The following is a 72,089-nucleotide window of genomic DNA, read 5'->3' as shown; positions in this document are numbered from 1 at the left end:
GGTTCAATCCACTGAAGCTAGTACTGTCCCCAATAAACAGATCTTGTCTATGGTACTTAGGTGAAGGTATATCCAAGTCTAATGGTCCCAGAGAGTCTGGCTGCAATGGGTGATAGTCACAGAAGACCATAAAATAAGATTCTCTCTTCAAATTCAACTGTAAAGAAAAAAGAAACGTTACAAGACTTTTGAGCATTAGTCCAGTACCCAGTATATATCTGTAAGCTCGTCGAGATCATCTGAAGAATTCTTTGGACTGAGGTCCTTTGCAGAATTCTCTGGAATGAGTTCCTTTGCATAGCTGTCTGGGCTGTCCACATCAGACTGGCAATTATCTAAAGGATCTCCTTCACAAGTAGAACTCTTGGGCCGTACTTCAGGCAACTCCTACAGAAACCATACAAGTTTCACTTTGTCAGCAGTTCTTGCTTCAATCAAGCAATAAGAGAAACTTGAAAGGGAATATGAAAGTAAAACCTCGGTCAAGCCCCTGAAACTCATAGAACTGGAGCTGGCAATCTGTCTGCAAGCCTCAAGTGAAGCAATTTTGGATGGGCTCTGAACCTCTTGATTGAAAGCACGAATCTTTTGAAATGCAAAGGCATCACATGTCTCTTCAGCATCCCAGAGAGATGTTGCATGGGAAACCTGAGTAGATTGAAAGCCCATTTTTTCTTTATGACCACCTATATGAGCAGCAATTGCTGCATCAAATGAATCACAGCTGAATGGGATCTGCTGAAGATACTGAAAACTTCCCAAAATAGGTTGGTCAGTGCAGTTGTTATCAGCAGCACGAGATGCTTCTGAGAGTAGATCTCCTATGCTTATGTTGGTTAGGCTATCAGCCCACTCTCCTGCTGACAATTGTGTACTGTTGCTCATCCGCAAATTGTCCTAGAGATGACGCAAATTAAAAGTGTAAAACCAATCCTAATGTATCAGATAAATATTCAATGAATAATATGTCATAACTTGTCATTCCATTTGTATTAAAAGTGTAAAAGCTTTTTTGGTTTTTCTGTATTTTTTCAACTAAACTTGACTAAATTGTCACATTTTCAACTAGACTAAATTATCAATGCTGACATACTCTGAAACAACATATGTTTATCATTAGATCACCAAATCTGTACGAATGGAAGAGAATTGGATCACCCAGTGATACCCAGCAGTATAATTGCCACCATTCTTCTGTTTGAATGACATAAATCATAGGCATGGAAGAAGGAATAACTTACCACCTCTTCCCATTGTCTCCTTGTACTTCCATCTCCAATTTCCTTTCTGAACCATGATGAATTGACTGAGGACACCAGGAGGTTGCCATCAGGATCTATTGCAGTATTTCCAGTCATGCCCTTGGAACAGTCAGTATATGAGGGTAGAATAGAGGTCTCTGCTGTCATCGAGTTTACCCGATCCTTAAAGCACTCTACGAGGTGACTGGTAGATAGTGCAGGTTCTTCCCTAACATGGTTAGATGTTGTTGATGCTTGAAAAGTTTGGTCAAGTTCTGTATCAGAGAACCAACCATATCTAGAAAAAAAAAATGTTAAAGTTAAGTTAGTAGCTGAGTTGTTAACTTATTGGCAGCTGCAGGTTATATATGCCTCATAATTTGAGAGTTAAGAAGAAACCTCAATCGAAAAATTGGAGGGTTGCCTATAATTGCATATACATCTGCTGCACTGGCAACAGTGTCCTGCTTCCATCTTGGATAACCAACTAGATTCTCCCTCTGTACACTGTATGGGAAAAGAATCAGATCCCCTGATGCTATACTTGAATTGCCCCACTTACGGTTGAGATGTTCCAGAACTGAAGATATCTTCTTCCGGCCACTTAGAGTGAGCTCCAAGTATGGATTATGTTCATCCTATAGTAGAGAGGAAGAGTTAGCCCATTATTGCAGTAGAAGTTCTTGCACATTGACAACTGTTATGGATTCTTTAGCAGATAAAATATGCTTATAGTTTTTCATGTTTGCATGTTCACCTTTTCCAAGGCCTTTCGAGTAACTTCATCAATTGGAAACAATTGGAGCTTTAGCTTCAGAGATTGTTGTGCATTGCCATCTATAACTTGAGGTGCTGAAGAAGTTAACACAGGCAATGTGGGGACAAGAGGAGCATCCGTTTGTGCTGAAAGACATGGAGGGAACTGAATCAGTTAGTGATAAATAGATTTTCCATTTTAGTATTTCCTTTCAAGAACTTACCATTGGAAAGAACCACTGGCCCAGAAAATGACTCGTTCAAAAATCCTTGTGCCTGAGAATCCTTTTGGTTGGCAGTTTCTCGCTCCAAATGCTCAGCAGCATCTGCAACCAAGGAAACCCCAGCCATAGCTGCTTTTTCCCATCTTTTGTATGCAGCTGGAGAGGCACCTGTAAATATCCAGCAACAACAAAGATATTAGGTCAAATTCAAAGTTGTAACTTCTTACACTTAGGGAACACAAAAATACAGGAGAGAGACATTAAGATATTATTAATAGTTTAAAACAGAAACATTTTCATTTGCAAACAGTAGTTTAAAATAGGGAAAATTCCTGATCAGTGCCCTGTACTTTGGCTAGAGTGACAATTTGGTCCCCGAACTTTAAAATGTGACAATTCAGTACCTAAACTTTCAAAATGTGACAACCCAGTACCCAAACTTTCAAAGTGTGACAACCCAGTACCTGTCGCTAACCAGTCCGTTAATCAGCCATTAAGTGACATTTGAAAAGTCAAAAATGCCCTAAGAATGCTATCTAATTCTCTTTATCAACCATCCAAACATTGACAATAAAATGAATAGACCCAAATTCTAGATTCTTTTAAATAGTCACCAACTTTTTTGAATAGAAGAGGCTAGGATTTGGGACTGTTCAGTTTCTTGTCAACATTTGGATGGTTGATAAAGATAATTAGATGGCATTTAAAGGGCATTTTTGACTTTTTAAATGTCACTTAACGGCTGATTAATGGACTGGTTAACGGCAAGTATTGGATTGTCATGTTTTGAAAGTTCAGGTATTGCATTGTCACATTTTAAAGTTTGGGGACCAAATTGTCACTCAAGCCAAAGTACAGGGTACTGATCGGGAATTTTCCCTTTAAAATAATGTATTTATTTCATAGAAGGTTGATAACCATGTGTCGAGTCCTTTTTCTTTAATTCATTCAGATGTTTGGGGTCCTTATAAGGTGATGTCACATCATGGATACAAATATTTTGTTGTTTTTGTTGATGACTTTTCAAGAATGACATGGCTCTATTTAATGAAAGAAAGAAGTAAATTATTTGCCATCTTCCAACAATTTTATGCAGAGATCCGCAATCAATTTGGTGTTCACATCAAAATTTTCCATTCTGATAATGGACGTGAATACTTGTCTTCATCTTTTCAAGAATACTTGGACCAACATGGCATTATACACCAAACTTCATGTACCTACACCCCACAACAAAATGGGGTTGCTGAGAGAAAGAACCGACATCTTGTAGAAACGACACGCTCATTCATGCACCACATGAATGTTCCGAAACCCTTTTGGAGTAATGCAATGCTCACCTCTTGTTTCTTAATTAATCGGATGCCCACGTCTATTCTTGATGGTCGTTCTCCTTTTAGTGTCTTGTTCCCCAACATGTCTCCGTTTCTGCTTCCTCCTTGGGTATTTGGGTGTGTCTGCTTCGTCCATAATCTAGGTCCTAGGACTGACAAGTTAGATGCACGATCCCTTAAGTGTATCTTCCTTGGCTATTCCCGGACTCTGAAAGGGTACAAGTGTTACCATCCCATTTCTCGTCGTTCCTTGGTATGTGTTGATGTTACTTTCTTCGAGTCTACTTAGTTCTTCGTCGGGTCCGGTGATGTTGCTTCCTCCACATCACCTCCTCCTCTTCCCCTTCCTGTGGCTGATCCTCCTCCTCTAGTTCTAGTCGTGCCTATGTCCTTGCCTCCGGTGCCACCGTCCGTTGACCAGCCACCTATCCGTCACGTGTATACACATCGCCCACGAGTACCGGTTGCAACTCCTCCGGCTTCATCACCGTCGACAGATCCAGCTCCAGATCCGACACCAACGTCTAACTTTGATCTTCCTATTGCCTTACGGAAAGGTAAACGCACCTGCACCCTTCACCCTATTTCCAATTTTGTTTCCCTTACTCACCTCTCCGCCTCCCATCGCCAGTTCATCTCTTTGTTATCCTCCGTGGTTGTTCATAAAGATGTCCAGGAAGCCCTTACCTCTCCAGCGTGGTGTCGTGCTATGGAAGAAGAGCTCTCTGCCCTCCATCATAATCACACTTTGGACCTCACCGCTCTTCCTCCTAGGAAGCAGGCTGTCGGTTGTAAGTGGGTGTATACCGTTAAGTACTTGCCAGATGGTCGTGTTGAGCGCCTGAAGCCGCGGCTGGTTGCAAAAGGGTACTCCCAAACCTATGGCATTGACTACACAGAGACATTCTCCCCAGTTGCTAAGATAGGGTCAGTTCGTGTTGTCATATCCCTTGCAGCTATGTATAATTGGCCTCTATATCAACTAGATATCAAAAATGCATTTTTGCATGGTGATTTGCTTGAGGAGGTCTACATGGAGCAACCACCAAGGTTTGTTACTCAGGGGGAGGATGGTAAGGTATGCAGACTTAAGAAGGCTATATATGGACTTAAACAGTCCCTTCGAGCATGGTTTGGTCAGTGAGGTGGTCAAGTTTGGTATGAAACAGTGCCAAGTTGATCACTTTGTCTTCAGTCATGACTCTCCGACAAGCAAAATACTACTGGTGGTGTATGTAGATGATATCGTTGTGACTGGGAATGATAAAATGGGCATTGACAGAATGAAGGCATTCCTACAGGAACACTTTCAGACAAAGGTGGTAAATTGAAATACTTTTTGGGCATAGAGGTAGCAAGATCTAAGCATGGCATTAATTTGTGTCAGAGGAAATATGTGCTTGATTTACTGGAAGAAACATGTTTGTTGGGTACTAAACCGACTGAGACACCTATGGAAACAAATATGAGACTGAGCAGTGATATAGGTGAAGTATTTGAAGACCCTGGCAGATACCGACTTATAGGCAAAGTAAACTACCTAACCATTACTCGGCCAGATATTTCATTTGCGGTTAGTGTGGTGAGTCAGTTCATGCAGAAACCTTTGGTCCCACATTGGAATGCAGTGCTAAGGATTGTGAGGTACTTGAAAGGAGCTCCTGGTCGTGGTTTGCTATACAAAAGTGGCGGAAAACTGGAAGTAGAAGGATACACCGATGCTGATTGGGCAAGTTCTATGTCTGATAAACGGTCTACCACAGGCTATTGCACTTTTCTGGGGGGGGTAACCTGGTAACGTGGAAAAGTAAGAAACAAACAGTTGTGGCAAGAAGCAGTGCAGAAGCAGAATATAGGGGCATGGCACATGCTACTTGTGAATTAGTGTGGCTAAGGAACCTTCTACGGGAGATAGGATATGACATCAATACTCCAATGAAGCTCTATTGTGACAATCAGGCAGCGGTTCATATCTCTTCTAATCCGGTGTTTCATGAAAGAACCAAGCACATCGAAGTTGACTGTCAGTTTGTGAGAGAGAAGGTGCTGAATGGAGTGATAGAGACTGCATATGTTGATACAGGAAACCAGCGGGCAAACTTGTTTACAAAAGGTTTGAGTCGGGGGAGAGTGGACTACATACTCACCAACTTGAGGAGGAGTGTTAGTGAAGGGGCATTTCGGTCTTTGTACCTATTGAGAATGCTGATGTGTACTATTATGTTAGTTCGAGTGCCTCTTACTTAAATAAGGGCACTTATGTCTTTTCCAATTATATTAATAATATAATAACAGGTCTGGCCGAAACTAGGGTTGACTTTTTCCTAATTCGAACCAAACCTTTTCTCTTCTTCTTCCTCTTTCTTCCTTCTTCTTTCCTCTCTTCCTTCTTGCTATTTACTTTACTTTTCAGCTAACAAACAAAACAGACTACTAGGGCAGGCCGAACGTCAACAATGCTAAGTCTAAACTAAAGAGAATAACTCTTTTGGTTAGTTTGCAATTGATTCTGTCAATTAATTACCAGTCATAAAATCAACATGTATTTGCTTATATACATATGTGTGTATCGGTCAATAAATAAGATTCATGATTTTCTCTGGTTTAACAATTTTGTTCCGTTGCTTATTACTTGATCCATTTTCTTCACAGAATTAAGATGTATTTGGCTCTGTTACATATGTAGCAGTTTTAAGTTCAATGTTAATTATCAAGACAAGAAATCCTTAAATAATTATCATTATTTTACTTAAAAGTGTAAAACATTATATAAAACCATAATGATTTTACATAAGGTACATGTAACATGAATATGATAATCACCTGTTCTCCTGCGTTGTCTTGTTTTAGAAGTTGATGAGTGACCTTTGTTGTTGCTACGGTTTATGCCTGTATTGACATTGCGCTTCAAGGAAGATCCTTTTCCAGATCCTACTTTTTGGATGCTTTGGTTATCAACAGTAACAAGCTTAACCAAGTTAGTATCATTTCCTGGTGTTTTACTGTGAAGCAAAACAGTGGTTGGAGATGTAGATAGACAATTGTCCCCTTGAGAAGGTTGCTTCCTGATATTTTTTTTGCGATCCTTCAATAGTTGGTGCTCCTTCACAGTAGGACGAAATTGAGATCCAGTAAATTCCAAATGTATGTAACTCCAAATAAAGAAATAAGCTAAGTAACAATGAGATTCAGAACTAACCAAAGCTTCTACAAATATCTTAAGCCTTCGAGGCTTCAAGTGGAGCTTAGAAGATTTGCAGCTATACTTTTCCAGCAATGACCACCTACAAGAAATACGGTTTTGAAAAATATGCATGCATGTCCATATCAGTTGAAATTACTCCAGAACTAAAAGAATTGTTTGAGGTACCAAAACATAGAATTAAGTAACATTTTTATTATTAAAGATAAAATATATAAAGAAAAGTTAGGAAAACAAAACACAAACATCAAGTTTTGTTGATTAAAGCAACAAGAAATTTGATGGTTATAGAGTACAATAGCCACCAATAAATAATACTAAAGCTAAAGGAGTTTTAACCTTAAATACAAAAATTTACACCTCAATAATTGATTGGCTAAATTATGCATCATACATTTTCCTTGCAAAGCAAACCAGAGATCCATACCATACTGATGCTTGGGACAAATCCTAGACCTTGTCTAATCAATCAATAAACAGACCAAGGTGGTTAATTCTAGGTTTCTTCCAATGGATGGCATTTGGGGAGACTTGTCAACTAGGTGGAATTATTGATGTACAAATTAAATATCTTTCAAAACATTTTGTTATTTGGCACCTTGTATATAAATTCCAATCACATAGTGTTGAAGGCATTTTTTTTAATCCAAATAATATTTAAATAAATTAGAAGGCTAGTCTGCTAGCCAAATCATTAAAACTATAAGAAAAGTATCCCGTACGGGAATTCCCTCTCTTTAAGTGGGAGGGACAGGTGTCCTTCACCTAGGAGGTAGTTACATAACTACCCCATTCGCTATTTAAGCTCCTTAAGGGGAATCTAGAAGAACAGAGAGACTCTTTGGAGAAATTTTTCACAAGAGATTCTTAAGAAAAGCAAAGATGATGAGAGAAGAAAAGAGAAGTGCTCAAGGGAAGGAAAAGTCTCACTAATACAGGTAGAAAAAAGAAAGCCCTCTTTGTGAATACTTCCTATATATATCTTCTGCTATGTATCCTTCTTCCTCTCTCTTTTATTTTCACTTTTGAGAAAGGAAATAGAGGGAAATAAACCATCTACAACCAGGTGCCTCTACTTGGTTGATTATGGTCCCTCTTTCAAGACAAAGTTAGGGATTAAACCATCTACAGTCTAATTCTCGAAGACTGATTATGGTTCCCTTCAAATGAAAATGAAGAGTAGAGGGGAATAAACCACCTACAACTAGGTGCCTCTACTTGGTTGATTATGGTCCCTCTTTCAATACAAAGTTAGGGATTAAACCATCTACAGTCTAATTCTCGAAGGCTGATTATAGTTCCCTTCAAATGAAAATGAAGAACAAAGGGACGAATATCGTCTACAATCAAATATTCAGTTTGATTGACTATGGTTCCCTTTTTGTATGCAAAATTCCAAGGATTAAGGTTGTCTACAATTAGAATTTAATCTGACTGACTACAGCTTATTGTGAAGAAAGGAGTGAGAAGTAAATTTTCTTTGTATTAAAAAGAAAAGAGAAATGTATTGCTGATTGTATTTTCTTTTTCTTTCTTCACATTCTTGTACATTTGATGTAAAAGAAAAGCAAATGAAAAGTTCTTTTTAAGTACCCTATTGTTCTTTTCTTTTGTTTTATGCGTTCATTTCTCCAAGTCAGAATCAAAAGGTGTTCTCTACTTTCTTGTGGAGATGAAATTAAGGGGAACAATCCGTATGATTCCCTGAATGGGCCTTACCCAAAATAATAAAAACTCAATCACTTGATTGAATGAATTATGTTGCATGAGAATTTATTAAAATTTTCACACCAACATGCCATCATTCCCAGTTTAAACTGATTAAATATTGTGTAGTTATTCAATGTTGACAGTTGACAGTTGACACTAAGTTCTCAATCTCCAAAAGGAACCAAATGCATACATGTGTTGTGTCATTGTGTGGCACTTCAAATTGCAAAATGTTTATTCAATCTCCAAAAGGAACCAAATGCATACATCCATTAAATTACATTTGATGGATTTTCCTTGAGCAACTGTCTAATCAGAGGTGGTCTTGAAATGATTATTCAAGCACATTGCGAAAATGCTGATTTAAGTGATTCAGCAAAAGCATGATCTGAGCCATTGTCCTTTATACAGGGTCTCAGATTATCAGTATCCATGGGCTATAAGAGGATGTTGGGAGATCCCCGGTTGGTGATGTGGATGAGGGGCCAAAACCACATCAATGGTCCATGGAATTTTTTTATACCAGCATAAGAGAGGCTAGGTATTTAAAATTCAAGGTGCACCCCTTGTTCTCTTGCTTTATTAGATCAACAAATTCTATAGCAGATGATCTATCAAGAAAAAAGATTATCAAGAAGCTATTATGGTATGCATAATTATCATCTCAACGGTACCCTTGTGTAGGGAATTAAACCAAAACCAGTGGAGTCCATTCCCTTGGTAACATTATTTTGCCTACTTAACCAATTAAAACAATACCTTCACTGTGTTACCAATAAAAAATAAAAATCTGGAAAGTGGTCAATGATCTGCTTAGGGAGTGGCAGGTGGTGACAGAGTTGCAGCATACTCAGCAACAAAGGAATGTTGTTTGGTCCCCTCCTAATTGCAGCCTTGGAAACCCAGGGCCCTCGGGGGTGGGAGGAGTTATTAGAGATCATGAGAGCAGTACCATTCTAAGTTTCTCAAGCCCGGTGGGACAGGGAAATTCCTCTAGAGCTGAACTTTTGGCTTTGGTTCAGGGCTTGAAGTTGTTGGCTAGGCAGGAACTAAGGAATGTGGAAGTTGAAGGTGACTGGCAAATGGTTATAGGTTGGATGACAAAGCAAGACCAAACTCCTTGGAAGTTCAGACCTTTAGTCAGAATGGTTCAAGCTCTAGGTGCTGACTTGAATGCCTCATTCAAGTTGGTGCCTAGGAATGCCAATATATTGGCCGATTCTCTAGCTAAGGCTGGGGTTGGGAAATCTTGTTTAGACTGGGGATGCCTAGGACCGGATACTAATGTGTAATTTGTAATCAGTGCTGTTTCTGCTTTGTTGTATTTTTTTTCTGTTGTCAGATGTGGATGGCCTCTTGGGAGGCCCAGCTTTGTACGCTTCTTTGGTTGTACCTTTTATGTGCAGCTTGATTTTAATGAATATTCTCCGTGTTGCTTATCAAAAAAAAAACACAATTCATCACAAACTTGAGGTGGTAGCAGTTAAGCTCCACTTTGAGATTTGTGGTATCAACTCTCCAAGCACAGGTATGGGCTCCACTAACTTAAACCAACAGTATGAAAGAAGGGGAACCACAACTAACATATTTCAAGAACATGATGCGCAACTCAAATTTTATGAGTTACACATTGAAATAATAAACTACGCAGACAATAATGCCATGAAAATGAAATATTTAGAGATGGAAAGAGAAGGCAAAGAAATCACTGGTTTTAGGCATATTCTCAACAAGCTAAAAGAAATAGGAAGAAATTAATTAGTCATTTTGAATACCATCGAAGCATGGCAGCGTTAGTATCTTTGGAGTTCTTTGCATCTAGACTAATTCCTGGACCCAGCAGCTTGTTCATTCGTCTTACAAGACGATAATAATAATGTCTGACCTGCATAACAAAAGAACAAGAAAGAGACATCAATACTTGAACAAGGGGTTAGAAGAATCAAAACAATCATTTGCTGGATTTTTATCAAATAGATGCATATAATTCCCAGCGTTCTAGCTTTGTCTTTTTCCCCCTTTCTTTCTGGGTAAATAACAACAAATTAGTTATTTGAGTAGATGAATAAAGGTCAATGAAACATCATACGTTGTCATTGTCCGGATGTCATGTAAAACACCGTTTATTTTTACTTGCAACTCATTTACTTTTGACTTACAAAAATAGAAAAATTAAAAAGAGCTTTTGTTTCCCAAATTAGGATGGATGGTTTTCTGTAGTCAAGATCATCTGGAAGGACCCTGGAGTGGGGGCTAGCACCTCTCCTATATTAAACAAGAAAATGAATGCAAAAAAGTTGGACTCCAAGGGAATAGAACTCAATGGCAGATGGTTCAGCCAAGCTTGTGGAGATGATTTTTTTGTACGGTGGCAACTCCATTCCTGCTTAATAAGGGATTGGCTACTTGTTCATATTTTTTGCATCTTTATACAATTATTCTTCCCTCTGTTTTGCAAATTGCTATAATAATCATATATACCATTTCAAGAAAAGAAAAAATATCCGGACAGAAACAACCTCACATATATATGATATCACTGTTTAGAAAACCGGATCAGATCGGCCAGTCAGACCTACTGAACCTTGACCCGTCTGGTTCAGCCATACCCCAAAAACAGAATGTGTTAAAAACCGGCCAAAACCATTGACCCGGTTTCAAAAAATGGCCAGTTTTGTGATTTTTTAAAAGCAAATGCAAACTTCCAGAGGCCATAACTTTTTTTTTTTCTCTTTGAGGAGAAGTACGAATTTCATTAAAAAAAACCCTGTGCAACTAGAGGCTGTAACAAGGAGAGCCATAGAAAAACTAAGCCGCTATCCCATCAGCATTTACAAAAAGATTTACAAAATCAAAAAAGGAACTAAACTCTGAACTGTGTAAGTTGAACTGAGCTAACAACCAAGAAAGCAAATTGCCCACAATTTTTTGCCATACATTCTCCTCTTGACTGCTTTTGTTCTGAAAAATTCTAGAGTTTGTGTCCTGCCATAAAAACCACCACACGACTCCAGGGATCATTTTGCCAAATAGCCTTTTCTCTTCTGCACTTTGCACTCGGTTGTCTGATTAGGGTGATCTTTTTTTATTTTGAATATATTATATAATTAATATTGTCATGTATATGTATATATATAATTAATATTTTGTGTCTCTAGTGTTCAGGATTTGTCTAGGTTTCTAGAAATTCTCTTTTCCTAAGACCTATCACACAATTCATTGTGCATTTTGCTGGTAGAACAATTCACATAGTGATGTTGGGACTAGAAACAAATCTAAGAAAAATGGGAATTAAATGAGAAATAAAAAAAACTTTTCATCACCCTAACAGGTGGGTGTATTCTTGTACATTTCTCGTGTAATTAATAAAATGGTTTGGTGTTTTTTTTTTTGATAAGTGAATAAAATGGTTTAGTTACTGATAAAAAACAAATCTAAGAAAAATGAATCCCCAAACCCCCTAACTAATGGGAAGTTTCTTTTTCTTTTGTTGTAGACAGTGTTTTAAAAGCGCAAGGGGAAATTTGCACCCGAGGCACAAGGCGCAAGGCAAGGTGCGCACCTTTTTGAAGCAAGGCACAAAAATACAAAAAAAAATCAAAACAAAAATATTAAACACAATATTAATAAAAAATATAAACTTAAATTTTAAAATAAATGTTTTAAAAAACCTATTATCTAAAATTAAAATACATAAACATAACATGTAAAGCGTATTTAAATGAAAATTTTAAAAATAAAATTAAACATATAAAACACTTTCAAGCATGTAAAACCCACAATCTCTTTTTTTCCTCAATTGCATTACTTCAAGTAGCTAACGTGATATAAAACATATTGTCTTCCTGATTCTACGAGCCGCCTTTGTACCACGCCCCTCGAGGCAAGCCCAAACAAGTCTATGTTAGGGTCTTAAATTCTTAATTCTCACACAAAAAAATAACGATTTTATAATTTTAAGTGCCTTTTATGAAGATATTTTATTAGAATGAAAAAGAAAACAAAAAAGTGTAACAATTTAAAAAGGCACATGCGCATACCTTAAAATGCACATCGCCTATGCGCCTAGGTGTGCCTTTTAAATCACTGGTTGTAAATGGGAGGTTCTAAGTTTTGTTGTTCCAACAATATAAAGTATCAAAAGTTAAAGCAACAAATACTACAAGACCATGAGCAATAGCATGGCTGTCCCCCCCCCCAAAAAAAAAATAATAATAAACAAATAAATAGATAAATGGATAAATAAAACCACACTTTCAGTAACTACTAGAAACATTTTTTGCTCTGACAACTTTCAAGTAGGCATCCATAAACTACCAAAAGTAAAAAGTAGTTCCCTCTTTAGGCTTTCAACTTCCTTATGTTAAGTATATTTCAATAAAAATATATTAAGAGATGAATCATAGAAAATATAAATAAACACAAAAATAAGCGCACTTGCAATGGAGGATAAACTAAAGAATCATAGATCTAATCTTTCCACATTTCTCCATTATACTACAATCTAATGAAGGAACATGTTGGAAGAAATTGGTCACCTGATCCTTGTTTTTGCTTTGGACACGACAAGTAATCTTCTCAAAATTCTGTTATCAAAATATGACATGTCCATAGTTAGGAAACTTCAAACTAAAGAATCTAATGACTAAAATCCATGTTGACAGACATGCCTTGCCAACTTGCCGTAAGGCATTGAAGAAGCTTTCCTCTTCCTGCCGTGTCCAGGCAGCCCATTGTCGTGTTTGTTTTTTCACTGCATCAGAAAATTAGCTTATTAATGAAGTACACAATATGCTTCTTCCAAGGAAAGGATGTTTCAACCTCTGTAATAGTGTCTCAGGTCAAAAATATAATTTGGAAGAAGAAGCATCATACCAGGCTGCTGAGGAACAACAACACTCTGTGAGATCAAAGCAACGCCAGAATCTCCATCCTTAATTAACAGGTTCTCAGATGAAAGTGGAGCTACGCATTCCAAAGGCACCTCTGACTTGGTATGCATATTGAATGCAAACATTAGATTACCACTTGATTTTCATAATTTTCAGATTGCAGGTCTTCAAACAATGCTTCTCTGCCGGTGTCAATTCTGCATATAAATCCAAAGTAACCAAGCCTAATTAATACAAAAGGAGAAACTGGAAATTTAGAATCCAAAACAAATAAAGAAAAGAATCCACTCAAATTAATATAAAAACTTTGAATGTGCTAGCCTATCACATGCCCTTACATGAGTTTATGGAATATCTAACAAATACAAATGTAATACACACTTTTACATCTTAATTATGATCATCTCAGCCACTAAGATAGATTCACTTAGAACAAAGAACAAAAACATAGAAAAACCCAGTTCTTGACCAACCACATGCATATGCCCCTAGTCAATCAAGGTTTCACCATAACCCCTTCTAAGAGGTTTCATGCTTCTCTAGGAAAACCCTCAGCTCCTTTTTCTTCCATCTCAGCATTTTCAAATATTAACTACATTATTGAGTTTTCCCATACTTGATGCAATTCATGAACCACAAGGACAGCATTAAGAGTCCGTATGCTGATACAAAAATGCATTCAGATGGTGATATTACCGACGACCCACAAATTTATATGTTCATATAATCTAATAGTCTATGGACTATGCTTCCAATTATGGAGTTTGTCTTTAATCTCATAAAAACCTTCTTCACAAGGCACCAAGGTCACACAAGCATCATTTAAAGTTTTAAACCCATCAGTAGCATGTTGTCCTTGTTCCCATAGAACAAGCCAAGCAAAACATGAATTCAATCAACAATACATCACGAAACCATTAATTCAAGTATACCAATTTTTTACTCCTCTTACCATAACCAAAGCACCAGACGTCCTGTAAAGAGCAATGCACAATATGTTGTTAGGCATTAAAAAAGCACAATATTTCAGGAAAAGAATAAATGCAAGGGTTATATGAAGCATCAAGACAATAATGACATATAAGGCATGAAGATATACGAAACTCACATCAACTACCTAATAACGAAGGAAATCCAGAATTGAAGTCATTCGATATTCCTAATCTCCTTGAATTCTGCAGAAACTGAAGACTAGTTCGACCAAATTAACACTCCACCAGACTATTGAACAGATATCCCCCAATTCAATTACTGAAATAAACTAAAAGCACAGAATTCCGCTAAAAAAACCCTAAATTTACGAGAAAATAAAATCAACTGAGAAGACTAAAGCAATAAATGTCATCTTATTACGGATCATTACATAAATGTGATTACAAGTGCATAATAACTGAAAGATATTAGGGTTTCCGACTGTTATCATTCGATATGAGGTCTCAACCACATCAAACTGGAGAAATAGAAACGCAGAGAAAAGCTAATTTTTGAAACTTTCAATACCTGCATGCGTTTCAAAGGATCATACGAACCCTAAGACGTCTGGCCTGAGCTTCAGGTGAACGTGCGGTGGCGACGAACAAATAAAGTATCGGCGACAATTACCGGACAGATGTCTGCAGAGACACGGAAAGCAGCTACAGAAATTTTTACTTTTTTCTTTTTTTTTCTTTTTTTTTTTGATACGTACACAGATTTTTACTTGGGAAGGGAGTAGAGGGAAGGGCGTTTTCAGTCAATTAATTTTGATACGTACACAGATTAGAGGACAGCAAAATTATTCTTCATCTCCACCACAGGAAGCCCCCCACTAGTCCATGTTTGGGTGTGTTTATTGAATTATTGTTAAAATAAGTGATTAATAGCACTTGTCAATGTTTTGTTAAAAAACGCTTTTTTTTTTCAAACAGATAGTTATGTATTTTATAATACGTGCTTAAAAATAAGCACCCTCTTATTCAAATTTGGCTTATTTCCATGAATAAGCACTTATTAGGGCTTTTTTACCAAATGTCAATAAGTGTTTTTAGGTGTGGACGTGATCTCAAATAAATTTTTATTCCAATCAAGGTTCAAAACTTCCACATAATACACCTTATATTAGGTGTATTTTATCATAAACCCAAGTGGTTGATATGCCTTTTAAAGGCTTTTCCCATAACTTAATGGTTTAAAACATTAAAACCGACAGCCTTAATATATTTTTTTGAAAACAAAAACTATAAAAAAGATATTTGCATTAGGTTTAAAGAATCAAAGTGTCATATACCCCTTTCACTTCACTTATTAGGATGTTTAATACTTTGAACCTTGATTCCAATAATAAATGCTTAGTATTCCCAAACAAGGGTTTAATGCATCATTGTTCATCAATGATTGTCCTAGGGACCCTTGTGGATGATAATTGATAAGGGTTTTAACACATTTAGATGCCTCGTTTTTATTTAAAAAAAATGTTTTATGTTTTATTTCACCTTATATTTTTTACCTATCTTTTAATAAAATGTAAAGTTTATTTTGATCTATATCTACATCATTAAATTGTGATCTCAATTATGGCAGTTGGAGGATAAATGAGAGCTATTTTGCCTTTGTCAAGAGTGCAAAAAGCATATGTACCAATGTAAATGCAAATTTGATCAAAACGTATGAATGCAAACTTTGTTTCAATTTCACATTGATAAATTTTGTATTGTGTTTGGTTGTAATGGGTATAAACACAAATTTCAAGACTACTACTTATTTTACATTGACCAATTGTGGGTACATATGCAAAGTATGTGTGTGTATAATATTTGTTACCATTTTTTTGATACAAACTTTGCTCCCATTTTAACTGCAAAGATTTCAAAAATAAATAAATTTACTTTCATTCACCACAAAATGTATCTTTACCAAAGAAGTGCAAAACCAAAATAAAGTCAGCTCCGTCCTTAAAATATCAAGGCACATATAATTATTTAATTGGTCCTACCTTTTGTATAAAGGTGATCATATCAAATAAATCAAATTTATCAAAAGAAAAAGATAAAAAAGGTAAATCAAACTTCCTCGCTTTTTCAGTCATATTTGCCAACTTTACAAAGGAATCAAAAATAGAAAAGGACAATTTTGTCAAATTAAAAGTTAATTAAAACTCAATATAAAGAACAATCAAAGATGCCATATACCAATCTATATTTCTCTTTTAGTGAGGTTATGTAGGATGCAAATGGGGCTCATTGATTCTTGATTTATCTTGAAAATCGAGAAAAATACTTAATAAACCATTTATTGACAAATAGGCGTCATTAGGTGCCACATCGGTGAAATAATGAATAAACACTCAACCGTTGGGGGAAGCATTAAAATGAAGCTTCCTCTAACGGTCATGCACATAAATGTTCAAAAATATGGCGGCATTTTGATAAACGTCTATCATGAAATGTCTACAAAACAAAACACATGCATAATCAATGTTCAAAAATATCACAAAAAATCGATGTGTATTGTTGCATGATATCACAAAAAATCGATGTGTATTGTTGCATGATATCTATTTCCTTTGAATCTACTTAGGGAAGTTAATGGGTGAGTTTGGTGCAGCCGTGCAAGTTTGCGTCAACCCTAACCTAAAGACTCAAATGTCCCTACCTAACCCCATAAGATTCAGCCTGATATCGGCCCGACTCGATTGACAACCCTTTAGTCATATTTTTAAGTTGGAATTTGTTTTATAGGTTTTAATGCACCACTATTTTCCATTAGAAAGGGAAGAAAAACAAAAATTAACAAAAAGAAATCAGCTTTAAGCTGACATGGATCAAAGAATCAAAACCTTAACCCAGCCCTAAGTTGGACTTACCATTTAATCCAACCCATTGGCATCCCTAAACCTATTGAGACGTGAGATACAAGGAATTAGGGGATTCTTTACATTTAAACATAAGAACCCCTTCTAAGTGAAATGCTCGAGCTAAAAAAATAAAAAATAAAAAAACTCTGGCCCTTTGAATTGCACATAAGCAAAAGAAAAAACATATATACATGTCAAATTCCAACAATCTAATATTTTTTATTCATAATGTAGCTTTGGGCCCATAGGGGCCAGGTGCTATACACTATACCCATTCAATGGGCCCCATTAGCACATAAGATGGGGATCTTTCCATTCCGAACCCATGCCTCCTTGATATGAGGGATGCCTTACAACCAATCCGACACCAAGTGGATTGGTTAGGGTTGCAAGTCAAGCTGGTCAGGCTAGGTTGAGGCCAACCCTAGCCTAACCCTAAGTTCAAAACCCCCAACCTGACCTTCAACCCAACCTACCCAACCCTAACCCTAATCCTAACTTAATTCCTTCAACCCTAACCCAACCCAAAGTCAACTTCAAGTTGGATCCAACCCAACCTTCTTCCCATCCCTTCAAATCTCATAGAACTTCTTAATCTTAGATCTTAACTTAACCTTCATTACATATAGTAATCCTTTGTTTTATTAGTATTTGTTTGTTGATGTTTTTATTGGTTCTTTAAGTACAAAGTTCAGAAAAAAAAAATGTTTGAAATGACTATAATTTATTATGATGTCTTATAATAGATCTTTTATGGATAGCTATGGGTGGCAAACAACAGATAGGAGATAAAGAATAAAATATTCAAAAAACATAAAAATGTTATCAAAGTTTTAGAATTTCCAATTAGGATTACATGAAGTGATTATCTTAAATGAAACAAATGATAGTATGTGGTGATGTCCATACAACTATCATGCATCTAAACAAATCAATGTATGGTATAATATAACATATATTTATATATGACATGTATTATAGTGTTGGATTCATTTGGGTCGGGTTGCTAGGGGGGTCAACCCTAACCCAATCCGAAGTAAAGTCGGATTCATAAATTTAAACTTTAACCCTAACCCGAGCATCAACCCGACTTTTTAGGGTCAAGTTCGGGCTAACCCGACCCAGGTTGCAGCCTTAGAATTGGTGCTCTTTAGTAGGTTTGAATCAATCCATCCTCTTCATGGGGATGCCTTGCAACCAACTCAACTATAAGGATTGGCAATGTAATGTCGTAGACAAGTTTCAAGGTTATATTTATGTTCAAATTGCTCTCAATCTAAACATTAGGGTGGATCCTTTGTTATAACATAGTTCTGATTTTGAAGCTTGGCCAAAAAAGATTATATTTATGTTGAGATTATCCTCATTACCAAATGGATTTATTCCTCGCATTTCTCCTTAAAAAGCAATTTGATGTTCAATTCTTTTCTTTTAATCCATGCCTTCACAATTACACCTGTTCACGGGTCAAGCTTTAGGCCTAGCTTTATATTGTGTTAGGCTTGAGCTTGGGCTTTGGGCTGGACCCATTGAAATTTTGGCAAAAGCCAAGCCCAAGCAAGGCCCATGAACAGGTCTATTCACAATCTAAAGCAATGCATTGCTTGAAATAATTATGCAATGCCATTTGATTTTTTAACCCTATAGCTAACAAGGCTCTATATTCCTCTCTTTATGGTAACAATGGTCATTAATCCTTCATTTGCTCCATCGATGACCTAATAGCTTAGATGGTTAGTTGGTGTCTCTCCATAAATGTAGATCGGGCATAGATGCTAAACTTGGCCAAAACTTGGAATATGTGAAACGATATAAATGATTTATGAAGCATGATGGAGAATAGTAGGGTTGAGATCAAGATTAAAGACGTGTTCAGAGAGGCAAACAAATTTTCTGATTTCCTAGCCAACATGGGGCACACAGATCATATATCACATTGCCTGTAGGTGTAACTTGAGTTGGCCGAGTTGGCATTTTACATTGCTTTAGCCCCATTCAAATTTTGACAAAATCCCAAATTGAGTCTGCCCAAATTGCACCCATAGTTGTCTAACTTGAAGATTTGTAGGGCAAAACAAAGCTTTCATTGTAAAAGAGGCAAAAATATAGGTAAGTTTTTTGGGTAATGGACTATCGACAAGGGTAGCCCTCCCCAAAACCCCTAGATACCCCCAACCTGGGTGAAGGCAGGATTCGATCCCACCTATTAGAGACTTTACTAGCAGGTATTGGTGCAACTTTTAGGCATAAGAGATTTTCATTTTGGTAAATATGTAAGGTTGTTGAGAATTATGGAATCTGCTCATCAAAGAGCGCTTCTCACACCAACCTCACAGCCACATCCCACCATGTATTAGGAACATCTCCTATGAATAATAATATTACAAGTATGGGAGATGTTCCTTATGTGTCGCTGGAGCATGTTGTAAGGTCGATGTGAAGAGCAGATCTAGACCTAGTTGTTGAGGGACATACTTGGTTCAAAATGACTCCATGGATGGTGGAAACAAGAGCGCAAGAGGTTCTATTTGCCACACAAGAATAGAGGTCTAGTTTGGGGAGAGGGCGATACTTTTGCTCTTTACGACTGTTTTCAGCTATATGCATATATGCCAAGAAGAAGCAAGATTCCAACTAAACTATTACGCAACAAAATGAGTTCAGAACAGTGTTTGAAGGATTGCCTTCTGAATTCAAATATTGCTAATGGGTACATTGAGATAGACTTAACTGAATGCTTTAACTATTTGGTGGAACCAATAATAACACTCCACACCAGTCATAAAATACATGGGCCCATAATCATTCAACCTCCGCTGTGGGCTCCGTGTATTTAATCACTAGTGTGGAGCACTAGCATTGGTTCCACAACCTATTACATAGCTAAAGTGTTCAACTAATCCCAATTTCTAAATTATATTGTCAAAAGATAAATGACATTTAGGTTATGTTTGGTTTGAAGGAAAAGGTAAGGAAAATAAGGGAAAGGTATAAGGAAACCTATACAAGATTTGTAAAGGTTTCCTTACCTTTTCTTACTTTTTCCTTCAAACCAAACATAGCCTTAGTGTATTTTCCCTCTCTTTTTTGGGTTCTGAATTGTTGCTTCTGTAGCTGTTTTATATTGCAATTCCTTCCTTATTGTATAGAAAATTTACTACTACTAATCCAAAGGTCCTTCACCAGTTGATAAGCTGTCTTACTCTAGTGTCCATTAAACAAAATAATCTTGAATTCTTGGCCTTAATACCACAATATTTTATTTTGAAAAAAAATTATGATGCCGGAAAGATATGATATTAGAAAAGCTTTGACCAATTAACCCCTCCCCCTGAATTTTGGGCCCTGTTTTCTTTTTGGTAAGTTATTTACCCGGGTAAATGCAGTTACCTAGGTAAGTTTTTTTGGGAAACACTTACCCAGGTAAGTGTATTTACCCATTTTCTTTTATTTCCCAAGTAAAAAATAAAATGACCATTTTAGCCATAAAAATCCATTACTAAATGGGGCATTTTTGTCGCATTTAAGTGTTGGAATCTTTCCCCTAGGTGGGAAAGTTATTTACCCACCTAGGAGATGGGTATCACTTACACGGATGAGTAATAGCCAAGAAAATAAACTTTTCCTAATCCCCACATTAATCTAAAAAAAGAACAGGGTATTCTTGGTCAATGGGAACCAAAATCCCATTGACTAACTTCCCCCCCTCTAAAATCTGAAAAAAGAACACCCCCTTGATGAAAACCCACTATCACTTTTATGATGCCAAGACGATTGATTGGTTATAAGTTTTTGTGGTATCATATCTTTCCCATCATAATTGAACCCTTCTATTTTACTTTCATTTGTTGGAAAACCAACTTGATAGTAATTTTGTTGACAACAAAGGGAGTTCTTCTTTAGGTTGTATTTGGTTTGATATAAAATAAGATGGAAACAGGAAGTTGATAAACCTAGGTTTATTATTATACTCTTTCAAAGATAAAAAATGATAAGTGACCATTTGGATCTGCCAAATTCTCCAGTATTGGAGAACAACTACTTCAAAAACAATTTCAAACCTCTCACATGTCTAAATTAGGAATTCACATGCTCCAACTATAAACTAATAATCTTGACCTTCGTGTTTCCATGTGCAATGCTTTTGTGTTTGCTTATGGTTTCCACTCATATTTGGATCAAGTGGGTATAAATAGAAAAGGAATACCCCTCCATGGCTCCATTTCCTCAAGTTGATTGGATTTTAAATAATTAAATTAACCCTCATCCATCTAACGATTTTCTACTCCCAAAATAAAGAAAAAATATCATTTATTTAATGATTTCAACTTTTTTCTTTTCTATTAAAAAACTGATTATGTAATAAACAATAGGGTCATTTACATAGTCACCTATTAGAGTTTTATGCATTTACTAAAACCTACCCTCTAGTTTGTGTATTGCTAAGATACCCTCCATATAGTTTGTGATGAGGGCGGATTTGGCCCTCCAATGATATTGTGACACATGACACCTCGAAACAACTGGGTGACACCTGGAATCACTTAGGCAACAATTTAGCCAAGATGATGGTGTCCCGACCTGGCGACCTGGCACTGACGCCGACTTGGCGACCAACCTTTATGTCGAACTAGCGACCTGACTAGTAGGACAACAACTCACTCTGACATGCCAAGTCCGCAACGGATAGAGCTCGGATAACTAGACCACCTTGGGACAAGTCTACCTTGGGATGAGTATACCTCGACACAAGGTCACATTCAGGACCACCTCGGTCCCAAGGCACTTCGGCATTCATATCAGGTTAGATCTAAAGAGCACGAGCTCAGGCAATGCTAACTGACCACCACATGGCAACCCTGGAGATCTCATCACCGTACTTCGCGTCTTATGGGATCGTACCTTGTAACAGCTAAATATCATCTTCCCACTCCCCGATTCAGGTGGAAATGGTCAGCCTTACCGGTTGGTAGCGTTATCCAACTAACACGGAAATTGATCCTGTTGCAGCGAGAATTCCAGAACTACTCCACCGAACCCGCAAGGACTCCAGTATATAAAGGCTTCACCCCCCAGGGGTGAAAAAGACACATAATCTCTGCTCTCTAGCTCTCTCACAATCTAATATCATTTTCAGTTCGCAACCAAGTGCTAATTTAAGCATCAGAGCAACCCCGTCAGGTAAACAACCCCGGGTTCTCTGGTTCATCGAGCCCGTCATTGCTGGTAGCCAGATCATCTCCTATAGAGAGCAGCCAAATTGCGCTACATCAGTTTGCAATCACTCTACTTTGAATTGATGTTTAAGACTTGTTTGTATTTCCATGTCATGGTGACACGACATCTTGAAAGTTAAAACTAATAGAAAATGTGAAAGGGTAGGGACCTAGGTTTTTTTATTCCAAAATACCCCTAGCAACTCTTATATCAATCCTTTAGAAACACAAACCATAGGGCAAATTTGATGTTTTATTTTCTTTTGATTAATTTGTTTGGACAGACATCTAGGTCAAAAAGCGTCATTTCCCACTCTTGTCTAAGAAAAATAATGACAAATAAAGTGGGTACAAATTATAAGTAAATGATCCGACTATGTTTGGAAATGATGCAAATATGTAGAGTGTAAAACGGTTCATATAAATTGCAAAGTTGGGTTAGTTTTGAACTAACAAATTTACCTTCTTACCAAACAGACTTTTAACCGTAATGGATGCAAACATGAATTTCAATAAAGCATATGCCTTTTTTTTTTTTTTTTTTTTATCAAAAGCCCAATTTAATGCAATCTTACTTCTTTTTTATTGATGTACTTTTACATCTTATTATCAATGTTGCTATTTATAAATGAATAAATGTAATGTTGTCAAACACAGACAAAAGTGAACCAGAATGCAAATTTACCCTGAACTGAGATTTACACTTCATTTGCATCGTTTCCAAACGCAACCTTAATAATATATAAAGGTCTTATGGTTTTCCTGCGTTGAAGGGGTTGTTGCCTTTGGAGCCACCGTCGTCGCCGATGTAGAAGACCACCATGATGAGAACCTGACCTTCTTGTCCGTCCACTTCATTCTCTGCCACGATGACATTCCCTTCCTTGCGTCTGTTCCACCGTCATTTTATTTTTAAAAGGGTAAACTTCACACTTAAATAAGATAAGGCCTAAAGCGTAAATATATGACGTTGGAATGGTATAAGCTTTGACCAATCTAACCCCATGAGTTTTGATAAATACCCTGTATCACCTTTTGAATGTATCATATTGGAATTTGGAGCCTATAATATAATGTTTTTGTTAGCTAAAAACACTTGTTTTATCAACATATAAACAAATTATTATTTATTAAAATAAAAAATAAAATGGTATTAAGATGAGATGTAATAGGTGATATTTTTAACATTCTTAAAAGTTTTAATATAATTGGAAGCATACAATATGACCAATACAAAATAAATAGACCACGTAATATCTTTAATGCGATTGATTACCTTTTCAATTTATTATGCCTTCATATACGACTCTTCTTATTAAAGCAATATTCTCATAAATAAAGTATAATAGGCAATTATGAATATCAAGTATATTGGGTTCTGATTTAATAATTGGTTCGGCTCTAATTGTGAATTTTATGTCCCAATTATAATTGAGTCGGGACAGGGGGTTGGGAGTTGGGACCGGTTCACCCTGTTCTGGACCAGACTCGACCAATTGACATCTTTAAACCTCTACCTGTTGAGGCCGGCACAATTTCTCGGGTTTGAAAGAATATCGATCTGCTATTCACATCAACCTCACAGGTACATTCGACTTTATATCGGAAACATCTCTGTACTTTTATGTTATTATTTATGGAAGATATTTCCAATCAACGGTGAGATGCCTGCGAGGTCAGTGTGAGAAAGGTCCCAATTGGATTGGGGAACAGTAATTAACACCAAAGTTCTGATATGGCCCACTCAACCGGGCCCCTGCACTCCAACCGCTGATGTAAGGCAAAGTTCTGATAATGACACACTGGGCCCACTAAACCCGGCCCATGCACTCCAACCGCTGATGTAAGGCAAAGTTTTGATAATGACAAACTGGGCCCACTCAACCCGGCCCATGCACTCCAACCGCTGATGTAAGGCAAATGGCGGCAACGCTACAACAACCTGTTTCATGGCAGTTGACTAAAGCTTTTCCTGTCACCCGTTCCTATTAAAAGGAGAAAAAGGAAAACGTGTTCATTCCTGGAACTGGAAGTTTCTTTTTATGGTGAGGACCAAACTCCTCTAATCGAATCGAGCCCTAGAAGAACCAGGCAGGTCTCACCGCGCCATGGGTTGCTCCTCCTCCCTTCCAGGTAAGCTTGGTTTCTCTTTATTTGATTGGAGTTTCTTTCCGAATTTCGAATTTCGGCCATGTGGGTTGGATCCTGGTTCACCTTTTAGGCGCCATGCAATTCCTATTTGTTCTTTTGGAGGTTTTGAGGTTGACTTAATCTTGAATTCCTTTGCATTTCATTTTCGAAATTTGCTATGTCATTACTTTTATGGTGGATATAAGCTGAATGATTGATTGTTTTCATGGTCATCTATTCATCGTCCTATTCCCAAATGAATATTTCGTTGCTTTTCAAGTCAGCAATCACTTTTAATTTAGCTCTGTTTTTCCTTCATTATACTTGTTTTGTTTGATGTTAGTTCTTTTTTTTCCTAGAAAGCACGTCTTCTGGACGGTTGGATGGTTTGAGTTCTGAGAATGTTGAAGCAACTGACTCAAAAAATTTACGAGTGAAGGTGCGCTTGTCTCTTCCCCGGCCCCTTTTGCGTAATGATCTATGCTTCTGGTTTGTCAACTTGTATTACTGATGGATATTTGTTAGGAGTTGAATGTGTTAAATTGAAGCTTTGGTTGGTTGAAAGAATTAGGGGAGAGGAAATGGGGAACAAAATGTGAGAGATTATATATGTATATATATATATATATATATATATATATATATATGTATATGTATTCATAAAACATTTGTTAGAATGGAAGTCTTTGCTATTTAAGATGAGTGCCTCATGAGGTTTGTTAGTATGAACTGTCGATAAAAGAACATGCATTACTAACTACCCAATTGTTTTTTGTTGCTTAACAATCATAGGTGCTTTGACTGAAATCTATAATGCAAACTTGTCAATCAACCCTCGTCCCCCTCCCCAAAATAAAAAACGATGAGGATGTAAAACATCATCAACTTTTTGTTTTCACTTAAAATGATAATTAAAAATAGTAGGTTAGTTGGCCCCTAGCTTTAATGTTGCATGGGCTCCCCTAAATGGATGAAGTATTTGTGTTCCACATGCATTGTATTTTGATACTCCATAGGTTTTATTTTTTGAGAGAAGGGTAACACAATTTCATTAATCACAAAAGGGAAGGATGCACATTAGAAGATGTACAAAAGACCTTGATAGAACAAAAAAAGAACAAAGTTGACTTATAATGGCATTGTATTCACACTGTACAAAAAATCCCTTTTGTTGGAATGCACATGTGAGTGTATGTGGAGAAAGTCCCACATAGGAAAGATACAAGAGATACAAGGGACTTATATTACAAGGATTGACCCACAACTTAATGTCTTAAGATTTTAGGTTGAAGGTGGTTTCTAACTGTTGTGTATCAGTCCTACATATATGTACATGAGCTCCTTGGTTTTGGTGACTCCCTCGATGCACAATAATTATATTAGAGCTGAAGGTTCAGCCGGGCGAGGTGCTGATAGATGCATTTGGTGACTTCGATGGCTTGCTGGTTTCCCCATTGTTGAGCAGTTGGCAAGGGCGGTTAATCTCCCAAGATGACTTCACCCATGGGATTATTCTTTCATAGTTGAGAAGTTGGTGATTCCCATGGATGACTCTCCATTTGGTAGCTTGCAGTTGAGCGAGAGCTTCTATGGTCATGAGTAAAGGGCTCTTGGATGGTGCATGTCAAACTTGATGATGTGATAATGACTTCCGTTCAAAGGGGAGTATGGAGTACCTAATGTGGAAGAAAAGTCTCATATGCAAAGGGGAGATTGTTGGGATGCATGTGTGAGTGTATGAGGAGAAAGTCCCACATTAGAAAGATGTATGAGATGGAAGGGATTCATATAATTCTAGAACTTAAAAATAGTTATGAACTGTACTGTTCTATGACATGTCTATAAGTCCATGTTTTTCCAATTGCCAAGTTGAACTCTTGAATATTGTATGGTGTAAACCTACAATGTTTTTTCCTTAGACTATATGAAGGGTATTATGAGTGTGCATGTGCATGCATTCTCCAACAAAACAAGTCTGTTTGAATTTTATGATTTACTTATTTTTTTAGTAATTTTATTATAGGCCTTTATGATCTATACCCAATTAGGTCCGTATAAAGTCCTCTCCTCACAAGATCCCAAATAGCTAGGACTAACTTTGAGTAATGGCCTATATGAACTATTCTAGATTGCCTTAGAAGGATGAGATGGGAAATGGTAAGGGACAAACAATAGATGGGAAATACTTGTGTTGGAGATGATTGCATGGCTAGCCTTATGGGATTAGTTGATTTTAGATATGCCTTCTATAAAGGTGGAGGCTATAATGCACTAACCCTACTCCCTATGGGTTACAATTGGGATATTGCCTTCTGAATAGGTCTAAGGGATGATGAATTGACTACTTGTTTGGAACTTTGGATCTCTTACAAATTCTTTAGAATGTGTGCCTAGATCCTACTAAACCAGATAGGCATATTTGGCCCCCCCGTCCTACGGGTTTTTTTCCTATGCTTCTTTGTTCAAGTTTCTTTGCAATTCCTTGTCCTCTCCTCCTTTCCCCTTTGATGAGTTCTGGTGTATATACCCATTCTCCCTAAAATAAGAGGTTTTGTTGGGAAGTAATTCATGGAAAGATCAATACTTTGGATATGGTACAGAAAAGAAGACCCTCATTGTGCAGTTCTCTAAACTGGCGTGTTTTGTGTAGATCTAATGATGAGATTTGCTATCACTTACTGATATCCTGTTCCTTTGCTGCAACTATTTGTGAGTGGTTTTTTTCTTTGTTTGGGTGCAGGCAGACTCTACCAATGGAGGTTAATATCCTATTTGATCCTTCTACGTTCACTTGGCCCAAAAAGAGGGAAAGAATAGTGTGGAGATGTGTGATATCAGCCTTGGCTTGGACCATATGGGAAGAAAGGACTGCAAGAATCTTCTTAGAGGAGAGGAGCAAAGAAAAAGTGAGGGATTATGTGATGGCTAGGGTGATCCATTGGATCAAGACTGGAGTTGTTCTCTAAGTTTTCTTTTGATGATGTTTGGAGAAACTGGAAAGTTGTTGCTAGAAGCTCATCCAAAAAGAAAAAAAGTTATGTTAAGCTGAACTATGATGGGAGCAGTCAAGGTAATCTACGCCCTTCTGTAATAGGAGGGTTTTGAGAGATTTAGAAGGAAACTTCATAGCTTTGTTTTTCTGGCCCTGTGGATATGGGTGATTCTGTTAGAGAAGAACTACTTGCTGCCTTACAAGGAGTACATATTGCTAATAAACTGAATATAGTGAGTGTAGTGATTGAAGGGGACCCAAAATTGGTGGTGGGGTGGCTTAAGGATCCAAAGTCCATAATCTGGTGCTACATGAGCGAGATGAAAAAGTTTAAATGGCTTAGAACCTGAGAATACAATGGGTGAGGAGATTGACAAATCAGATTATGGATACGTTAGCCAAGCAAGGAGTGAATAGGAATCAATTGTTTTGGGGTCAAATGTAATTTGTTTTTGTTTTATTGCAAAGAAGTAACATCTTGTGCCTCTCTAAGGGATGCTACTAATACTTTAAGCTATTATTTATTATTTAATAAAATTTGAAATTACTTGTCAAAATAAAAAATAATGCACTGACTCTTACAGTAATTGTTGCTTCTTTAGATTATAGTTACTAAATGTACCATACTGATCAACAATAGAGACAATATTGCTGGCATTGTTCTGAGCACCACACTCTTTATTTCTTCAACACACCTATGCTTCCTAAGAGAAGAGAGGGTTATTCCCAATAAATTATCATTTGTGAACAAAATCTCCTAAGTCATAATTACTTATCATTTGTATGTTGTTTGAGAATTATTTGTCAAACATTTTTTTTTTGGGTTACCATGATAATAAGGCATATGATTTTTAGATGTCATGGTCAAAACATAGAAGAAACCTAAGAATTTTACAGATGCCATTTAATTCCATATACTTTAAATTATCATTAATATTTTTTGATCTTTTTACTGATAAAAAAGGCATTCCACATTTCAATCACTCATGATCTCTTTTGAGTATGAATGAAATTTGTCTGTGGCTGTAAATCTTCCTAATGTTTTTGAAGTTGTGGGCAAGAACAATGTAGGGGAGACTTAATTACCAAAAAAAAAAAAAACAATGTAGGGGAGACTTAATTATCAAAAGAAAAAAAACAATGTAGGGGAGACTTAATTATCAAAGAAAAAAAAAACAATGTAGGGGAGACTTATCAAGAAAAAAAATGTAGGAGAGAGAGAAAGAGACCATCATAATGAATGATGGATGAAGGTGTTGGTGGGTGGTATTGAGAAACTACCCACAAGACTCACTCTCATTTCCAGTTGTTTCCCTTGTTCCCAAAATGAAAAAAATGAAAAGATAGTTAAATGCAATTGATCTTATATTTCAATATTACATGCAGCTGGTGCTTTTAGGGGACTCTGGTGTTGGAAAAAGCTGTATTGTTCTTCGCTTTGTTCGTGGACAGTTTGATCCATCATCCAAGGTAAGAAACATCTGGATTAATTTTATCCTCTGATAATCTTGTCATCGTCATTATCATCTTCCATACCCCACCTATCTGCCTCGACTACAAGGCTCCTGTTCTCTACTCTGCTATATCTAGGCTGAAATAATGAGCAGTCACATTTTACTTACCACCTGAACCTGTGTTCTCTGATGTCTTCTTGTTTTTTCTAAGTCTCTTAGAACCTTTGACTTGCACAAAAGTCCAAGTGGTTCTTCTTTCTGCTGCATCAGTTGGCAGCCCAGTGCACGATGCTCCCACCAATGAGGGGTCTGGGGAGGGACAGATGTATGCAGCCTTACCCTTGCACATACAGAGAGGTTGTTTCCAAGATTTGAACCCTGGTTGCCCAGGTCGCAATGGAGCAACCCAACTGTTGTGCCAAGGCCCACCTTCTCTCTCTGGTGTATCAGTTGCTGCATTATATAAATTTCCATTTTGCTTGATTGATTGTGGCATTTTCTATTGCTTAAGAAGCTGTTTTTTTTTTAGCCCATCCCCCAACCCTGGTGCAGGCGGGATTTGATCCCAAGCCTCTGCTACAACCAGCAGGAGGCCTTACCAACCGACCAGTTGGCTTGTGCCAACAGATCTCAATAGTTTGTTTCATTACATAGAGTTACTCATATTGTTGATTTATAATGATTTCAGGTGACTGTTGGAGCTTCATTTTTATCACAGACAGTAGCATTGCAAGATTCTACAACAGTCAAGTTTGAAATATGGGACACTGCAGGGCAAGAGAGGTATTTTATACTGATTGCACAATCCAAGTAGTAGCAGGAAGTAATTATTTTTGTCCTTTGGCATGAAAACTGCACTCACCATTTTGAAATGAATCCCTTCCTATTCCTGGGGAAAAAATATTCTCCATTGTCCTTTTTGCCACAATTAAATCCATGGTAAAATATCAACTTGCAACTGCCTTATATGTTGATAAATATTTTTGTCAGATATGCTGCACTGGCCCCCCTTTACTACCGAGGAGCTGCAGTTGCAGTAGTTGTGTATGATATAACAAATCCACAGTCATTCAACAAAGCTCAGTACTGGGTTAAGGTATATTTCATTGGTGATTTGAATTATATTTGATTGAGTTTCTTATTTGTTCCTTTGGTTTCTTCAGGTTGGCTGAAAATTCTTTGTGTCCACACTTGCTACTTTATTCTGTAATGGTTTCAGATGAAGTAATGCAAATTAGCTGATAAATACCACTATGATGACATGTTAACTCAGTGAGAATGTATCACGAGACCATCTAACCAAAGTGAATGAAGCATGTAATTTAGTTCTTTCTCCTAGAAGGAAATAGGTAGAGCAAAAGGATAATGATTAAAGTTATGATTTGCTATTTCTGTGATCTTGTACGTAGGGAACTAGGAAAGGTTAAAATGGTAAGCATGTTACTTGAGTACCACATTGATTCTCAGTTTGTTGGCACATAAAAATTTTGAAACTGGATCTTCATGGCATGATAGAATCTAAGGTGAGGTCAAGGTGGTTACTCTTCTTATTGAGGCCCTAATTGTCTTGTACTCTTGTCTCATTTAGCCTGGCAATTGAAGAGTCTAGGACCTCTAGGCCAATCGACTTGAATAAATAAAGGAGATTGAAGAGAAAGGATAAGAGAAGAAAGGAAGAAGAAGATAATGGAAGAAATGAGAAAGAGACAAAAGAAAGAGATGGAACGAATGGGGTATGTCTTAGAGTCAGCCCACCCGTTCTAGTTTATGCTTATGTGTTTAAAACAAATAAAATTACAAATGTATACTTCTACAGAACTAAGTATTCCTATAGTCCCCCTCAACTCAAGTGAACTATAGATGTCAATCATGCTCAACTTGTCAAGTACACTGTCAGGTGTCTTCTTTATCAAACCCTAGTAAAAAGATCAACAAGTTGGCCATCAGTCTTGACATATGGGAAGCAAACCTCATTCCAGTCAATCCTCTCTTTTATAAAGCGTCTTATCAAATTCCACACGTTTGGTTCAATCATGTTGTACAGGATTGTCGACTGCTTTATTGTCACAGTACAACTATGTTATCAACATATACAATAAGAGCATAGGTGAGACCATGCTCAAACTTAACAAATAAAATTTGATTTACTTGGCTCTGAGTATACCTAGATTTCTTGATGACCATATTAAATCTATCAAACCAAGCTCTTGGAGATTGTTTTAGTCCATAAATAGACTTTTTCAATTTGCAAACCTTACATGAAGGTGCCACAATACTTGGAGGTGGAAGCATGCACATTTCTTTTAATTCACCATGGAGAAAATCATTTTTAACATCTAACTGATGTAGGGGCCAAGATCTATGGGCAACCAAAGCCAATAGAACCCTTATTGAGTGCCAATGTCTGAATATAATCAATGCCATTAGTATGGTCTAACCTTTGGCAACTAGCCAAGCCTTATATCTCTCCACATATCCATCTTATTTATATTTCATTATATAGATCCACCTACACCCAACTGGTTCCTTCCCTTTAGGTAGATTAACCAACTCTCAAGTTTCATTTTTGATTAGAGCTCCATTTCATTGTTCATGGGAGCTTTCCTTTGGGTTTAGATAAGGCTTCAGATACACTTTTGGGGATAGGGATGGATGAGATAGCAACAAGGAAGGTGTAATAGGACTGGGATAAATGATATTAGGAACAAACTTTGATATAGGATGCAAGGTGCATTTCCTGACCCCTTTTTCTCTGGGCAATTGGAAGATTAGGGTCCTCAGCAATAGGTTCAGCACGAATAGGAGAGGAATCATCAACAGGAACAATGGGTAATGAACCAACAATAAAAGGAGGAAGTTCATAATTAAATGGATTTGAATCTAGATCCACAGGAGGAGACTCAACTAGAATTTCATCGATAGTTCCCACATCTTTCCTCTTAACCAGCCACGAAGAAGAAGAAGGAAGAAAAAATGGAATAGGAAGAAGTAATGGCCTCTCTTCAATAGTAGTATTCTCTCCCTGAAGAGAGAGGAGGAAAGAAAGGAGTGTCTTCAAAGAAAGGAGTCTTTACTAGAGGTGAAATTTGTTTTGTGCAAGTTCCCTAGTTGAAAATGTGAATGAAAGTAAAAGTCTTTCTGGTTCCCTGACCCCCCTCCTATAGTAAAGATTCTAACTGATAAAGCAAGGTGCCAACTGACTAGTTGGTAAGGTCGCCAACTGGATGTAGCAGAGACTTGGGATCGAATCCCACCTGCGCCAGGGTTGGGGGATGGGCTATCCTCTGTTGTGTAGCCCCATGGAGACCCCCCACCCCAAAGAAAAAAAACTGTCATGTCAGCAAAAAGACTAACAGATAAATAATGCTCATTAATTTTCTTTTCCAATCAATTAGAGTCTTTATTTGAGTATTTCTATTATTACTATTGTGGTTATATTGCCACCTAGAATTTTTGGTAATTTATAGGGCTGACATGTATATTTTTTTTTTGTTGTACATTTTGTGCATTCTCATTTTTTTCAAATGTTGATACAGTTATTCAGTTATCTACAAATGATTTAAGGGCCTATAACTTAACAATGAATATGACACTGAACAGAGAAGAGTGGGACAAGGCTTAGCTGAGTTGAGTTGAGTGTTGATTCAATTCTTTAGTTACCTTCTCCCCTTCAAGAAAAGAAGCAAGTTCATCATTTGAAGAAGACCTAATCTTGGAGAATTGAGAATAGAGGAGATTATGATTGGTTGTTGTGTCCACTAGATAGAAAAACCTTTTTGATTTGAGGTTTCTTGGCAAAAAAGTTAGTGATGAGGACCGTGATAGGATCTCACATAATAAGGAGTTATATTAGGTATTAGATTAAATTGTTACATATGATAGTTGCATTCTGTTTTGATTTCTTAGGCTAGAATTCACTTGCTATGATATAAAGCTTGTGATTTGAGCAATGTACATATTTCATGTGGAATAAAATTCAATGGTAAAGCATGACGATTTGGTGCTTATAGTGGGTTTCTTGCTTGAGCTTTCTTTAGTGGTCTTTCACTTCAGATGATCTTGAAGAATGTTTTTCTGCCTCTATTGAGAATAAGGATTTTGACTCCTACCATCCTTGTACAAGTTTGTAGGGGTGTAACTGAATCAAGTTTTAATCAAACAGTTTTGGCTTGAATTCGATTAAGCTTGATTCATGTTCGATGCTAATCGAGTTCGAATCTCAGGTAAGTTCGATTGGTTTTTCATACTTGAATTTGACCAATAAAATATTTGTCTAAGACTCACAAGTCCTGTTCTGTCATCACAGTTTAGAATCACTAGAACATCTATTCTTACATTGCCCATCCAGTGCAAAGATATGGTGTTTTTTCTTGAACCTATTCAATATTAGCTTGGTCTTTCCTAACACTGTTAATGAAAGCATTTAAGACTGGTATACTGGTAGATTGAGCATGAGAGGAATGATAGTTTGGAAAACCCTTCCCACTGCTATCATGTGGTCCATAGACCAAAAAGAAGACAAGAATCTTTTGAGGGCAAATTTATACAGTTTTCTGAATTAGTATGGAAAACATATTCTCCCTGTTTCTTGTTATCAGTTACACAGGAGTTTAAAGATATGGCATACCATAGCTGTTTTCGAGATGAAGTGCTTTGAAGCTGAAGGAGTGGCTCTTCATTATTGTTTTGTTGCTGAAGAGCCTTTATGTGTGCAGCTTCTTTTTTCTTTGGGAGTACCCTCCTACCGCCTTTATTAGATATAATACAACATATTACCTGTTCTTAAAAGAAGGATATACGTGGATTATATGTGAAATCATGTTGGTGCCAAAATTTTCCATAAATGATTTCTTTTCCAAGTCCCAAGCACAAGACTTAGAAACCAAGAATCCAAATAGGGGTGGGGACTTCAGAAGGGGGGATAAATTAAGGAGATAAGAAGACCTAAAAATAGATTTAGACAAGTTAAAAGACTGAAAATGAGATATAAATGGATTAAATAAGATGGAGATACTAGTTGGTTTTGTGAGAAAAGATTTAGTCCCTAGGTCTAGACATATGCTCCACACTCAACATCTTTTCATTTTTTCTACCAAAATGCTGGAAGGTGTTAAAACAATACCTTCAAGGATTTGCATGAATTCTGTTGAAGAGTTGTTTATATATACTATTATATTGGGTGGGTTTTGGGTAGGAGAGGTGGGGGTGGTGGGGCTGCCATCCAATTTTCAAGCTTATTGGCCTTTGCAAATAATAGAGCAAGGATTCTCTCCCTTTTTCAAGGACAATATTAAAATTGTGATTGAGTAGATGGGAAGTAATATAGTTTATCCATAGCATATTACCCCTTCCATTAGAGAGGCCTGTGCCTTGATATGCATGTTGAATACTTTTTTCATGTGGATGAACAAATAAAAAATTCTCCATTTGGTTTAATTTGTTTTGATGTGGCATTTCTAGGCCAATAATAGATTAATTAATTAATTTTTTTTTTGGGTTTTGTTTGTTGCATCTCGTTTCTGTTTTTTTATTTATGCATGCATTGTACTTTCCCCATGGTTCACAGCCCTTCCATTAGAGAGGCTTGTGCCTTGATCTGCATGTTGAATACTTCTTTCAGGTGGATGAACAGATAATTTGGTTTAATTTGTTTTGATGTGGCATTTCTAGGCCAGATAATAGAGTTATTAATAGTAGTCGTACAAGACTGCAATCAGTCTTAACTAAAAGAAGAAGAGGAGAAGAGAGAGGGAGAGGAAGAACTCGTAGAGAGATTTTTGAGAAAAGAGAGAGGTGTTTTGTTGTGTATACTGCCACCCCTCTTAATTGTTATTTATAATCATTAATCTCCTTATAATGGTAGGAGTTATTCTAATTACCCCTACTTAAACTCCAACAAGGAATAAAAAAAGGATAGACATAAACAAGGCCCAGCCGGCCTAACTAAAAAAGGAAAACATAATAAGTGTGTGGTTGGAACCACACACACTACTAACTATCTCTACACTGCCCCTCAAGTTGAGATAAATGTTTGTCATTCCCAACTTGTGTAGATCTGTCTCCAATTTGCTCTTTGTGATTGCTTTAGTGAAGAGATCAGCTAACTACATGCCTGATGCAATGTAAGGAAGGCATACTTCTTGAGATGCAACTCGCTCTTAGATAAAATGTCTGTCTACCTCGATATGATTTGTCTTGTCATGTTGTACTGGGTTGTGGGCAATATTAATTGCAGCTTGATTATCGCAATACAACACCAGAGGCTTCTCATAATCAATCTCCAAATCATTAAGCAAGGATTTCAGGCATAATACTTCTGCAACACCATTGGCCATGGATCTGTATTCTGCTTCTGCACTTGAGTGAGCAATAACATTTTGTTTCTTGCTTCTCCAGGAAACAAGATTTCCCCCCACAAATGCACAATATCCAAAGGTGGATCTCCTGTCATCAACACATCTAGCCCAATCTGCATCTGTATATACTTTATTTTCATGTGACCACTACTCTTGAAGAGTATACATTTCCTTGGATGTCTTTTTAAGTAGGCAAGAATCCTCTCTATTGCAAGGAGGTAGGTGGTCCTAGGAGAATTCATGTATTGGCTAACAATATTGACAGCATAAGAAATATCTGGCTGAGTTAGGCAGAGATAAAGAAATTTCACAACCAACCTTTGGTACATAGCCTTGTCTTCAAGAAGTTCTCCATTTTGTGCACTTATTTTATGGTTAAGCTCAATAGGTGTGTCAGCAGGTTTCACTCCTAGCTTTTCAGTTTCTTCTAATAAGTACAGAACATACTTCCTTTGAGAGGTAAAAGTGCCATGCTTAGATCGAACTACTTCAATTCCTAGGAAATAGTGCAATTCCCCCAGGTCTTTCACTTCAAATTCCTTGTGAAGATGCTGTTTGAGAGTTTCAGTTTCATTAATATTGCTCATTGTTATCACAATGTCATCTACATAGATTGCTAGTAGAGTATGTCTTCTTAAAGAAGAGGGTGTGATTTGACTGAGCCTGTATATATCCAAATTTGTCCAAAGCCAATCTAAACCTATCAAACCAAGCTCTCGAAGATTGTTTCGACCCATACAAGGCCTTCTTCAAAAGGCAAACTTTCTTTCCTGCTTCCGTACTATAAAAACCAAGGGGTAACTCCATGTATACCTCCTCTTGCAAGTCTCCGTTGAGGAAAGCATTCTTAACATCCAACTGAAATAGTGGCCATGATAAGTTTGCAGCAATGGATAGTAGGACTCTGATAGTGTTCATCTTTGCAACAGGTGCAAAGGTTTCCGTATAGTCTATACCATAAGTTTGCGTGAATCCCTTTGCAATCAATCTAGCCTTATACCTTTCTACAGTACCATCAACATTATATTTCATAGTAAACACCCATCTGCATCCAATAGGTTTCTTTCCTTCAGGTTGGTTAACTAGTTTCCATGTGTTGTTCTTAACAAGAGCATCCATTTCTACTTGCATTGATTCCTTCTATTTAGGTATCAAAAGGGCTTCTTATACTTTTCTGGGTATAGGAATAGTAGCAATAGATGCCAGGTGAGCTCTATAGGATTTTGGGAGACAATCATAGGAAAGGAACTTGGAGATGCAATGGGTAGTGGATGAGGTGCAACGGCTATTTCTTTACGAATTGCAATTGGAAGATCAAGGTCATCTGATGGTGAGGGTTGTGCATCTGCAATAGTGGGATCAACTGTGGGAGCAGTAGTAGTGTCTAGACATGGGGCTGTAGAAGATGTTGGAATTGACTTGGATTGTTGTTGAGCATGAGAGTCAACCTGCCTCCACCACTTTCTGTGAAATTTCAGCTAAAAGTTCAATTACTAAAGGGCTTTTTGTTAATGACTGAAGTAGAAGATTGAATAACTTATTGCTTTGTCTTTTATGGATAAATTGTCATATAATAAAATATTTAGGAGTATTATAATCAACCAACATGCCTTTCAGCAATTAAGGAGATTAAAGCGTACTTAATGAGATTCACTAAAAGACAGTTCAGCCACTTCGGTCATTAAAGGTTTCTAAATGTAGTTTTCAATTTCTTAGAGTTTTTCCAAGCTTCAAAGTGAATCTCCAATTCCTCCATCTTAACCTTACCTACCCTAGAATCCTAATCACCTTTTCCAAGCAAGCCCAATAAACACTAAGACCTCACTTGCAGTTATTTTCCAACTCTTGAGTGGTTATTCTTCAATTTCCACAGCTCTGGGTCGTACCTATCCCGCATCATAATGTATTCATAAAAAAGCAGAATGGTGGGATTGAGTCCAGAATAGAAAACTGTTTTGGTCTGATGATGTATGTACAGTGGTATAATCTGTATATTTTCTAAAGTTAACAAAAATGATGGTTACAATCTCGAAATTCAGACAGCTCTTTCCTTCAGAAATTGTGATTGCTCCATTCTTTCCAATAACCAACATATTGTAAATGGGGTCAAGTTCCAGAGAATATGATATCTCCTAGAGAAGCCTTTCATTGGCCAAGCCTGAATAAGCAAAATCAATGTTCCTGGTTTGACCCTTTGCAGCCAGAAAGGCCTAAAGTGTAGTGGCCACACTTTGATAGATAAGGGTGATAGAGATAAATGCATAATTGTGTGGTACTAATTATCACAAATTCTATATGAGGAACGGTCATTTCTGATATTCCCATGATAGGTTTTTGCCAATAGTTACTATCTTGTCCAAAGAACACTTTCTTTTCCATGCCACTGGTTGCAATCTTATCCAAGTATGCCAAATTATGATACTTGTTACTTACTTGCATAGTAATGAACCTAGTTTAGTGGAAACTTGTCCAAGTACAATGTGACTGACCAATTCAGCACCAAGTGTTATTGGTTTCAGTTTTCGAGAAGTTAGGTGATGAGACCAGGATTTAATTTCTTGTTCTGGAGTAAACCTAGGATTTCTGTGTTGTGTGTTTCCCTACTTTATTGTTATGTGGTACTTTCAGAGCTACAAGTTAGTATTGTTGCAGTGTCTGGTAGTATTAAAAGTTTTCTTTTCCAAGGTCCCTAGATACCTAAGTTGCTTCTATCAAAATCTCAGTAAACTCTAAGAACCATGAAGATTATAAAATGCACCATTATAGAAGATTGGAAATTGTTGCTTCTAAGTTCACTTTTTAATACTTCTATAATGTGTCTATCAGGATGTATTCTTCACCAAATCTTTACATTTGTAATTGCTGTATTTATGTGTATACATGTGTATGCTTGTATGTGTATATACATAGCCATGTATTTGTGTATGTATACATGTACACATTTGTGCTTTTCGACAACTGGTTGTCTGGTTGCTTCTATTCTTTTACTGATATACTCTTTGCAGATTTGTTTTATCAAGAGACTATCAAACTCATGCATATACATAAATATTCACATATATGCACGGTGTATTAATTACTTGTTGCATTTGACAAGTCGGAAACAATGTACTAGACAAGTAGTGGATTTCAATGATGCGCCAATATATATATTTCAAGCAATTGATGAATTTTAATTTCTATTAGGAGCTACAAAAACATGGGAGCCCCGATATTGTCTTGGCTTTGGTAGGGAACAAAGCTGATCTCCAAGAAAAACGAGAAGTATCCATTGAAGTATGTGTTTTGTGCCCAAAACTTGAAACATTAGCTTCTGTATTTGGTATTTGATATGCATTCTCAATCAGAATTTTATTTGGTGCATTTCATGAACTTTTATTAAAGACTGTAATAGTTCACATTTGTCATTATTCTTTTTGTGAAGGATGGTATGAACCATGCGGAGAAGAATGGGATGTTCTTTATTGAGACATCTGCAAAGACAGCAGATAATATTAATCTGCTATTTGAGGTACATTTGTGGCACTTATTTTTTTCTTTTCTAAGGCCTGAACATGGCTTCTTATAATTAGTATTTTAACATGAGTGGCCACTTGATGTGGGAAAGTCTAGAGTTCTGTATTTTAAGTACCAACATTTTGAACTGGAGGTCAAATTAGAAGACCTCCAGTTACGGTTTTTCCATGTTTAACCATAAGTTGGACTAGTCTGAAGGTTAATATGTCCAAAAACTGCCAATCCCGGAACCCTGCTGTTTTGTGGTTGTACCAGTAAGTTTTCAAAACATTGGTGACTAGCAGCCACATATCAGCAATGGATTTGCTCTTCTTCTGAATGTTGAGAAGAATATTGGTATAAAACAATTCAATAACTAGATCATCAATAGGTTATGTTTCCATTAATTATTTGGCTGCACGGTAGTGATATCTGCTTTGGTTGCAATTTGCAATTTGCTGCTTCTAATGCTTGATGATGTATGGAGGAGATGATTACAAATTTGTGGCATTAGTGACATGCCCTTCATGGGTTCTTTTCCTACTTGATATGGAAAATATATTTTATATGCAATTCGGGGACTGACTTTTCTTCCTTGACAGGAAATTGCTAAAAGGTTGCCTCGTTCTCCCTCTTCATGATTGCAGAAAGGACACCAATTGCACTACAGGTTACAGAATTCCAATACCTCTCTTTCTTCTGCACTGTACTACTGAGTTTGTTTATATCGTGAATTACCCTGTTATCTTTGATCTATTTATAATGGGTTTTCGGTATGATTCATTGATTTAACCACTTCAGGTAATTATGTTAGATACTGGCATTATACTCAACAAGTGACTGGATGTAAGCATTGGTGGATCTAATTGTTTGTGATGCTTACTGCACATAGAATTATAGAAAAAGAATCCACTCCTTGCTGAACCCACCCAATTTGCTCATTGCTTTAGTATTGGGAGTGTTGTCAAGACTGGATAGGACGTAAGATTGTGATTAAATTGCTCATCCCTTAAAGTTGTCAAAAAAAAAAAAAAAAACCAGGATACAGAAAGATCATTGAGTCACCCATTCACCGATTCAACCATTTGATCTTATCTGATCCGGGTCTCACAAAACTGGTTTTGTTGGAACTGATCCGAAGCTCAACTCATGGGCCATTTGATAATGGCTGAAATGGCTGACATTGCTTATTCAGACTGGTCTCTGGTTCTTAAGTCACACGGTTAAATAATGGTTTAAGTTGGGTCACACGGTTATTCAGCCTGGTCTCTGGCTGACTTGAAAAGTTGATGACTAATTTGGAATCACCCAAGTAATGATAGATTTTTCTGAAGTTTAGTACAAAGTTATGGATTTCCCTAGGCCTTTAAATCAAGCATTCTACCCATATAATCAGTATATACGGATTATTACAGGTGCAAGAAGCATCAAAATTAATTTTAATTGAATTAATATCCGGGTTCTTCCAAAGAATGGGATTTATTCTAAACTCTTATCACATACCAGGCCCTTTTAAGAAAAGCGCATATTGCATAAATAAAAAAAAATAGCTCAGACAATTGCTTCATGTATTTGGAGGAATCATGGAGAAATGGAGAAAAGAGAATTAAAGAAGGTTTTGTCTTGTGTGTGCGTCATGTGTATTATCAGGCATTCTAACATTTTTGTCTCACTTTAGAAGACGATCTTGTTCTTATCTGATATTTACTAAAAGAGATATTTCTAGTCATGAATTTTCAAATAAAGATATAAAGTTATAAACCATTAAACCTATGCCTCCATCTTGAAAATCCAGTGAAAGTTACATTTGGCAATTCTACACGATTTTCTCCTACTATCCAATATTGAAAATTTCAATTTGGCAATTCTACAAGGCCCCATTTGTTTCAATATGAAATGGATGGAAAAGTTTTTCTTGTCATTTGCATTGAAGCAAAGTAAGGTGCAAACAGACGAAAATAGCTGAAATAATTCAATCAGAAAAATCTGCTCTCCATTTTACAAAGAAACGACCCACTTTCAAAAACTTAAGACAAAGGCCTATGGACATATAACTAAAAGAACTCTGTTCTTGGGGGGTGTTTGACAACTGGTTTCTGAAAACAAAAACAAATGCCGCATCAAAGGGCTGTATTGCTGTATTTTCTTTGGGTGCATCAGGTTTAGGCCCCATGAGTTAATTTTTGTTATGACATTGTCCAGCGCAGGGATAAAATTGAGATCATGGCCTTAGATGCAGTGTTTTTGGAACCGCCTAGGTTTCACCCTTAACCTGGTTCTTAGCTAAAAACCATTGATTTGGTCAGCTGTCTAATTGTTGATCCATTCGATCCAAAAATATAATTTTTGACCGTTTTATTTATTTTTGATTTTTTTTTAAAGTTGGAATAGGCCGTTCATTGAATTGGACGATCGAATCATTGACCCGTGGCTAAAACGGTTTCAGATCATTTTTTTTAAAATCTTGCTTAATGTATTAGTGTGGCCCCAAAGACGTCACTTCATTTAATTGAAGGTGGGGCCATAGCATGGTGCATGACATTGTTGTAGCCAAAATGGTTTGAGGCCCTCCACCCAATATTGGTTGTATTTTCTTTATTATTTAATAAAAAAATTATTTCTACCAAGAAAACATAAAAAATTTCAAGTCCCAAAAAATCGTAGACCGTAGAGAAATTATGGGTTAATGTAAAAAGTGATTCTTTAGAAGGTCCTTGTGCTTTTTCTTAGATGACTGGCTAAAAATAAATGTCAATCCATAAAATGATAGATTTTATTTACATTATTCACTTTTGTTGACTAATACAAGTGATTCATAATTAGTCTGTTTGGGAGGGTTTATGTGGTGGTAGAAGTTAACCAGCTTCATCAGAAAGCCGATTAATCAATTCATGTAACCTTGTTTTTTCAATTTGCCGGATTTTTTTTACCAAATATAACTTAACAACTTTCTGGGTTTATTTTTTGGCTCATGCAAGTATTATTTTCAAAACTGGACCGGATCAAATGGTTGGACCAGAAAACCTGAGAATTGGTCAGGTAACCAGTTTTTTTTTTTTTCACTTTAAAGTCGTTTTCTTACCAAAAACCATTGATTTGGTCAATGACCTATTGATCCAGATGATTGAACTGTCAAACTGTTGATTTAGACAATGATTTTTGGCCATATCTTTATTATTATTATTATTATTATTATTATTTTTATTCTTAAAGTTAAAATGGACCATCTGTTCAAACTAGATAATTGGATCATTCAACCTAAGGATCGGTCTCCAAAATGATTCCTTGTCTGCTCCGATTTTAAAAACAAGGCCATAAACCGCTGCAAGAAAGCCTCCCAAACGGGGCACCTAAAGTTAAAGTGTGTACTACATACACTTAACTCTTGGCTTTTCATTCATGATTTGTGACTTAAATTTAAGCTCGAAACCGAGTAGTTTTATGTCGGCAGATGGTCTGAAAGAGATGCATGCTTGCTTGAAAACTGCTTTAAATGCCATAAAATACAAGTGGTGCTTTGTTATGACTATATATGAGTTGCACCGTGAACCTTAGCTGTGCCCTAGAGTCCCAACCCTAGTTGATGATGTGATGCAAGGTTGCAAACCGTAAGCTTGTACCATATGTTGTATCTGCATCAAAATGGCAAATGTCGCATGTGGGATATATCATATCATATACATAGCTGCAGCTGCAGGAGAGCAGAGCAGCACAATAAGGTGCCACCCACCCTTCTTCCTACAGTTGACCTTGAGTGGCTTTACATGGGTTCCAATGGCGGGCCAAGGAAATAAGATGAACACTGCATTGATACGTACCCTCATGAAACTGACAAAACATAGCAGATACGGAATGATATTTTAATGGCATGCTCCCTTATCCAAGACATTGATGATGAGTCATGAATCAGTAATAACTAAAGCAATATTCTGGTTTACATCCTTAATTAGAGAGCTTAATTATTTCATGCTCTTTGGTTAATTAGTAGATTATTAGTTGGTAAATCCCAAGCAACTGTTTGGACAGTACTGAAAACCCACTACTGAAACTGATCTTGGGATGCTAGTTATTAGAATTGTTGAGAACAGTTACCTCAAAATACTTAATTCATTCTTTATTGAAGCTTATATTTTGATCCTAATTAAGTAGATATTGTTTTAAAAGACAAATAATCCAAAACCCTTCACTAATGTTTTTTCTTAAACATTTTTACTTGAGTGAATTGAATTAATGGTGAAAGTGGATGACAGACCACTCAATAGACCAAAATGGTATTAAATCCGGTCCCAAGAGTCTGACAACATTGATTTCAGGTAGGTGGTCGGTTTTGTGTGTTGTTACGTATATAAAAAAATATTGGTGGAGTCTATTCCTAAAAAGTTTTGGAAAGATTAATGCATAAATCAAATGGTTGGTTCTTAGCGGCATCACTGATCAGCTGGTTGGTTTTCATAATTAGTTTTCAAGCATTCAAAACGTGGCAAGTTATGGTCTATATTACTCTGCCATGTATAACAACCAGCTGCACAGCTATGGTCAAAAAAGGTTGACGCAGTTCCTTGTTATTTTGAGCACCCATTCCTTGAAAACCCTCGTCGAACACATGGTGTGGTGCTGAAGAGACAGCTTTTCTTTCCTGACTTTTGAGGAGGATGAAATTCAATTGTGGCAGCAAGGAGAGGGTGAGTCTCTCTTTCTCTCTCTCCTCTTTTTGGAAACAAGCTTCTTTTGCCCCAGTGCTGCTTGATTCATCTACCAACATTTGTTGTTTTGATGTGTTTGTATGAGAACTCATTTTTTAGTAGTGTTCTAGGTTTCTGCCATCATTTGATGTTTTGATGTTTTATGAGAAGTGGGTCTCATTTTTTAATAGTGTTATAGGTTTTTGGGCAGTAGTTATGACTAATCTAGAGTGTTCTAATGAAATGGGTTGTGTGGATCCAACACTACTAATCTAGAGTGTTCATTTTCACTCTTCATATTTAGCTATTTGGCCCACCAAATATTGAAGTTTTGACCTTGCAAAACCAATTATATTACTATTGGAGATCTTCAAACTATGAATGTATACTAAGTTTTACGATGAAAGGTTCCCTCATTAGGTAAGGGCTGTGAGATTATTTCACTTCAATTGCTATATCCATGCATAGATGTTATATATGTCTTGCCTAAGAATCATGTACACAAACTTGATTAGGTTTTCAGCTTTACCAGAATCTTGTTCAGTATATATCCAACAAATAGAACAGGTAACAGAATTACATTTTTGGGCTATAATCTTTGTTGGGCTATAAATCTTGCACTTGTAGGTTGTAGAAGTTGGATCAGGCCAGAGAGAGCACTGTGCACAGGTTGCAACATCACAGCATCGTGTAAATACAGTGTGCAACACTTCACAGCCTGAGCATGCAACGTTTACAGATCAACCCATCATGGTGATTTATTGTTATTTTATTTTGCTACTGTTAATTAATTTTGTTTAATGGTGTTGCTTCAGTACTCTTCACATGGACATGTCGGTCGGTAGCTCACATCTCTTATATATATATGATGAGAGAACTGTGACAGAACTGTCATCACACAAGAGGTTTCTGTTAATGGTGTTCTTCAGTGTGATTATATTGTTTTTCTTTTTGTGAGTTTCAAAAGCAAACAAAACCAAAATAAAAACACAAAAAACATGTTCTTGGTTTATATGTGTTTTTTTGTTTTTAAAATTGAAACCAAAACCATGCTCTTGAATTTCTGGTTTAATTAAGGAACATGTTTCCATATAACTATTCAATATCATGTTTCCATTGTAGAATGCCACCTAACATGTATTGTTTTTCAAAACAAAACCAACTTAATTTTTTCCTTTTCAAAACAAAAACACAGTTCAAGAACATCTTTTTGTTTTTTTGCTGATGTGGCAATTCAAAAGACAAATGAAAATAAAAATTGATCATGTTGTAACATAGAGCGCCCCCTAAAATTTCCACATAGAGGATTTTAAATCTTGAATGAACCAGGTATATGAATACATATGTGTGTGAGAGATACAGAAAGAGATCGCTTAGCATTCTAGTTCTGATAAGCTATGTCAAGGAACCATTCAACCTCAAATCTTAAGCTCTTAGGTGAGGTACTTCAATAAATATTTATTCTCTAATACACCCTCTTACTCGAAATGATATCAGGCTTGAATTATCAACAAGCCATATCTTGTGCTGAAATGAGAATCAAACACTAAACCACTTAATCAAATACCAACAATTAGGGTCTGTTTGGTTCGTAGTCGGAATGAGAATTGAAATCCTCCGAAATGAGAATCGGAAAGTCCATTCCCATAGTTTATTTGGTTCAGACAGGAATGAGAATGTGAATTAAAATCAGCAGGAATAGAATTTCATTCCCAAGAAAGGGGCAGGGAATGGCCACTCCCTCAAATGAGGGAATGCCATTCCAGCAGAAATGGGAATGAGATTTCAATTCCGTCCAACCAAACAGTTGGAATTGAAGTAGCCCATTCTGATTCTGATTCCAGAACCCTATTCCTGAAAATCAAACGGACCCTTATTCTTTAATAAGTTATACATAAAATTATAATAAATATTTGAATAATGTTCTTTCTCTTTCTACACTTTTGGGGAAGCCATTGATACCTGTTTGCTCTGCTCCGACCCTATCAATTTGATTGACTAAAGTTGTGTCGTATTGATAAAAAGAAACTTATTATTTTTCCCTTACATCACAATGTATCAATCAACCAATTAAATAAAATGAAAAATCTTCCTTTTCAGTGTAGACAAAAGCCTATATGCCTATATGCATATAATAATAATTAGGCAGAGCACAATACTTATCAACATTCTATGTCTTGTCTAAATTTGATAGCTTGGGCTATTAACAAGGTTCTCCCCACGTGACACATTACTTGCAAATTCAAGTTGGTTTTTTCACCTTGATTTTAAGGGGGCGTGTTAAAAGAAAAATTGTATTTGGATATATTTGTAATATTGATAAGTTATGGGGATTTATATGTATTCATGAGAGAAAAAAGGGACTTCTATGCAACTCTAACTATAAAAAGGGGCTCCTACATTGAGATAAATACACACTGGAACTTAAGTTCTAAGTTTTCTCTCTTATTTGGTCCAACATCTCACAGCTATCGACTAACTTGACCATCGGAGTCTTCGCCCCTAGGATACCTCCAGGGCCTTTGACATACCTCTTCTCTCAGCAGGTTGGGCCCGTCGACCTCAGATGCTAGAAATTATGTTGTTGCCCTTGGCTCCATATTTGGTAGCAACAATTAGTGCCATCTGTGGGAACGTCTTCAAAACTTTCCCTTAAGAAAAACTAATCTAATTTAATCGACTAGCATCCCCCGAAATGGTTGACAAGCAAGACCTCGTCCCTAACGTCCGAAACTTGGTCACAATCGACCAATTCGAGTTGGTCATAAGCAAACTGGACAACCTAGCTCAACAATTAGACAACATAGGACGTTCTACAGGAAGCCACCCATAGGGTAGCCGCCCCCTTAGAAGCCATGGACAACGTGGAGGGCGATCCACCCATACCCCGCTAAGCCAACGCTTGGGGGGCCCAGAAGGGGCCAACCCCTTAGATTTTGACAGCAGCAACTGACAAGCTAGCAATCATCTTTCCAAGACTCCTCGGCTCCCCAGCCAAGGGGGTGACCTCGTAGGATCCCATGCCAATCGCAAGAATCACGACCATTAGCACCATCGTGTTGCGACCAACTAGAACGATGGCGGGCGCTCATGCCACCGCAGTCCCCCTCCGAGGGCAAGATGCCGATGCCGTGCCTCTCCCTTGCCAACCTCTGACCTCCGTGACCTCCTCAATGGTCGTCGTGCCTGCGAGGCTTAGGACGTGCTAGCGTTCGAGCACTCCAGGGACAAGGCTAGCCCGTCTTGCATACAAGAGAACTAAGATCATTCCAAAGCAACGATGCCCTACATCGACTAGTGCTTCGGAGACATTCAAGCACAAATTGGCACCTTTCAGGACAAACTTTTGTAGGTAAAGGAGGGCCGAGGAGATGTCTCCACCAGTTGCCCTACCTCATATAGCCGGATGGAAGCATTTGTAGATTCCATTCTCTCTGAGCCCCTCTTGCCAAATTTCAAGGCCTTGATGTTGGAAACCTATGATAGAAGTACAGACCTTGATGATCACCTAGAAAGCTTCTGGGCCCTCATGCTCCTGCACGGATACTCTAACACCCTCATGTGTTGGGCCTTCCAAACCACGTTCAAGGGGGCAACGCGCCGATGGTTCTCCACAATGACTCTACACTCCATCGGCTCCTGGGAATAGTTCGTAGATCTCTTCCAGGGCTATTTCATGAGCAATTGACAGTGTTAGAAAACTGTCATCTCCTTAATGTCCATCAAGCAGAAGCGTGGGGAGATCCTCCGAGCATATATGAAGAGGTTCAACCAAGAAGAACTCGAGGTCAAGGACCTAAATCCCTCAGTCTCTATGCACGCGGCCATCAGTGGCCTTTGGCCCAAACCCATTAGCTGGTCCATCTCCAAGACTCTGTCCAAGACTAAAGCCGAGTTCTAGAAGAAGGTTTAGAAGTACATCGCCGCCCAAGAGGCCAAAGCCGACAAGTGCCTCCAAGAATCAGAAGCCAATGCCGATCGAGGGCCTAATGACAAGAAGAGGAAGGAAAGAGACAGTTGTGGTGACGGTCTCACCAACAAAGATGGAGAGAAGAGGCCGTTGGCCCCTTCCTTCAATAAGTACATACCACTAAACTCCTCTCGAACGCACATACTTATGTAAATACAAAAGATCCTTCACCCTGCCCTATTTTAGATACTTCTGTTGCCAAATGTTGACAATTTTTTTTTTCTTGTCCACCTTTGGTGACATTTGCAAACGTCACCAAAAGTGCACCCGAAGGAGGTGTGAACTAATTTCAGTGACATTTGCAAACATCACTAAAAATTCCTGTAAACGTCATTGAAATCTTTTTAGACTTTTATAGATGTGGCATTTGCACAAACATCGCGGGAAGATTTCCACGACGTTTGTAGCGGTTTTGGTGACATTTGTCTAACGTCGCCAAAAACCTTATTTTTTGTAGTGCACATGGCACTGGTCAGACGCATCTCGGCCATCTTGTGGACCCTGATACGTGGCATTGGCCTGATGTATCTTGACCATCCATCACCAACTACTACCAACTGTTGCCACCTACTCCCACCTATTACTCTTCTCAGGCAGCTCTGACTATAAAAAGGGGCTCCCATATTGACGTAAACACACGTATTTATTCTCTCAGCAGGTTGGACCCATTGGCCTTGAACACTAAAAATTACATTGTTGCCCTCGACTTCATATTTGACAGCAACAATAACCAATAATGCCACCCCACAAAGCGTATATGTCCCACAACCACTCAATATCTGGCTGACATGGGCCATTATATTATTATTGGTTACTCAGCCCCTAACACAGCCATCAAGTTCAGCTAATCCGTGAGCTTCAATATTATTAAGTCAAAAGTAGTCAGGCCTATATATTTAGTCTATCCCCTCCCCCCTCTAGGGTTAGACAAATGGCTTTGGATATCTCATGAGGGTTGAACTAGCACTAAAATCTTTCCAAATTTGTAGTACAACATTGCTATAATACTTAATTATATTTAGGTAAATAAGTGAGTATTGACCACCAAAGAGAATACAAACAGAAATTGAATTTATTGGTGAAATTAATATTTCTTGAATGTGGGCACCCCTATGATCACAACTTTACCTAGAAAAGATCTCTCGTTTATATATATGAATTCATTCACCATTATCTGAACCATCTATCTTTGCCAGCATCTTATCCAAATGGATAGACTTAACTACCGACCTAGCTCCAAGGGGTGGTTCATCTCCAGCTTCTTAGCCAAATGGCTTGACCTCACAAGAAATTTCCTTCACCACCGAACACTAAGACCCAAGTGCCATCAGTAGTCCTTTTCCAACTTTCTAAGGAAGCATTGATCCCTTTCATGTTTTCTCATGATCTTAGTACAAAATCCAGTTATGGTATTCCCAATCTAAATGACCGATTCATGCATGTACCTGCGGCTGAAGTAGAATACAACTTATTTAATTAATGAAATTTTATGTTTTCCTTTTTCCTTGCACAATAGTACGTGGGTTGTAGTACAGAGATAAGATCTGAGGGCTCACAATTTATCTGGGGATACGACCTTTGGTAGAGGCTAGTGGCCAAATACCCATGACAAATCATGAGATTACAACTAGCAAGGTTAGGCGGAAATAAACAGAGAACTGGAATAATTTTCGTAATTCACAAACCAGAACTCATAAGTTCTTCAAATTTTACTACTTGAAGTATCCAAGGCCTATCCTTTTGCATCTCCTACTCTTCCTATATTCATGCTTCTTCAATTCATAGGGATGCAAATTGGGTGATGGCCCTAAGGCTGAGTTTGATTGCAGTATAAATTTATTTGTATTAGTATAAATGCATAGGAGTGCAAATGAAAAACAAAATGCAAATTTTCATTTAATTTTATTTTGGGTTTTACTTTATTCTGCTCCATATCTTAATTTACTTCATTTGTATTGTAATCAAACAAAATAAACTAAATTTTGAAACAAAATAGGTCAGAATTTACATTCAAATAATTTGCACTGCATAGTTTTGCAGCAATGCAAATTTATTTGCATTGCAACCAAACACAGCCTAAAAAGAGAGACATATCATCTGTGACAAGCTGGCATACAAACTAGTAGGAGGGCAAGACTAATAGACACAATATAGTAGGCACGTACGTTCAATGAGTACTTGATAAATATTCTTACATGGTGAACACTACTGTTCACCAAAATCTTATTCTTCTCCATCTACATTGTTTTCGATCTCCCAGTGACCCAAGAAACACTAAGCATCAGCTAAGAAGCATCAACCAGAGTTAGGCTCAAGCACACAGTGAAGAAGCTGCAGAGAGGTGTCTTTTCCCTATCAAGACGGGAAGACAAGATTGGAGATGTGAAGGAGGGGCATTTTGCAGTGTTCACAACAGGTGATATGATGCCGAGCCAAACTAGTTCTTTTTTGCATTGAGCTATCTTGACAATCCTGAATTCATTAAACTGCTGGAAGAAGCAAAACGAGAGTTTGGATTTGATCAAAAGGGTGTTCTAGCAGCTGTACCTTGCCAAGCAAGTGAGCTCCATAAGATCCTATTGTTAGAACGAGTTGATGATGACTGATTCGACCACCTTTTGCACTGACTGACAAACTCTACTCCTCTTAGTAAGAGGTAAAAGAGATAATCAAGGACTAGTCATTGAAAAGGTTTGATCACCAAATGTAGGGATAACCTATAATTTTTAGGCTATGTTTGGTTTGAACGAAAATGTAGGAAAAGGAAGGGAAAGACAGGAAAACCAATACAAAGGTTGATGCTGATGATAAGCTCCATTTTATTCTCTATATATTTTGTTTATAATTTGTAAATAACAAAAGCAGTTGGGAATCCAATTGAACCGTGGTTTGTGCAGTTTACAAGTCATAAGTCCGATTACGTATTTACTGCATATTGTATTATAGTAATAGCTGGCTCAACATTTAAAATGACGCTGCAGGCTGGTTTAGAAACCAACAAAACTCTGACAACCAGTTATACATTTCAAATTATAAAACCCTACCATGTCATCGGAGGCTTATGTGGCTGTTGCCAACATGGGACTCTTAATCCATGTTGGACACATCATGGATTATTTGAAAAAAAAAAAGGTTTTCACTTTTTCTCCCACTCCCTCTGTCTTTTGATCTCCCTCCCACTCTCTCTCACAGTTGTCTCTCCCTACTCAACAACTGTGTGATTTGAGAAAAGGGTTTTACATTCTCTCGGTCAATCTTTCCCGTTCTCTCCCACTCTGTCAATCTATTGTTCTCCCTCAATCTTTCTCATTTTGTTTCTCGTTTAATCTCTCTTTCTCCCTCATTTTCTCTCTCGGTTGATCTCTCTTTCTCCTTCAATCTCTATCGTTCTCTCCCAGTTTCTTTCCTGTTCCCTTTCTCAATTCTTTTTCTTTTAATTTTTCTTACACACTTATATGGTATTAACTAGACCGTATTAAAGAACATAAGACCAACTTGGTATGCTTCTAACTCTCTCAACTCAAATTGATAAAAATTCACAAGAAACCCTTAGCTGTGAAATTTACACCAACTTGATCGAAATTTATAACTTGATTGTACAAGTTGTTGGTCCCTTTACTAACTTATAACTTATACGGTTTGATTAATAACTATATAAGTTTCTATGAAAAAATAAAAAACAACAAGGGAGGGAGCAGGAGAAAGATTTTGGGAGAACGTTAGAGATTGAGGGAGAATGAGAAATCTACAGAGAGAGAGAGAGAGAGAGAGAGAGAGAGAGAGAGAGAGAGAGAGAGAGAGATTTTGATTTGGCTGTAGACCAAAGCTAAAAGAGTGGGAGTGATAGAAGGAGTGAGACAAAAAGGGAGTGGGAGATCGAGAAGTAGATGGATCGAGAGATAAATGTTTTGATTTTGGTATAAATTTTTTGATGTGTCTAACATGGATTAAGAGTCTCATGTTGGCAACAGCCACATAAGCCTTCGATGACATGGCGGGGGCTTATATAATTTGAAAAGTATAGCCAGTTGTCAGAGTTTATTGGTTTCTAAACAATCTTTAGCTTAAATTTAAATGTACAACCAACTCTAGCTATAATTTTCCCTATTTTTTTAGTTGCACACTATTATTGAAGTTCATAAAAAAGTGCAAAAAGTGAAGAGGTTAGAATAAAGACGATAGCAAAATTTACTTTGCATTCATGTTGAACAGGTTATTCAAATTAAGGAGGATATATAGCTAGCCCTCAAAAGGGACGTATCAAAAGTGAACAGCTATCAATAAATGGTGGAAACTAGCTAGAAAGGGGTCGGTAGAAGAGAAGTGTACAATCACTTGCATCAAGTAAAAAGATGTGCTCCAATAAAATGGTAGAAAGGGGTCAGTCAAAAGAGAAAGAGAAGGGTCCATTACTTGCATCAAGTGCATGATATCTGTCCAATCAAACTCTTCTTAATTTTCACCCATTTTGATTCCTATAGTATTGCTCATAATAGTTTTGGAACCACCGTCGATTCAGATGGTTGAACCACCTTTTTGCCCAAAAATCATTTAGGCAATCGGTTCTGTTTCACCCTTCAACCATTCATTTTTTAAAAATTGTTGATTTGGCCAATGATTCGTTGATCCAGGCAGTCAAATCATCGACCCATTTGACCTGAACAAGGAGGATGAGGCCGGACCTGCTGCCTTGCTGATTTGATGAGCCATCCACGTGCATAGTCCATACTTGTGGCGGCGGGGCCGGATCCTCGACAGTGAATGTGCATTCGGCAATGAAGTCTACTAGGGACTGGGCCTTGATCGTGAGACGGGGTGCGTACTTGATGTCGAACTCACTCAGCTCTACGCTCCATTTGATTAGGCGGCCAGATGCTTTCGGCCTTTGGAGTACTTGCTTGAGGGGCTGGTCTGTGAGCACTTGAATGTTGTGGGCCTGGAAATATGGCCTGAGCTTTCTGGTCGAGGTGACCAGGGCTAGGCCATTTTTTCCAAGTTAGATTATCGGGTTTCTGCGTTGCTAAGGACCTTCTTGGTGTAGTTGATGGGCCTTTGTACCCGATCTTCCTCTTTAACCAACACCGAGTTGACGACCTTGTCCCCAGCCTAGAGGTAGAGCAGTAGCTCATCCCCTAGGTTCGGTTTGGTGAGGAGAGGCGGCGAGCTCAAGTACTGCTTCAGTTCTTGAAAGGATTGTTTGCATTCCTTGGTCCAATGGAAGTCCTTTGGTTGCTTGAGGGTTTTGAAGAAGGGCAGACACTAGTCTACGGATTTGGACATGAATCTAGTGAGGGCGGTTACTCTACCGGTGAGTCGTTACACTTCTTTGTGAGTCTGGGGTGATTTCATGTCAAGGATGGCTTCTATTTTTTTTGGATTCGCTTCAATCCCCCTCTGTGTCACTATGAACCCCAGGAATTTACCGGAGCTGACCCCGGAAGCACATTTGGTTGGGTCCAACTTCATCTTATACTTCTTGAGGGTGCCGAAGACTTCCTTTAGATCGGCAAGATGGTGCTCGACCTTCTTGCTATTCACGAGCATGTCGTCGATGTATGCTTCTACGTTTCGGTCGAGCTGGTCCTTGAATACCTCATTCACCAGCCGCTAATAGGTGACGCTAGCATTCTTGAGGCCGAAGGGCATCACCTTGTAGCAGTATAGGTCGCGGTCGGTGATGAAAGTCATTTTTTCCTGGTCATTTGGGTGCATTCGAATCTGGTTGTACCCCAAGAAGGCATCCATGAAGCTCCGGAGTTCATGCCCTGCCGTTGCATCGACAAGTTGATTGATTCTCGGTAGAGAGAAGTTGTCTTTAGGGCAGACTTTGTTTAGGTTGGTGAAGGCGATGCATATCCTCCACTTCCCATTGGCCTTCTTCACCATCATCACGTCGGCTAGCCAATCAGGGTATTTGACTTCTCGAATAAAGCCGGCATTGAGCAACTTCTACACTTCATCAATGATCACTTGTCACCGTTTTGTAGCGAAGCTTATCTTCTTTTGCTTGATAGGTCGGTAGCGAGGGTCGACGTTCATGTGGTGTGTGATGACTTCAGGGTCAATCCCTGGCATATCCGCCACCGACCAAGCAAACACGTCGGTGTGATCCCTTAGCAGCTGCACAAGTTCTTCCCGGAGGTGGTCATCTAGGAGAGAGACGACCTGGACCGTCCTCTTGGGGTCTTTCTCGTTGAGTGGCACCTGGATGAGGTTTCTGATAGGTTTGTTGCACTGTGTTCTCACCTTGTCTTGTAAGATCATAGGCTTCAGCCATCAATGTTTCCATGGTTGGGCGTGGTCCTCGGTAGGAGAGCAAGCAGCACTACCGCGCAGTTCTTTGGTCTCCACGTGCTACCCCTATGCCGTATTTGGTGGGGAACTTCATGGCGAGGTGGAATGTGGAGACTATAGCCTACAGAGCATTAAGGGTTGCCCTGTTGAGGATGGCATTGTACAATAGGGGCAACGAACCACAATGAAGTCCACCATGGTCATCGCAGTGATGTCTTCTTCTCCGATCAGGAGGGGAAGGGTTATCCTTCTAGTGGGCAAGAGGGACTCCCCGGAGAAGTCCACCATGCTCTTTGTCGATGCGAGCTTCTCGAATGCGTCCTTAAAGAGCACATCAGTAGAGCTACCTATATCAACTAGAAACCACTGCATCTTGAAGTTGGCAACCTTGGTTGTGATTACCAAGGCGTCGTAGTGCGGGGTCTGAACTCCTCAAAGGTCATCGTTGGTGGAGGTGATTGACTGGTTACGCTTCTTCTTGTGTCCTCGGTTCTCGATTTCGCATAGCCATGCATACTTCTTGTGCCCCGAGCTGCTCTCTCCTCCTACGGTAATCCCTCTTGATATCATGTGGACCACACCGATAGGAGGAGCTCGGGGTGGTGGCCAAGCATTCTCCGCGTGCTATTCCTCCTGTGCTGGCATCTGCTTTTGTCGACGAGCCCGCCGAGGTACCCGCGCTTGATCAGGTCTTTGATGTGGTTGTGCAGATCAAAGTAGTTCCCTGTGTCGTGGCTGTGGTCCCTGTGGAATTTGCACTACTTGTCTCGGTTCCTCTTGTTACCTTGTGTTTTCATCTTCTCGGGCCGTCGAACGTAACTGCAGTCATGGATTTACATTGGAACTTCAGACCATGGTGTATTGGAACTTCAGACCATCGGAACTTCCGATAGGTTGGCGGCGGTGTTCGTGGTCTGTGATCGAGTTGGCGATCCTGCCTTTTGTGGTCTCGATCTGATATTTCTGACTTCCGCTCCTTGGTATCTCTCCTCTTTTTGCCGGACCTTTCTTTTTGGTCTCACAACTGTGCCTGTGCTTCTTCTGCGTTGATGTACTTTTGGGCATGAGTCATCAGGTTGGGTAATGTCTATGAAAGGTTCTTGGAGATGGAGAAGTTGAATGGTGAGGGGCGGAGTCCATGTTGTATGGCAATGACGACCGCAGACTCATTCAGGTTCTTGACCTATAGTGCTTTAGTGTTAAACTTTGCCAGGTAGTCCTTGAGAGATTCATTCTTCCTTTTCTACACCTGCATGAGGCTAGTCGAGGTTTTCTAATGCTTCTATCTGACTGTGAATTGTACACGGAATTGGGTCTCCAATTGAATCCATGATGCTATGGAGCACGGGGGTAGTGAGGAGTATTGGGTCAGGGCTGGGCCCTTAAGGGTGGGCATGAGAGTCTTGCACATTAGGTCCTTAGAAGATCTGTGCAACATTAGTTGAGCCTTCAAGGCCTCGATGTGGTCGGTAGGGTTAGTGTTCCCATTGTATTTGTCCAGCTAAGGTGCCCGCCATCCTGCGGAAAGCACCTCGTCCATGATCTCTTGGGTGAACGATGGTTCTCTGATAAGATGAGTAGTTGGTTGCACAGGTTGATCTATAGCCGGTGTCGTGCTCTTCTGGATTTGGCTGCGCTCCAACTCTTCTAAGCGTTGTCGGAGTTCCCTGATTTTGGCATCCCCTATGGTCCAGTGCTGTGATGTGTGCTGCTCTTTCTTTCTTGGGGCATGTAGAGCGGTCTTTCACTGAGCTAGACTTGGAGATGGAGACCACACGAGGCGGTGTCCGCCTACTGAGCCTTTCTTTGGCGGGGATTCGCGTAGTTTGGTGCATCCTGCTGCGGTTGCCAAGTTCGCAAGAGCGGACGGAGGGGGTGGGCTTTCTTGCTGTGTCCTACTTTTCTTGATTGGACCGCGCTGCCCCCTTGTCTACCCGATGCACTTTGGGGTCCTCGGGGCGAGGATCATCCTTCGTACGTGTCGGGACATGAGGTGGAGTGGCCTTGTTGGGTGGTGCTGCAGATCCTAGGTTCTGTATCAACTCGAAGATCTTGTCGACCTTCTCTTGCATTGCTTGGAATTGCGCAGGCTTGACCGCGGTTGGGTGTTGCTGAGTTTCTTGGTGTGGAGGGCTACGACGTTGAGATTCCCGAGATGGGACCGACCTATTGATTGTTTGGACTGGTTTTTGGGCATCTTGATCGCTTTCTTGATTGCGCGGTGAGGAAGGAAATGTTTCCAAGAAAGGCTTTTTGTGCATTTCCCACAGGCGGTGCCAATCTGATGCAGCTCAATCCGAGGTGGTGCATGGAATAAGGAGAGCAACCAGATAGTCTTTGCCAACAGGGCGGAGCTGAGGTGGAAGGACGAAACCCGCTTCAAGACTTGTGATCAAGAAAGATGTCAGAGGCCTAAGGAGTTACCCTCGGCTAGGTACTTTGGTGCTCAAGTCAGTAGAAGGTAGTAGAAGGTCAAGCCGAGCAATGGGAATGTTGGGCCGAGCAAAGGGAAAGTATGGGTGTTAGAAGTTGGAATCCCTTACCTTGAGTGGGGACCGCCTCTTTATAGCCGAAGACCCGTGTCTTGGTCGGATTGGGCTTTTGAGGTTATTGGGATGAGATTGACCACCGAGGTCTTCGGGGTAGAGTCTTATTCCTTAGCGGAGTTGTCTTCGTCTCTCCTCTTATCCATAGTGTTTATCCGTGTGACGTGCAGCTGATGTGACTGAGAGGATAAGATGGGGGCACAATAGTAGCGTAGTTTGACCGAACTATGCCGACATGGCTAAGCTGACCAGGTGATAACTGGGCGGCCACATGTTTCTCAGGACCAGCTCAGCCATGATCCGAACACATACATATATGTTCTCTGGTTGCATTTGATAAGAATACATTTGTATAGATAGTTATCATAAATTCTAAGACATGTTTGGATTTAAAATAAGAGTAAAGTTTGCATCCCAAAAAATGGATAGAAACTTTATGATACATAGTTGTTCAATGTAAGAAAGAAGAAGTATAAAAAGTAAACAGGTCATATGGTAAGAAAGTAAACAGGTCATATGGGATCTGCTCATTCTATAAAAAGTATAGAAATACATCAACCTCTCATTTTATTATGGGAGCTGAGGTTATAAAGTTGGAGCCTCATTAGCCAATAAGTTTGTATTTGCGCTGTAAAGTGAACTGTGCTGCAATCCGGCCAATACCCCTGGGCCATGCCAGGCCGGTATGACACACGCACGTATATATAATTTTATTATACTATTTATTCTAATTATTATAATTTTTTTTCAATTTTTTGTCTATCTTGTTAATTTATTATTATTATTATTATTATTTTTTAATTTGAAAAATTCACACCACCCCCGACCCGACAAAGCACAGGCCTGTTTGGGCTCATGCTGCAGGCTGTTCTGGGCTTCCCTTTCAAAGGGTTCTAGGCCAGGTAGAAACGATTCACCCGACCCGCACGTTCTGACCTGACCCACATTACACCTATATATTTCTTGCAAAGGAGCCTCATCATCAAGGGAGGGAAAAGATAATTAGGGCCATATTACGTTGACAGTATTTTGAAGTACTTTCACTTCAGTGCACGATTTTGCCAAGTACCATGTTAATTGAGCTATACTAATAGGGCCATACTACGTAAAGGGGTTTCTCAATCTCTCTCTCTCTCATGTATGACATCCCATTATCATTCAGGAGGGTCAGGGCAGTTCCGACCAAGATTTACAGGTTTCACCGTCACCCTTGAAATAACGCCAGAAAGAGTTCGCATTTGAAGGTGACTAGTCGTTGGGATGTTTTTTCTTTCAAATTGTACCTGAAAGAGTCCCATTCCATAGTGATATGTCCATGTTTGTCCATTTAGTGCGGCCACAGGAACGAACCCTAATAACAACCAAGGAAATTAAAGAAACTTTAATAGATACTAACCCATGATCGAATTTTGTTAAATTAAGCATTTTCCACACAGATACCATGAAATTAGACATTGTGAAAGCTTTAAATCTTGTACGTTCAGGCTGTAAAAGTTGCACTTTGAGGCCATTGTGCACTAGCTTAGTCTATAAATGTTATTTTGTATAAAAGAAATACAACATTTATAGTTTTAGACTACATTTTGCTTTGTTATATGCAAATACATATCAGTATTTAACCTATTCAGTTCAATGAAAATCTCATCATGCAATCTTCTTCAATGTTTATAATTTCTACCCACAAAATGATCAATTGTGTATACTTTGATTTAATTGCAGTTTCCATTGAAAAGATAGTTCTACGACTGAGTGGTGTACACAGCAGTACTTTAGCTGCTTATGTGCACTAGCACAAACCCCCACAGGTAGAGAGAGAGACTGGTTATTTTAAAAGATAGGATAATGCTTTTAAGCTAAAATTGATAGGGTTTATAATTAGACCTGAGAGACTTGAAAAAAAATAAAAAAAAGAAAATCCAAGACAACCATATGAGGCTGAGAGGTGGATATGTGGATTAGTTGGAGACCTCAAAACCAAATTAAACTCATCAATCTCAAAATTAAATGAGCTTAATTGTATTAGGGAAGACCTTCCATGTAAGTCTTAGGAACTGTTATGTATGGTACATATGTAGGTACAATAATCTGGATCTCTTACCCACAAGAATCTTATGTATATGACACTACAGTTGTACATTAAGAACATCGATCTCCTCCATGAATGATAACATGTAAATACAGGAAATGTTAGCTGTTGGTGTCCTGTATGATAGCTGTGGATAAGAGATCTGAACATGTACAAAAAGGTACATCTCTCTTTCTTCTGTAATTGATATGATAACTCAAAAAATGCCTATATAAATCTTAGGAAGCCGTTTGATAACAGCAGGGACCCTTAATGGTTGAAGCTGAAGTTGGGTGGATCAATTAGTATAAATATCTTTGAATATTTTATTTATTTAATTATTTTATCCACTAAAAAACAAAGTAATAAATAGTTCAATACAAGGGAGTTGTGTGATCACAATTCGTTCTCATATCATAAGCTTCCACGTACTAGCATTTGCCCTTATCAAATTAATTTGAATGATTGAATCTCATGTGACAATGATTATGGAATCTCCTATATATAACCACAAATCAGAAATCAATACTTGATCTTAGGGCTAACTTGATGTTAAGTGGGTTGGACCGTCAATTCAAGGGTGGGGTATGGATGTTATTAACTTATTAGAGCTGAGGAAAAATCAATGGTCGTATATGATATATGATATTTAATTTGGATCTAATAAGCCAAGTATCTGTTTTATATAGTATTAGTGTGAGCATGTGTGTAGGTAAACTAACATTGTAGAATCAAATTTATCTTTTAATACTCTGCACCAAAAAAAACCAAGGCAAATATCCGCTTTACAAAGATAGATAATGCACTAGGCATTTAAACTATGATATACAGAAGCTAATATAATTACATACATTATTAATTTCATCTTAATAACACAATGTTGTTCCTCATCATCATTGGGGAATTAATCGTGATGCACAATCTTATACACAACAAATCTTTCCTTCTTCTCTTTGCCAATATCTACAACATTGATAACGCGGATACCCAAGTGACGAGGAAAAAGGGACGTATCAAGGCGAGGAGGACTCAATCACATGCAATGGTCTCTCTGGCTACTTCTGCGTCTAGCTGGGTCAAACTCAAAATGTAATAGTTTCCCAAACTAGCTACTTCAATTATTTGTCACCACTCATCTCCTTTTTCGATACAACTTCATAGCTCTGACTTCGTTAATTCTAACAGACGTCCACCTCTGTTTGGATGTTAGTGTACAGACGGCCTCTAGACACTATATATGAATCAAGCTAGCCCAAGTTTGTATTCACAAGACCGACATAGAGAACCATTTGCCATGGCTAAGCGCAGAAGCAATGGCGTTGTAAACCTCAAGGTGGTGGTAGAGATGCTACAGAAGAGTCTCTCCCTGACTAGGAGACTGCTGAGTTACGATTCAGATGAAACAGAAGCAGAGATCAGTGACGAGTCTGCACAATATTCAGTGCCAGAAGACGTCAAGGAAGGCCACTTCGCAGTGATTGCAGTTGATGATGGTGAGCCCAAAAGGTTTGTTGTTGCGCTGAATTATCTGACGCATCCAGCATTTCTCTGGCTGTTAGAGCAGGCAGCGGAGGAGTTTGGTTTCGATCAGGAGGGTGCACTCACCATTCCTTGCAGACCAAGCGAGATCGAGAGGATACTGGCAGACAGTGGGGGAGAGAGAGATCTTAGTGCTTGTTTTGATCGAAAATCCTGATGAGACATGGTAATAATAAAAAAAAAGGTTTCTAATAGAGCAAATGAATGATTTCATAAAAGATGTCTGTTACTCTGGTGCTCTCCATGATTTGTTTCTAAGCTACCAGTTAGTTATTCAAAGAGCCAGTGCTGTTTTGTTGTTTTTCTTCTCATTTCATTTGAGAGAGAGAGAGAGATTAAATGCCCATTTGGGAGGGTTTTCACCCAAAGTTGGAATTATATTACATTTACATATGCTGCAAAATCCACTTTAACCTATCTCACATATTTTCTCCAAGGTGGCTCGATCAAGGCAGCTCAACCAACGCAGAAGCGACTTTGCCAAGTACAGAATATTATCCTTTTTCCACCCAAAAAGGAATATTATCTAGCTTCTTATTAGCTGTTGATAACAGCTGAAGCGGCTGAACTGAAAGCCAATTACTTTGTCTTTTGGTGAATAAGTTTTTTAATGAGGTTTAATTTTAAGCTCCTTAATGTCTGAAGGTGTAGTTGTTGATAACAGCTCTTGCTTCTATTAATTACTGATGGGAAAATAATTTTCACCATGGTCTTAACAGATTATTTGATTACATTTTTTCTTAAATAAATAAAACAAAATAAAGAAATATTAGATTTCTGAGCATGATGAATCAAGAAATCTGAGGGGGTGTTCTTTTTTTTTGGATTTGGAGAGGGGGAAGTTGGTCAATAGGATTTTGGTTCCCATTGACAAAGAATCCCTGGTTCTTTTTTCAGTTTTATGTGAGGATTAGGGAAAGTTTATTTTCTTGGGTATTACTTACCTAGGAAAGTGATACCTATCTCCTAGGTGGATAAATAACTTTTCCACATAGGGGGGAAGTTGCCAACACTTGAATGAGACAAAAATACCTCTTTTAATAATGGATTTTTATAGTTAAAATGGTCATTGCCTTATTTACCTGAGAAATAAAAGAACATGGGTAAATGCACATACCTGAGTAAGTGTTCCCTAGGAAAAACTTACCCAAGTAATTACATTTCGGGTAAGTACCTTACTGAAAAGCGTACGGGGCCTTAGTGTTATTAAAGAAAGGGGATAAAAAATTATATAAAAAAACCCTCTTTTTAATTAGGTAAAGACCAATGGCCCATATTATAATTGGAATTGTAAAACAATTAAGGGAAAATTCCTGAATAGTACCCTAAACTTTTAGGGTTATGTCAAGTCAGTTCTCAAACTTTAAAACGTGTCTCTATAATACTCTGAACTTTCAAATTGTGTCTAATAGGTCCCTACCATTAGTCAACACCGTTATGTGACATTAAGTGTATATTAAATAATTTCAAAATGGCAAAAATACCCTTTATGATATTTTTTGACTATTTACCCATTTCGTTTGAGTGTTAGAAGAACAAAAAGGAAAGATGGATTATGAAACTGGTCAGCAATCAATTGTTGAAGCTCCTGCTCCCCTTTTTAAGTTCCTTGGCCCATTCAACAATCAACTGTAATCGGATGATCACTTGTTTAGTTTCATAACCGTTCTCCTTTCCTTCTTTTAACACTCAAACAAATCGAGTAAAATAGTCAAAAAAATATTATAAAAGGTAATTTTTGCCATTTTAAAATTATTTGATGCGCACGTGATGGTCTTTAAGATACATCTTGCAGCAAATAACTTAATTATAACTGACATTATGAAAGCAATGGTTGCATTTTTTTTTTTTTTTGCGTTTTTGCTTTTTTGCCTTTTCTTTTCTGCTACAATAATGGTTGCTATCAACATATAAGTTTCAGAAAGTCATTGGTCAACACTGTTTCCTACCAAATCATTTATTATGATGGCAGTAATTCAAACACCATGCATTGTGGGAACCACAATCTGAAGCCATTAATGTTTTGGCTCGCAAGTTGTTTGATGTTTTATCAAGGAAACCCGACCTTAGACCTATTCAAAGAAATGGAGAAAAAGATGGGACGGGAACAGATCCCACAGACAAGTCATAACTGGAGGAATCGTAGTGACCAACTTTTCATATTAGAAAGACATCTCATGAATCTTCTTTCTTTCATGCATTCATGTATGTCTTCATTAGAAGTGCAGTTCCATATGGTTACTAAATACGCGTGTACAGCACATAATTAACATAGATGGAAAAAGTTGGTGTATAATTTGGCTTTGAAAATGAAAAACACTAAGAAATCCTGTTAAAGAAATGTGATACTGTGAAAAGCTTGGTTAAAATAAAAACCAAAGTGTTTCTGTATTTTATATTTCGTATCTTTGAACATCCATATTTTTCACCTACTGTATGTTTTTTTGTAGAATTTCTATATTTTTATATCATTATTAAATAGTTCAGTATTTATGTGTTTTTCAGTAAAATTATGTGCAATAGGTAAGTGGTTAATTCTGAACCCAACACATAGATTTAATTGAAATAACTCAAATTATTTAATAAGTGATGATTGTGTGCAAGAGTTGTCTCCCTGAAGATTTAAAAGCTAAAATGCTTGCAACAAAGGCCCCTTGAACTTGGGGTTTTAGCACTTTGTGGGCCCTTACTCTAAATGGAGTTAATGATGAAGGTAAAATAACAAAGTTGCTCATTCTACATTCTAGATTTAATGGGTTGAGAGAAAAAGCTTTCAAAATGATGCAAATGGGCATAGTAAACCACAATATCTCTTTGGGATTGGGTTGTGATTCCAAATCCTTTCAAAAAGAAATACAATAACCCAACTCAAAAGAGAACCCTTTCAAAATGATGCACATCTCACAATACAAGATGGTGATGTGTGGCTACAATTCAAGGCGGGTAGAGTGTGGGTTGAGAATACTGGGCAACAAATCTCATTTGCTCAAAAGAGATATTGTGTTGTAGCATATGCCCATTTTCATCGTTTTAATAGATTTTTCCCAGACCATGAAATCATGAATGGGTAATTTAGTAATTTTATCTTCATAGTCAATAATCCAAAAGTTTAGGTTGTCTTTATTGCTTAGATGCATGATAGTTGTATAGCCCCTACCACATACTATCACGTATTTCTTTTAAGATAATCACTTCACTTAATCCTAATTGGAAGACTAAAACCTTAACATATTTTATGTTTTTTGAATATTTCATTCTTCATCTCCTCTCTATTGTTTTCCACCCACAAAAGATCTATCATAAGTCATAATTCATAATAAACTATGGTCATTTTAGACACTTATCTTTTTTCTGAAATTTGTACTAAAAGAACCAATAAAAACGCCAACTAATGAAGGAAGATTTGGCCCGACCTCATAATCATGCAACACGTAGCAAAGGCAACAGCTCGGCACAACAGCACACCTAAGGCGCGAGCACCAAAGGGAGGAACCAGCGGTCCGAACTCCCTACCGGCAGCCCAAACTCACTACTAGGAACCCAAACTCTCCCTTGGGCTCCAAGTCAAACCCGAACTGGCCTGCCCTATGGCAGTTTGGCACACCTCACCGAACTAGCCTGCCTTATAGCAGTTCGGGACACCTCACCAGACGAGCCTGCCTTATAGCAGTTCGGGACACCTCACCGAACTAGCCTGCCTTAGAACAGTTCGGGACACACCTCACTAAATTGGCCTGCCTTATAGCAGTTCGGGACACACCTCACCGAACTGGCCTATCTTATAGCAATTCGAGACTCACCTCACCGAACTGGCCTGCACTAAGGCAACACAGGACATACCTCCGAACTCAAGACTTCACCTCGCTCACCACTCCAGCACTTCACCTCCGGGATGCCAAACTGAACAAACCGTACCATGCCTGACACCGAAGAAGTTCGTACCCAGGGGCGGCACACTTGACTGACTTGGGATCTGACGCTTGACGGCCACACTTCAAACGGCCACCTGACACCACCATCTCCAGTTACAGAGACGGCTCCGACAAGGAGCAGTTGCGGTTCTGTCCCAACAGAAAGGGTGACACCTGAACTGGCAGAAACAGAGATAATCATACCTGATCTGACAGAGGCCTCGGAGTGAGTGCGCGAAGTGGTTATAAAAGGCCCCCTACCCCCAACAACAAGGTATGTGAACTTTTCATCGTCTGGTATCTACTTTGAGAGAATACTAACTTGAGCTTCAGAGTTATTTCACCAGGTTCCCCCCGGAGTTCCCTCATCTTCTTCGTTTCAGGCTCCCCGCTGCTCCAGTCAAAGGCAAAATCGTTGACAGCTAAGACCGGCCGGATTGCGCTCCATCAATTGGTGTCGTCTATGGGAACGCTTCCAAAAGCCCCTGGAGTTCCCTCATCTTCTTCGTTTCAGGCTCCCCGCTGCTCTAGTCAAAGGCAAAATCGTTGACAGCTAAGACCGGCCGGATTGCGCTCCATCAATTGGTGTCGTCTATGGGAACGCTTCCAAAAGCCTTCCTCTAAATCTCTCTTACCTCTCTTACCTATTCTTCTTCCAAAAAACTCCAACACCCATGGCTTCCTCCAACAATGCCAGACGTGGCACAGAAGCGAACACCACCGAGGAACAACCCCAAGTTACCGTGGTGTGCATCGGGCAGTTCACCATCCCCCTTTCAGTGGATGGGGTCCCTAGCCTGAATGCGCCACAAGCAGTGGCGCCCCTGAACCTTCCTGCCTTGAACACCCCTCTTCCACTCCCTATCGAAACAACCTTCGCTAAACCAACTGTTGTCCCACTGGCGACCTGCCAGAACCAGCTGGATGACCTAATGCAATGCATGTGGGCAATGCAAGCCCAAATGCAACAATTCTAGCAGCACCAACTCCAGCAACACCAGGTACTACACCACCTCTCCCAACACCATTATCAGTAGCAGTTCCCTCAGCTACCCCTAAACCAGTCATTGCTTCCCCCCCGACACCCTGTTTTGAAGCCGGTTAAGGCCTTCCCTCAAGGTGGACGCCCTCACCGAGGAGAAGCTTCCCAACTCCAGAACCCCCCTAATAGCTAGGCCTCATCCCCAGGCCGAAAGCAAAGAAAAATTACCCCCGGCTCGCAGCTCGCAGGTGGGTCGGGAACCTCGCCCACAAAGTCACCTCGGTGCTCCAAGCCTGAATTCCCACTCACGGAGAACCGGTTCAGTGCCCTAGCAGCAGATCAACATTTTGGGCCCATCGAGCTCGGCAACACGGAGGCCAACAACGCCAGCACCAGGCCCGCTCAAAGAAGGTGCCGGCGAAGTCGCTGAACTGCTACATGTGTCCTACCCAAGCTTAGAGGCAAGGAAGAGACGAGCTCGAACGAGGTAAAAACTGTCCCAATTCTCTCAGTTCCTTCCCCCCTCACATCAGAACTTCTTGCAGTCCCCATGCCTAGAGACTTCAAACTTCCATCTCTGGACAAGTATGATGGGTCCTTTGACCCCAACGACCACATCAACGCTTTCCAGTCACAAATGCACCTCACTAGGGCCAGTGAGTCATGCATGTGCGTGGCCTTCACCACCACCTTCAGGGCGGTGGCCCGCACCTGGTACCGGAACCTAGCTCTTGGGTCAATAAGAAGTTGGGCCCAGTTCGTGCAAATCTTCACTGCACACTTTGTTACCAGCAAGCGGTGCCCCAAAACCAAGGAAAGTATCTTCAAGGTAATCCAGAGGGAAGGAGAATCCATCCGAAGCTACATCAAGCGGTTCAATGAAGCATGCTTGCAGATACCACGATTAGACCCCGCGGTACAGCTCGCGACGGCCAAAAGAGGGGTAACGCACACAGAGTTCAAATGGCACATGGTGGCCAGACAGCCAGCAGCTGTGGCCGATTTCCTCAAGCTCGCGGACAAGTTCATGAGAACAGAGGAAGAAATCAACCAAAGAACCGAAGGTGAGGTCGAGAAAAGAAAAAGAGAAGGCGAGCCCTCCAACCCAGGCGACAGAAGAAGCTAGGCCCGAGAGGTGAAGCCAAGCCAACCGAGCTCCCTTAGCAGTTCGGACGAATTACACGCCGTTGAACACAAGGCGGACCAAGATCTTGATGACGATCAAGGACGCCCCCTACATAAAGTGGCCACCTCGCCTAAAGAGTAATCCAAACGAGAGAAATAAAAATCTATACTGTAGCTTTCATAAAGATCATGATCATAGTACCGAACAATGTAATAATCTCCGGGACGAGATAGAGGGACTCATCCGTCGCAGATACTTGAGAAATTTTGTACATAATGACAATAATAATAAAGCAGGTCGGCAAGGGGAGCATAGAAAGGATGCCCCCGAGTCCAGCAACAGATCGGCCGAAGCCTTGCAGCGACCTCCTCCAGAAGAGAGGCCAGTTCGGGGAACCATCCACGTGATAGTGGGTGGTTCAGTGGTAGCAGGTTGCACTTCGGCAGCAGCATGGACGTCAGTTCGTGAGGCAGCCCGAGAAGAGCAGAACCCTACAAAGAGGTCGAAGACGAAAGAACAGATCTTTTTCACAGAGGACGACGCGCAAGGTGTTCACTATCCCCACGATGACGCACTCGTCATAAAACTAAGGATCAATGACTTTGAAGTCCAGTGCGTACTTGTGGACTCAGGCAGTTCGACGGACATCCTCTTCAAATCGGCGTTCAACCAACTATAATTGCAGAGAAGCGAGTTGAAGCCCACGCACACTTCTCTGGTGGGCTTTAGCGGAGAGGAAGTCAGGCCCCTGGGGAAGATAACAGTATCTGTGGAAGTCGGCACATGGCCTTGCGCGGTAAGACTCAACCATGATTTCTTGGTGGGGGTAGCACGGGGCGACCAATTACGCATATTTTGCGGGCAGTGGTCTCCACCTACTATCTGGCAATGAAGTTCTCCATGGACTTCAGTGTGGGGGTAGCGCGGGGCGACCGGCTTGAGTCCCACAAATGTTATGTTGCCACCCTAAAGGGAAAAACCAAGGCAGTCGACAACCTCGAACTGGAGCGGCCTATGAAGCAGGGCAAGGAACGAGCTTCGCCCACTTAGGAAACGGTCACGATCCCAACCTCGGCTACAGATCCGACACGAACGCTACAGATCGGTGCTTCCGTCAAGGAGCCTCTACGAATTGAATTGGTGAGTTTTTTATTTCAAAATTTAGATATTTTTCATGGTCCGCGGCGGATATGCCCCGTATTGACCCTGGCCTTATAATTCACAAACTTAACACTGACCTTGTAGTTAAACCCATTAGACAGAAGAAACGCAACTTAGCCCTGGAGCGTTGGAGGGCGGTCGACGAAGAAGTCAAAAAGCTCATCGTAGCGGACTTCATAAGGGAAGTTCATTACCCGAGCTGGGTAGCCAACCCAGTGCTGGTGAAAAAAGCAAACGGCAAGTGGCGCATGTGCATCGACTACACCGACCTGAACCGAGCTTGCCCAAAAGACTTCTTCCCCTGCCCCAAATTGACCGCCTAGTGGACGCGACCTTGGGACATGAGTTGCTAAGCTTCCTGGATGCCTACTCAGGCTACAACCAAATCAAGATAGACCAGTCCGACGAGAAAAAAACCAGCTTCATAACCTAGTTCGGCCTCTACTGTTACAAGGTCATGCCCTTCGGACTAAAGAATGTTGGGATGACCTTCCAAAGATTTGTAAATAAGCTTTTTCAGCCCCTAATTGGCACGAAAATAGAATGTTATGTAGACGACATGGTCATCAAAACACAGTTCTCGCAGGAATTAATAAAAGACTTAGATTCTGTCTTCCAAATTTTGCGTCAATATAGAATGAGATTGAGGCCAATCTGGACAAAATAAAGGCCATCCTAAGTATGAGACCACCCCAAAAAGTAAAAGAGGTTCAGAGGCTAAACGGCCGCATAGCCGATCTCAGCCGCTTCATGTCTAAATCGGCAGACCGCTGTCTACCTTTCTTTAAGGCAATCAAAGGCAAAGGATTCGAATGGACCCGAGATTTCCATCTCGCGCTCGACGAGCTAAAGACCTACCTCGCAACTATGCCAACCTTAGCCAGACCCGAGGAGGGCGAGGTCTTAGAACTGTACTTCTCGGCGAGCGATGAGGTGGTCAGTTTGGTACTAATAAAGGAAGTGGATCGGGTCCAACGGCCCGTCTATTATGTTAGTAAAATTCTGTAGGGAGCAGAGATGAGATACCCGCAGATAGAAAAACTAGCGTACGCACTAGTAATTGCAGCTCAGAAACTCTGCCCATATTTCCAGGCTTACCCCGTCGTCGTATTGACTGACAAACCTCTGAGGCAAGTCTTACTCAAGCCCGAGGTTTCAGGTCGACTGACGAAGTGGGTCATCGAGCTCAGCAAGTACGACCTCCAGTACAAGCCACGGACTGCCATTAAGGCCCAAGCCTTGGCAGATTTTATCGCCGAGTGCACATTCAGCCTCGAAGCCCCTGAGCAGGTTGAGCTCAAGATCCCTAGTTCGGGTGAACTCGGAGCTCCCAAGCCAATAGAGTCTGAACCCCGTGAAGTAGCAGCCAATGTGGCATCTCTCCTGGTTAGGCCAAGCGCAAACTAGGATGAGGAGCCCTGGATCCTTCACGTAAATGGCTCCTTGAACCAGTGGGGCAGTGGGGCTGAAATAATCTTATGCGGCCCGGGTGACACAAAATTGGAATACACACTACGCTTTGAGTTAGCGGCATCCAACAATGAGGCAGAGTACGAGGCACTGATAGCCGGGCTGAACCTAGCTCAAAAGGTAAGAGCAAAGCACATAGTCATCTGCAGCGATTCCCAGCTCGTGGTCAACCAGGTTACGGGCGAGTACGAAGCACGCGAGCTCTCCATGATCGCATACTCGACAAAAGTAAAAGAGGCTCTGCTCAACTTCCAGTCACACTTCATCAGGCAAATCCCGAGGTCAGAGAACACTGAGGCTGACGCTCTGTCCCGATTAGCCAGCACGAGTCGCAACACCTTGAGAACCATGTACATAGAGGACTTACCTCGGCCTAGCATTCTCGGTGGCGTAGAGGAGGTCGCTCCTGTCCTTGAAGCAGAGCCGAGCTGGATTGACCCACTTGCAGTGCCAGGCAGCCAAATATGTCATAATAGACGAACGGTTGTACCGACGGTCCTACACGCTCCCCTACTTGCGTTGCCTGTGACCTGCTGAAGCCAAGCTCATACTCCGCGACACTCATGAAGGTCTGTGCGGCAGACACCTGGGGGGCAGAGCACTCGCCCAAAAGGCACTTCGACAAGGATACTATTAGCCAACGATGAAGGCAGAAGCTGTCGAGCTCGTCAGAAAATGCGACAAGTGTTAGAAGCACGCCAATGTCCACCATCAGCCTGCTTCCGACCTCAAATACCTCACTAGCCCATGGCCCTTTGCACAATGGGGCATTGACATCCTGGGGCCATTCCCGCCAACAACAGGTGGGAGAAAGTTCCTAGTGGTGGCAGTAGATTACTTCATAAAGTGAGTAGAAGCTGAACCTCTGGCAACAGTTACAGCCCGAAACATACAAAACTTCTTTTGGAAGAACATAGTATGTCGCTTCGGGTTACCTCGGGTACTGATCTCCGACAACGGCAAGCAGTTCGAGGATATCAAGTTCCAAGAATGGTGCCAAAATATGGGAATTCGTCAGAATTTCACATCGGTCGCTCACCGACAGGCAAACGGTCAGACAGAAGTAATGAACAGAGCCTTCCTGCGTGGACTGAAAGCACGTCTAGACCGAGCTAAAGGGTTGTGGGTGGATGAGCTACCAAGTGTTTTATGGGCTCACCGGACTACAGAGAAAACCGCCACGGGAGAAACCCCCTTCAACCTCACCTATGGCACTAAAGTAGTAATCCCAGTGGAAGTCGAAATACCTACACTACGACTAGAAACATATGACGATCAAACAAACGGAGATGAGTTAAGTACCAACCTTGACCTCCTGGACAAGGTAAGAGACCTCGTGCACATCCGGATAGTGGCCTATCAGCAGCAGGTAGCTCGGTACTATAATGCCGGAGTAAAGAAGCAAAGCTTCCGAGTCGATGACCTGGTTCTCCGTAAGATTATGGTGCCCGAACCTGGCGTGGGCAAACTTGGACCAAATTGGGAAGGGCCCTATAGAGTAAAGAGAGCGTTCAAGGGGGCATACGAGCTCGAAACCTTAGAAGGAAAACAAGTACCCCGAGCGTGGAACATCGTTAACTTAAGGCGATACTACCTATAGACCGCCAAGCAAAGTGGACTAAGTACTAAACACCGAAATAGATCAGGCATATTATAAGTTCAGCAAAATATCAGTCAAAAGACTAAGGCGAAGCAGAGACTGAGTATTAAACACTGAAACAGGTCGCGTGAGTGCAATAACCCGGGCAAGAAACAGATCAGGCATGTTATAAGTTCGAAAAAATATCAGTTCGGGAAAAATAACAACACTTAACCAAAAAGATTGTATATTCCATTGCAAGAAAAGGAAGAGTACATTTAAAAAAAAATTTACAAGCCCATAGCTACTTCTTCCTCGTCAGAAGGCACTTCAACGACACCCGAAGGTCCTGTCTCGCCTTTTGAATCCGGCTCGCCATCAGCAGCGTTGGCCATCTCCTGAGTTATACGCGAAGTGGATATGGCACTAATATCGAGCTTGGGGTACGTGTTCCGAATCATCCACTGGCTCAGTTTGAATCCCCTTCTATAAGAATCCACCATCAGGTCGTCAAAGCATGACGAGGCGATGTAGTCATCAACGACCTTCTTCTTGGCATCTTCGATACCTTGGGAAAGGATCTTCGTTTTCTCCCTTATGTCCTCCTAAAGATATTCGACCTGATGTTGTAGGTCCAGCCTTAGGTCCGCCATATGCTTCACAACCACCCCCATGGCCTCAGCAACCCTCTGAGACCTCGCCTGCCTAGCCATAGCAACACGAGCAGCCTCCTCGGCAGCATGAGCAGCCACCTCAGCAGCTCAGGTAGTCTCCTCGGCGGCACGAAAAGCCTCTTCGGCAGCTCGCGCCTGCCTCGAGCTCCTCTCCACCTAGGCCGCTAAGGCGTGAATAGAAGAATTCACCTACCAAAAGGAACAAGTGATCAAGAGAACGACAGCAAGAAGGATAAAAACAAAGATGACCAACAAGAAATTTGGACTCACCACCATAGCATGAGTTGCGGCACGACAGGCGATCTGGTTCAAGGGAAGATCGGTCCACGCCGCGATCTCCTTGGGGAAAGTGGCCTCCCTACTCTTCTGAAGAGCATAGTTCGGCGATAGCATGCTCCTAAACTCCCATTGAGCTCCCGAGCCCGAGGGCCCAGCTCGCGTATGAGCGGACCCAGAGTAAGCAGGAGCACTAGAGTAGGTGGGAGCACTTGTGTGAGTTGTCTCTGCATAAGGGGCCCCTGGTGCTTCCTACATTGAATGAGCCACCTTGGGTTCCCTGGGCGGATCCTTTGACGTGTAGTCTGGAACTTGAGGTTCCGCATCCTAGGGCAGCTCGGTATGAGTTCACTTGGCGACCCGCTTCCTCCTCTTCATGCCTTGGAACAGGCGCCCGCCGCGAGTCCTCTCTGAGTCCATCACACCTGCAAAAAAGAGCTCGGCATCAGAAAAAACAAAAGAACAAAGCGAAACAAGATACCTCTGAGCAAGGAACCTACCCGAACTCAGGCCGGCAAGCAATAAGCTTGGCCTCTGTTAGGTACTGATGACATTTCATCCCTAGCCGTGCCCATTGCCAGATGCCCTTCACTGTCTCTTTATTGAGAGTGACACCAGAATCAGGGGCGGTCTCCCCCCACCCGATCTGAAAAGGCCACCCTTGTGCACTTCGCACCCCGAAGTAGTCCAACTTCCACGTTGGGATCTTATTGAGAAGTTCGTGCAAGAGCTTAAAACCCGAGCAAGGAGACAGGTAATACGCCCGCCTACCCCCGAGAAGAGAACCCGCTTGTTTCTTGAGCATTAAAATGGAGGAGAATATCTCCAAGTCTAAAGGGAAGCCCTGTTTGCAAAAAAGGGAGATTGTCCCCACCAAGTTACGAATAGAGTTCGGATGAAGCTGGCCAACGGTAACGCCGAAGTGGTTTATGACCTCGACGAGAAGGGGGTGGAAAGGCAATCGCAGCCCCATAGTGAGC

General features: G+C 39.5%; 3 protein-coding genes across 8 annotated transcripts in view; 2 read left to right on the top strand and 1 right to left on the bottom strand.

Annotated features, from left to right (window-relative positions):
- Positions 1–15,164, bottom strand: part of LOC148870880 (TSL-kinase interacting protein 1-like) — a 15,938-nt gene extending 774 nt beyond the window's left edge. The window contains exons 1-16 of one of the 5 annotated variants that reach the window (XM_088973333.1): positions 14,860–15,024; positions 14,468–14,543; positions 14,312–14,333; positions 13,343–13,556; positions 13,138–13,220; positions 13,006–13,053; positions 10,243–10,352; positions 6,755–6,839; positions 6,379–6,658; positions 2,222–2,389; positions 1,999–2,144; positions 1,641–1,879; positions 1,242–1,539; positions 478–897; positions 208–387; positions 1–100 (exon numbers count right to left, since the gene is read on the bottom strand). The exon at positions 1–100 is cut by the window's left edge and continues 774 nt beyond it. In XM_088973333.1, coding sequence (XP_088829459.1) covers positions 1–100; positions 208–387; positions 478–897; positions 1,242–1,539; positions 1,641–1,879; positions 1,999–2,144; positions 2,222–2,389; positions 6,379–6,658; positions 6,755–6,839; positions 10,243–10,352; positions 13,006–13,053; positions 13,138–13,220; positions 13,343–13,484 — 2,299 coding nt within the window. In that variant the 5' untranslated portion in view covers positions 13,485–13,556; positions 14,312–14,333; positions 14,468–14,543; positions 14,860–15,024. Of the gene's footprint in view, positions 101–207; positions 388–477; positions 898–1,241; positions 1,540–1,640; positions 1,880–1,998; positions 2,145–2,221; positions 2,390–6,378; positions 6,659–6,754; positions 6,840–10,242; positions 10,353–13,005; positions 13,054–13,137; positions 13,221–13,342; positions 13,557–14,291; positions 14,334–14,467; positions 14,544–14,859 lie in introns of all 5 variants that reach the window. The other 4 variants (XM_088973335.1, XM_088973336.1, XM_088973332.1 and 1 more) reach the window with 4 other exon arrangements.
- Positions 15,165–24,346: 9,182 nt separating this feature from the next.
- On the top strand, positions 24,347–44,528 carry ARA6 (Ras-related small GTP-binding family protein). Of its 2 annotated transcripts, XM_088968635.1 has the most exons (9): positions 24,347–24,540; positions 24,897–24,976; positions 28,916–28,999; positions 29,672–29,766; positions 29,974–30,079; positions 38,526–38,615; positions 38,764–38,850; positions 39,437–39,504; positions 44,144–44,528. In XM_088968635.1, exons 1-8 carry the CDS (start codon positions 24,516–24,518, stop codon positions 39,473–39,475), a joined length of 606 nt encoding a protein of 201 aa, XP_088824761.1. In that variant the 5' UTR covers positions 24,347–24,515; the 3' UTR covers positions 39,476–39,504; positions 44,144–44,528. The 2 variants fall into 2 exon arrangements, with proteins under 2 accessions (XP_088824761.1, XP_088824760.1); XM_088968634.1 differs by lacking the exon at positions 44,144–44,528 and having other exon boundaries at positions 39,437–39,762.
- Positions 44,529–59,685: 15,157 nt separating this feature from the next.
- Positions 59,686–60,087, top strand: LOC148870878 (protein SMALL AUXIN UP-REGULATED RNA 12-like). The gene has a single exon (XM_088970001.1). The coding sequence runs from the start codon at positions 59,686–59,688 to the stop codon at positions 60,085–60,087; it is 402 nt and encodes a 133-aa protein (XP_088826127.1).
- Positions 60,088–72,089: the final 12,002 nt, after the last annotated feature.

Source organism: Nelumbo lutea, chromosome 2 (assembly GCF_056320005.1).
Source record: "Nelumbo lutea isolate HS-2025 chromosome 2, American lotus-T2T, whole genome shotgun sequence".
NCBI lineage: Eukaryota > Viridiplantae > Streptophyta > Magnoliopsida > Proteales > Nelumbonaceae > Nelumbo > Nelumbo lutea.
The sequence above is the reverse complement of the archived record's forward strand: the minus strand, read 5'-3'. Positions and strand labels throughout refer to the sequence as shown.

What these genes read in the sequence shown, in the direction of transcription:
- ARA6 (XM_088968635.1), top strand. Translation starts at nt 24,516, where the DNA reads ATGGGTTGCTCCTCCTCCCTTCCAG. An exon ending in TTGCTCCTCCTCCCTTCCAG is followed by an intron (nt 24,541 to 24,896) that starts GTAAGCTTGGTT and finishes TTTTTTTCCTAG; the next exon opens with AAAGCACGTCTTCTGGACGG. An exon ending in ATATTAATCTGCTATTTGAG is followed by an intron (nt 38,851 to 39,436) that starts GTACATTTGTGG and finishes CTTCCTTGACAG; the next exon opens with GAAATTGCTAAAAGGTTGCC.
- LOC148870878 (XM_088970001.1), top strand. Translation starts at nt 59,686, where the DNA reads ATGGCTAAGCGCAGAAGCAATGGCGTTGTAAACCTCAAGGTGGTGGTA.